Below are 69,885 nucleotides of genomic sequence, written 5' to 3'. Positions count from 1 at the left end.
GGGCGCCGCGGGGCTCGGCGAGGGCAGGGGCTCGGGGCGCCGCGGGGTCGTGCCGGTCCAAGGCGCCCGGGCCGGGGGGGGGGCACCCGCGCCGCTACTCACCTCTCCGAATTGGAAGGCAGAGACGATGGTGACCACGACGCCCACGAAACAGACGTAGAGCCCATACCTGTGGGACAGGCAGGTATAGGTCTGTCTCTGTAAGAGCTTCAGCAGCATCAGGCCGCCGCCGCCGCCGCCGCCACGCCACGGCCACGCCACGCCCCGCCCCGAGCAGCCACGGCCGCCGCCGCCTCAGCGAGCAGCTATTCAGCGGCCCCTGCCCGGCCGCCGCGCTCAGGTCACAAGAGGCGGCCGCCACGCATTGCTGCTCCGGGGGACCGACGCCCGCTCGGCCCCGCGCCGCGGCCGCCGCTTCCGGGAGCCGGGAGCCCACGCCCTCGGCGCGGCGGAGGCGGACCCGCGGCCCGCGAGGCGGCCGGCGCCGCCCCGATCTGGCCCGGCGAGAGTCGGCGGCGACGTGGCTGCAGGGCAGCCAGCGCCACCTGGCGGCCGGAGGGAGGGGGGATGAGCGGAGGGTAGGCGAGCGCCCTTCCCGCCCGCGCGTGCGCGGGGGCCGCTCGGGTCCCCTAGGCTCCGCAGAGTTGGGCACGCAAGGAGAGCGGACCCGACCATGCAAGGTCGCTGTGCCCCAGACGGCGTTATGAGTGCTTGTGCTCACAAAACCCTTTCTGCATTTACAGTCGCTGGGAAATCATGGTAAATCATTTTTACAGCGCTAAGAGGAGATACCCTATGAGGCTCCTTTCCCCTCCGTCTCCTTAATTATGTTGTTTGAAAGAGGAAACTTTTAGGCTAAATGTGCCCAAACCCAAATTCAATTCATTCATGGAGTCACTGAATGTGTCGTGAGTGTCCGGTGCCTGGCAAGTGCTTGGTGCTGGGTATTAAAAAATGAACTTGACCTGGCGACTGTTGCCAGGGAGTCTGGCTGGGGAGATAAACACGCAAACCGCTAAGTACAAAAAAGTTAAGATAGAAATCGTGTGAAGTATAGAAGGGGAACCAAGACGGTGGTAGTGGTCAATTAATTCTACTTTGGCACCAGGTGATTTCCAGGAGGGCTTCCCCTCGGCGCCTCTTACTTGGGAGAGATTTTTATTTTCTCTCAATATACCCTAGTTAATACGATTTTTGTCTTGATCTAGTCACCCCGGAAAACAGTACACATAGCCTATGTTGCCATCATTTATAGCATTTTTAGAATCGTCTTCAGAAGCAGCTTAAGGAAATACTCAAAATATGCCCTTAACTGGGTGGTGAGATAGAATGAACAGATCAATCCAAGGTAAGGCATTCACACTTTTTAGTCAATTCTTTTAATCCTTTAGGAAAAGCTGATTACATGCTCTACATACGTGACACAAATTAGGGCAGTTGTGTGAGACACGCAGTTCTGGGGGCTTTTCAAGCATGGTAACAAGATACAAAACCATCTAGCATTCAACAGGACTCTGTTATGCAGTGTTTGTTTCCACAATAATGATGGCCAGCATTTACTTAGAATCTACTGTAGACAGGGGTTCAGCTAACCCTCACAACAACCTTATGAAGGACATAGCGTTATTATCCCCATTCTACAGATGAAGAAATTGAGGTACAGTGAAGTTAAATAACTGTCTAACATCACATGACCAGTAAATGACAGAATTGAGATTTGAACAGTATACTTAGGCTCTAGAACAGGGCTGAGGGTGGGGGGAAGTGAGTCGTCCTGCAAGTGCAAGGTCAAGACAGATTCTTTGTTTAAAATTTTGATATTTTGTTCTCGGTGGATATTTTGTATTAATTTTGAGCTTTTTAAATAATAGCATTAAAATATTATTCATCTTGTTTAGTGAGTTTTGGGCTTTCCCTTAAATTTTGTACCCACGGCAAGTGCCTCACTCTGCTAGCCCTGGCCCCTAGTCCTGGCCTTGCCTAGAAGCTATAGGTCTAAGAAAGTTTTCTTTGCTGTTTGCTTTTTCTTTTTCTTCTGCCTCTTTATTCTCCAACCAGAGAGCTTCAAGGGTGTCAGAAGAAGTTTTTGTCAAAGCCCTTTCTTCTAAAGAACTCACTCTTGCTTGCTCTCTCCCTCCTAAGCCAGTGTCATTGAACTTGAGTAAAATAAATGTGAGTATAAAATGATACATCTCTAGTAGCTACCTTATAGAGACATTAGGGAGATTAAATAAGATAATGCATGAAAGCGCTTAAGTGCCTGGGATATTTTAAGTTAAGAAAAGAAATAAAAGTTAAATAGTCAAGAAAAAGAAAAGTAAGAAAAGTTAAGAATATTTAGCTTTGTTCTAATAAGCAATCACCATGAGAATGATCTGATTAAATATCTTCTAGAAGATTAATCTAGCAGTATGAAATTTGTGGAAATTTTATTTATTTTTAAGATTTTATTTATTTATTTATCTGTCAGAGAGAGAGAGAGTGAGCATGCACAAGCAGGGGGAGCAGCAGAGGGAGAAGGAGAAGCAGTCTCCCCGCTGAGCAAGGAGCCAGATGCGGGACTCGATCCCAGGACTCTGGGATCATGACCTGAGCTGAAGGCAGACGCCTAACTGACTGAGCCACCCAGGTGTCCCATGAAATGATTTTAAACTATCAGCTTCTGAACAGTGGAAAAAAATACACAGTGGCATCTCATTTATCTCAAAATCTTTTATCTGGCAACCTAAAAAAGCCAGAAAAAAAACAAGAAAGGAAAAAGACTGCCAGGAACCCACTGAAATCCATGAGTTTTGCTTTTAAGCAAACCCCTCAGTCCTCTCAAAATCTAATAAATACAATTCTGAGAAAATTTGTTGTCTCAGTTCTCAGTCCCTGACAGATCAGGAAAAGAAAAAATTAAGAGTTCCATTTCCTGTTCTTCTCCCAAGCAAGAAGTGACTTTAACAGATAATATTACAGAAAAATGAGAGAGAAAAAATATTTTTTTAAAAAAGAAGTCAAACTGATTAAAAAAATATGACCATTTTGGGGCCAATAATGTAAGTAGAGGCAAGAACAGAGACATGTAATGGAGGCACCAATAGCTCCCAGTACAGTAGGATAATGGGTGATATAGTGGTGAACCCAGTCTTTGAGAAAAGTTCAAGAAATGTTTAGTGTTTATTCATCATTTATCAATGAATACTCTGTGCTAGACATTTTACCAGGCCCTAAGGGTACCTAGTAGAGACTCCTGGGATTTACACTCTAGAAGAACAAACAGGTATTAAGTTAGTATTGTGAGGGGAGCTAACTTAGCCTAGAAGATCAGGGAAGGCTTCCTGGAGGAGGTGCTGACACCAAGTTTTGAGGACTAAAGATGGGAGGGTGGGAAGGGAAGTGTACTCCAGGCTGGACTGGCATGTTGAAGGCTCTAATCTAAAGCTGGAGAGGGTGGAGGTGCAATGAGATGGAGTCGGGAGAGGTTGGCAGGGACTTGAGGGCTATATTAAGAACAAAGGACTTGGGGCACCCACCTGGCTGTCAGAAAAGTATGCGATGCTTGATCTCAGGGTTGTGAGTTCGAGCCCCACGTTGGGTGTAGAGATTACTTAAAAATAAAATCATTTAAAAAAACAAAGACTTGGGATGGCTCAGTCAGTTAAGCCTCTGCCTTCAGCTCAGGTAATGATCCTAGGGTCCTGGGATCGAGTCCTGCATTGGGCTCCTTCCTCAGCAGGGAGCCTGCTTCTCCCTCTGCCTGCAGCTCCCCCTGCTTGTGTGTGCGCTCTCTCTCTCTTTTTGGCAAATAAATAAATAAAACCTTAAAAAATAAAATAAATTTAAAAATAAAAAAACCCAAGACTAAATCTTAAAGATAACAAGAAATTTTAATAAAAGCCAAAAAGTGACATGATCAGGTGAGAATTTTAAGAATCATAACCATGGTGTGGAAAATGTATTGGAGGTGACCCACGGAGTTGAAGTGAGACCCCTAGTTAACTTTGATTTCAGATTAACAATGAATAATTTTTTAACTGTAAGTATATCGCATCCAATATCTGGGATTGACTTATACTAAAAAAATTATGTGTTGTTTATCTGAAATTCAAATTAACTGGGCATCCTGTATTTTTATTTGTCAAGTCTGGCAACCCTAGGTCAGAAACTACCAGAGAGTCCAGGCAAGGGGCACTGGTGGCTTGGAGGAGGGTCAGAACAAAGACAAGGGAAAGAATCCCAGGTATACTTAGTAAATGAAACTGTCAGGACTTGGTGATGAAGGGTATTTGGAAAGCAGGCAGGCAGGGATAAGAGGCCCCTCTGCCCTCAGAGGAAACCACCTTTAAAAGGATTTTACACCACCCTGGAAGGAGCCCTCCACCCTTTCCCATGTGATAGATAGGTGACAAAAACCTGACTGGATGACAGGCGCAGGGAGGGTTAATCAGATGAAAACAGCCCGCCAACAAGCCCATAAAAACCCCTAGACTTAGAAACTCCTGGGGCAACCCTCTCGGGTCCCCTCCCTCCTTGGTAGCTTTGTAGTATCGCTTTACTATCTCTCAATAAACCTTACTTTGCTGCCCACTATTCTGTTTGGTCTACCTCTTCATTCTTTGAAGTGGCATCACCAAGAACCATGGGCACTGATGGAGAAAAAATCCTGTAACATTGTTGGATCGATTGGATGTGGTAGGGACTGCTGACTGCTGGTTCTCCAGATTGGGAACACCAGAGGAATAGTGGGCATGCAATACATATTTTAAATATATTTCCAAAATGGAACAATCACTGATAATAGGAAAAAATTGGGGGTTTAATATTTTAATTCTGTAAACTATGAAGTTTACAGAAATGGATCACTTTATTCCAAAAATACTAGCTAAATCATCACTGTGTTCTTTTCACTGGTGCATTTTTCCAATTTTCTAATGACAAGATCTATCACAAAATCAAGAAAAGTATTTTTCCTTTTTTTCCCCCAAAGATTTTATGTATTTATTTATTTATTTTTTAAAGATTTTATTTATTTATTTGAGAGAGAGAGAATGAGAGACAGAGCATGAGAGGGAGGAGGGTCAGAGGGAGAAGCAGACTCCCTGCCGAGCAGGGAGCCCGATGCGGGACTCGACCCCGGGACTCCAGGATCATGACCTGAGCCGAAGGCAGTCGCTTAACCAACTGAGCCACCCAGGCGCCCTTATGTATTTATTTATTAGAGAAAGAGAGCACCCACACGTGGTGGGCAAGAGCAGAGTGGGGGAGGGAAAAGGAGAGACTCTCCAGCAGACTCTGCCCTGAGCTAGTAGCCAACAGGAGGCTCAATCTCACGACCCTGAGATGGTGACCAGAGCCGAAACAAAGAGTGCTTAACAAACTGAGCCAGCAGGTGCCCCTCTTTTTTCTTTTCAATATGTTCTTTACCCAATAGTTTTTTTGAACATTAAGATGAAAACTTCAAACATCATAAAACCCTCTCTGAATTAAAAAAAAAAAAAAAAACTAGCTAATCTTTTACTAGGGCATAAGAAAGAGTAATTTAAGCACATCACACATGATCAACCTATGGCGTGTGGATAAGTTTTATTTCACAAGCAAGTTTTTAAAAATATTTTAAAGTTGTGAGATTTCGCGGACAAATCCTAATCCTAATGTCTAGTTTATTTTGAATAAATGAGAAGATCTGGCCACGCTGTGGCCACATTTTTGCATGACAGCGATCAGCTGTGGCTCAGTAGGGACTGCCTGCCCCCTTTGTTTGGGGCATGTGCTCACCACAGTCCATGGCTCCCTTTCATTTCCCCAGCCCTGAGGCTCAGAGTCCATGACATTTATTGTAGCACTTGCACTATAATTTATTTTACAGGTGAGAAAGATTTCTTTGCACACACATCTTTATCAAACGTGGTAAACAGAAGGTAGAGCCACATGATTAAAATAAAAGGGAGAGGAGGTCTTGTGTGTGTGTAGAAATAAAGATATTAGCCTGAGTTACCGAGTTATATTAGCTGCTTCAATGATACTACCTGCCTGGTACTTGAGTATGAGATGCCCAAATTAAGCAGTCAGACTGTTGACTAATAGTTTAGATTTTGTTAAGATTAAAACCAAGGCAAGATCGGTTACGCAAGATTTATTCTCTCCTCCCCCTTTCCCTGTGTTCTTGTAAGTGGCTTGCTTCTAAGGGATAAATCCTGGGATGCGCAGAATCTTATCAAAATCAGTTAGAATGCTACAAGAGATCGTCAGAAATGCTAATTGTTCACTTGAGACAAAGATTAAACTGTGGTGTGTCTTCAGTGCCTTTTTTAGAAAAGGGGGATTGAACAGTACCATTTGATAGAATAAAACCAGAGAGCTTATGTCTCAAGACGTTTGCAATAACTGTCTTTCATTTCAAGACACCATTTCCCCCCCCCAACATTTTATTAATACTCCTCACTGCAGGAGAGGAGGAATGCACCTGACTGGTGAGGTTGAAAGGAATTGAACTGATCTGCCAGAGACAAGAGTTCTGATCCACTATCTGCCAGGCATGGGAGTGTCTGTGCCAGGGCCTGAGGAAGGACCTAGAAACTCTGTCTCATTCAGGGATGAAATATGGGCTGCCCACTTGTCCACAGAGGTAAAACAACATTGTCCAATTAACTTCATCAAGTACTAAAGCTAACACTTTGATCTCTAGCTGTCTGATTCTTTTTTTAATTTTTTTTTATATATTGGGATGCCTGGGTGGCTCAGTCGGTTAAGCGGCTGCCTTCAGCTCAGGTCATGATCCCAGGGTCCTGGGATCGAGTTCCGCATCGGGCTTCCTGCTCGCCTGGAAGCCTGCTTCTCCCTCTGCCTGCAGCTCCCCCTGCTTGTACTCTTACTCACTCTCTCTCGCCCATGCTCTCTCTCTCTAGCAAATGAATAAATAAAATCTTTAAAAAAAATTTATTTATTTGAGAGAGAGCAAGAGAGAGAGAGAGCGCGCCTGCATGCGCACAAGTAGGGGAGGGGCGGGGGGGAGAGGAAGAAGCAGACTCCCCACTGAGCTGGAAGCCCGATGTGGGGCTCAATCCCAGGACCAAGCCACCCAGGTGCCCTTCTAGCTGTCTGATTCTTGCACAGCTTTCTCATTTGGTTCAAAATTCAAGAGAGAAGGACAATGCTTTTACATATTGAGCCTTAAAAGATCAACTATCCTTGCTTGAGTCTCCTTTGGCTTGGCCTTGATGAAAAATGAACAGTAAAAGTAAATGGTCATTCACAGAGAGGAACCTCTTACCCTGGGCCTACAAAACATACAGGTTGTATGTAAAGATGTGTACTTGGAAGGCCTTACCTTGAGCTGATAAGAATATTGAACCTAAACAAAGAGCTTTAACCAGCAGATTAAGCCAAGTTAAAATAACTCCTGATAAATCTGTATTTAGCTAAGTCCTTGCCTTATTCAAGGTAAAAAAAAATAAAATGTTCACATTGTGAAATGCTTTTACTTTTAAGCTTCAGACTTGAAAAACTTGCTTCTTGCCAGGAAACATTTTTTGATTTTTGTCCCCTTCCTCCTTTCAGGATATATGGTGTGTGTTCATAAAACATAGACCTGTTTTAAGTGACCTCATCCCTTTCTTTCTTTATTCTAAAAGAGAAATCCAGGACAGTTTTTAATTTTTTGAAAAATAGAAAATAAAATAAAATTATTAAGAAATTTAATTGTTTCTGATAGAATTTCAAGAGCCAAACATAACATGGCCCACTGTTTATTTTTTTTTTAATTCAAATGCATCACCTTTATATAAATAAATATAATTTTCACATGTGTGACCATGCTTTATTCTATTTATTTGATATTTACTTGTGGGTTTTTTTTAGTATGTTTCATCCATGGAATATAGACATCATAAAGACAAGAGACTTTCCTGTCTTGTTTATAACTATATCCCTACACAAGGCATTATGCCTTGCTGATAGTAGCCAAGTGATAAAAATTTATCAAGTGAGTCAATATATTTTGCACTGATAAAAGTACCAAGTATAGAGTTGGCAACTCTTAAAAGTTTTGGTGAATTGGGTGTGCCTGGCTGGCTCAGTCAGTAGAGCATATGACTCTTGATGCCAGGGTGGTGAATTTAAGCCCCTCATAGAACTTAAAGTTTTGATGAACTGAATTGAAGGAAACTAGAATGTTAGGGAGAACAAACCTAAATTTTGAGATAGGACTCACTTTGAAAACTATTTGGACCTGGATAATTTTGGTATGGGAGATTTCCAGGAACGTACTCAAATCATCTAGGTTTTAAAATCTGCTAGTGTTTACTGTGATTTACTTTCTGTTTGTTTCATCTTATGTATTACTTCTTCGTATTTTCTCAATTTTTTCCTAATTTTTTTCACTTGCTCTTTGGCTCATCCTCTCTATTTTTCTGTGGTTTTCTATTTTATTGATTTATGCCTTTATCTTTATAATTTCCTTTCCTCTTGTTCTCTGAATTTGCTCTGTTGCTCTTGAAATAGTTTCTCAACTTTAATACTTAGCTCGATTTTTTTCAGTCTTTGTTTTTTATTAATGTTTCAAAACTATAAACTTCCCTTTAAGTACTAATTTTATTGCATCACATTAAATGTTGGCATGGAATGCAGGTGCACATTGGGAGTTGGGGCTCCTTTGTGGGTGCGGGCCTGGACACAGTGTCCATATCAGAAAAACCACGATAACGTGGCTCCAGCCTCGGCCTAGGCAGTATCTGTGCTCTCTGGGCGTGCGGTGCTGGGCAGAGCATCACTGATGTCCTCACATATTCATAGGCTAACCCACCATGCCGCAGGTGGAGGAAAAAGCAAGAGCCCTCTTCTTCCTGCAAAAATCTCTCCAACGCCCTCTGCTGGCCAAGGTTGACATCCTCATTACTTAACAAAGGTGAAAGCCTGAGTCCATCAGAGTTTGGTGATAAGGGGTGAATTTAGAACTGAGAAGCAACAATTGATACCTGGCACATCCCTGAAAGCAGCGTTCCAGATGTGATTTAGATCATCCTGATCAGATGAATTCACAGAAGGTTTTACTCTGGGGAGGGACAGGGGGAAGAGAGGCAGAGCAAAGGGTACCTATTTTTGCTAATGAGCTAATGAGGACGTGAGCCTGATGCAGGACTCGATCCCAGGACTCTGGGATCATGACCTGAGCTGAAGGCAGACACTTAACTGACTGAGCCACCCAGGTGCCCCTGAGTTCTTAATTTAAAGCAATGGCTCTCAGATCTGTACCTCTGAAACAAATAATGCAATATATGTTAAGAAAAAAAAAAAGAAGAAGAAGAAGGTAGCGGGAGGGGAAGAATGAAGCGGGGGAAATCGGAGGGGTAGACGAACCATGAGAGACGATGGACTCTGAAAAACAAACTGAGGGTTCTAGAGGGGAGGGGAGTGGGAGGATGGGTTAGCCTGGTGGTGGGTATTGAGGAGGGCACGTTCTGCATGGAGCACTGGGTGTTATGCACAAACAATGAATCATGGAACACTTCATCTAAAACTAATGATGTAATGTATGGGGATTAACATAAGAATAATAAAAAAAAAAGCAATGGCATGAGGGATGCCTAGCTGGCTCAGTTGGTAGCACATGTGACTCTTGATCTTGGGGTCATGGCTTGGAGCTCCATGTTGGGTGGGGAGCCTACTTGAAAATAAATAAATACATAAAATGTTTAAAGCAATGGGACTACAATTGCAATCCAAATAAGGTAGGACAGTTTTACTCATGTTTCCCATCTCAATTTATATTGATCTAGATTCTACAGGTAAGATCATCCTTGTAGCTTTCTTTTCACTACACATTATGCAGATTCACTGCTACTTAATTTTGAGAATTTTCCTCTAGTTAAGCTAGAAACATGCAAATTTATCTCAAACAAAAAGTCATGGCCAAAGCCTCCGTGTCTGTTGAGAAATCATGGAATAATATTTTTGTTTCTTTTTCCATTCACTGCCTTAATTCTTTTTCCTCAATTTCCTTGCATCTTCCTTATTTAACTTGTTAAAGAAACCAAATTGATCAATGTATAATTTACATACCATAAAATTGACCTATTTTAGGTCCAACAATGATTTTAGTCAGTTTGTAGGGTGATTCAACCATCACCATAATGCAGAATTAGAATTTAGAATATTTCCGGGACACCTGGGTGGCTCAGTCGGTTAAGCATCTGCTTTCAGCTCAGGTCATGATCCCAGGGTCCTGGATCGAGTCCTGAATCAGGCTCCCTGCTCAGTGGGGAGCCTGCTTCTCCCTCTCCCTCTGCTGCTCCCCCCTACTTGTGATCTCTCACTCTCTCTGTCAAATAAATAAGATCTTTAAAAAAAAAAAGGAATTTAGAATATTTCCATTTCTAGTACCCGTTTGCAGTTAATTCTCACTCCCACCTTCAGCCCTAGACAGCCACTAGTCTGCTTTTTATCTCTCTGAATTTGTCTTTTCTAGACATTCCTAGAAAATGGAATGGAATCGTACAGTATCTGTGATATCTAGTCCTTGTGTCTAACTTCCATCACTGAGCATGATGTTTAGAGGTTCATCCATGTTGTAGCATGTATCAGTGGTTCATTCATTTTCACTGCTGAGTAGTAGTAGTCCATTGTATGCCTACCACATTTTGTTTATCCATTCACTGGTTGATGGACGTGTAAATGGTTTTCAGTTCGGGGCTATCATGTGTAATACTGCTATGAACAATCAATCACATACATGTCTTTGAGTGGACCTATGTTTTCATTTCTCTTGGGTAAATATGGAGGAATGAAATTACTGGGTCATATGGTCAGTGTAGTTAACTTTTTAAGAAACTGCCAAGCCATTTTCCAAAGTGGCTGTACCATTTTATATTCCCACCAGCAAAGCAGGAACATTCCAGTTTCTTCTCATCCTTTCTAACACTTGGCACTGTCTTGTCGTTTTAATTATAATCACTCAGTATAGTTTTGATTCGCACTTCTTTGCATTTCCCTGATGACCAGTGATGTTAGCATCTTTTCCCATTGTTAATTAGCCATTTGTATATCATCTTTGGCGAATTTTATTTTTTACATAGGCTCCATGCCCAACTCGTGGGGCTCAAACTCATGACCCCAAGATCAAGAGTTGCACACACTGCCAACTGAGCCAACCAGGCACCCCTCTTTGGTAAAATTTCTATTTAAGCCCTTTGCCCATTTTTATTTTATTTTATTTATTTTTTTAAAGTAAGTTTTCCTGCCCAGTGTGGGGCTTGAACTCATGAACCTCAGATCAAGAGTCACATGCTCTACTGACTGAGCCAGTCAGATGTCCTCCCTTTGCCTGTTTTTAAATTGGGTTCCCTCTTTAACCTTTGACAACCTGGTTTCTATTCTTACTCTTATTAAAACTGCCCTCTGAAATAATATAATACCACTGAGATAATAAGTCCTTACAGATCCAGTAGTGTTTTTAAATTTGTCTTCTCCTTGACCCTACTGCAGTATTTGATAGTATCTTCATTAAACCCTTCTCTCTTTTTTTAAGATTTATTTATTGGGAGGGAGGGCAGGAGCAGGGGGGGGGGATCTTACAAGCAGACTCCCTACTGAGCACGGAGCCTGATGCAGGACTCCATCCCACGACCCATGATATCATGACCTGAGCTGAAACCAAGAGTCAGATGCTTAACCAACTGAGCCACCCAGGCGCCCCCATTAATCCCTTCTTGAAATGTTGTCTTACTTTGGTGTTCAGGACCAGACACTTTCCTGCTTCTTCTTTGATAACTCTCTTTTTTGGGTAATAGTCCTCCTCCTGCCCTCTCTAAATGGTCTAGTCCATAGACTAGAACTATGCCCTCTACTCTTCTCCTTTTACATTTTATTCAACGGCAAATTGTATCTTTAAGGAAATGTCTAAAAAGAAATGAGATATTTAACAATGTCTTTAAGGAAATGGAGCTATCAGAATCTGTGAGAGCTGGAGCTGTGGAAGGGGGGCTGTCTGACAGGAGATGTAGTAGTAGACTGATCAGAAATGCAGCCACTGTGAGACAGGATGCAGCCAGGCAGTGAGGCAGCAGAAAAGAAATACCCCAAACTTAATCTGTTTCCACCGTTCAGTCTCATACTGGTGCCTCCCATTGGTTGAAGCCAGAGGTTAGGAGAGGCTGGGTAAAGCTATCTATGGGGTCAGCAAAGGGTATGGGAATGAATCTGGGAGCAAAAGGAGACTAGGCAACATAGCGTCTTATTGTTCCTTCACGTTCAGAGTCTAAAACAGATGTCATCGTCTTAGTTCCCAAATCATCTCCCTGCTTTAACCTCTGTGCCTCTGTCAGGGGTACCATTACTCTCCTGGTTTCTCAGGCTGGAACCTCAGAAAACACTACAACCTCAGTCAATGATCTCTTCTGCTCATAAATTCTCTATCCCGTATTTGGCATTAATCATCTCATTGGGTTGAACAAGATGACTGTTAAGATCCTCTATAAATGTGAGACTCTATGGTTTTATGGCACTCAATATTGCATCATGATTTTATTGAAATTCTCAAGTATGTATTTGTGTCTTGAACAGATGATAAGCATTTTTAGGGCAGAATCTGTTCTTGATACTTCTTCAGATCCTCTCCGTGCTTATCAGTGTTCTATTGACTCAGCAGATGTTTGTAAAATGAATAAATGAATGGTTCAGACATGGTCTTAAAACTTCTAAATCCCTTGTCCAAATTACAGATTTTGACAACAAATAGTCAACACATTTCACCACTAAGTGGCAGCATCCACAATGATAATTTCCAAAATGGCCCGATTCCAGCAAGCACATCACTGAGATTTCAATGATCATAACAAGAGTATGATAAGAACATAACCTATTAGTCAAACTATAATCTTTCTGGTGAAAAATTACCAATGACTTAATGTCCGTACAGACAATTTCTTTTTTTTTTAGAAGTAATTTTATTTTTTTTTAAGATTTTATTTATTTATTTGTCAGAGAGAGAGAGAGAAAGAGAGAGAGAGAGCATTAGCAGGGGGAGGGGCAGGCAGAGGGAGAAGCAGGCTCCCCCCTGAGCAAGGAGCCTGATGTGGGACTTGATCCCAGGGTCCTGACCTGAGCTGAAGGCAGAGGCTTAACTGGCTGAGCCACCCAGGCGCCCTGTACAGATAATTTCTAACAAATATGGTTAAGAACCAAGAATGTCTGTCTGCTTCACAAATATTTATGTTCATGCATTTTTCTATGAATTTTAACATTCTTTTTGTTTTAACTAAAGTTCATTTTTCTTATGAAAGTGTTATATTCTTAGTATAGAATAGGCCAAAGAAGACAAAATTTCTTACAGCTCTTCCTGTTGTTTTTCTCAGTAAATGTTTCAACTAGCTTTCTTCTTATTTCAAATTGACTTTACATTTTATTGTTCCAGAATAATTCATGCTTATAAAAGTAAAAATAATAAAAGTGTTTATAGTGAAAGGTTAGACTTCATTCCCTTCCAGGTCCTGCTGCTACTCCCAAGGGGTAATCACTGTTAACAAAGTGATGCATATTCTTCCAGACAATTATTTTTTGCAGATTTAATTGATTTTTTAAGTTTTAGCATATTTTATTGAAATTATAATACAAATATTATTTCCTGCCTTGTCCCTCTCACTCCATCCCCCTCTTAAATGAAACTGCAAAGAAATAATCATGATATGGATTCTGGTTGTCAACATTTAGGCATTTGGAAATATGTGAGAACGTTTGTGGTTGTCATAGTGATTAGGAAGCTCTGTGGCCCTTAGGGGCAGAGTGCTCAGATGTTAACAACTCTGGAATGCCTAGGAGGGTCCCACAAGATAAAACATTTTTCCACTTGGAATGTCAGTAGCATTCCTGCTTAGAAACCCTAAAGATCTCGTACCTCTGAAACAAATAATGCAATATATGTTAAGAAAAAAAAAAGAGGAAGAAGATAGCAGGAGGGGAAGAATAAAGGGGGGGAAATCAGAGGGGGAGACGAACCATGAGAGACTGTGGACTCTGAAAAACAAACTGAGGGTTCTAGAGGGGAGGGGGTGGGAGGATGGGTTAGCCTGGTGATGGGTATTGAGGAGGGCACATTCTGCATGGAGCACTGGGTGTTATGCACAAACAATGAATCATGGAACACTACATCAAAAACTAATGATGTAATGTATGGTGATTAACATAACAATAAAAAAATTATTAAAAAAAGAAACCCTAAAGATCTCTTCCATGCTGAATATAAACACACACACAGCCTTTTATCATTCAACATAAAAGAAAGAATTGTACAGTAAAACACTCATGTACCTACCACCTATTAATATGTTTCCTTCATTGTTTTTCCACATATCTATTCAAATATGGGCCAATATCTATGCCAGTTACCATTCAACTATCCATCTTTTTTTTAAATGTACTTCAAAATAAGTTGCAGAGATCAGTACACATCATCCCTAAACACTTCACCATTAAATTGCCCTTTATCTTTTTTATTGAAGTTTGGTTGACACACTATGTTACATTAGTAAATTGTCTTTTAAAAACCTCTTATACATGTTGATCTACAGCTTGCTTTATAAATCTATCATCTTTCATTCAACAAGTCACCATTTTTCATTGAGGGTTTACTATGTACCATATACTTTCCTAGGTGCTGGGGTTACAGTGATGAGCAGGACAAATGCAGTCCCTGAATCATGGAGCTTACTCTAATAGAGATTTTGAAACTCTTTCTATAGTCGTAGTCATAATAATAATAAGTGGTATAGCAATACTATAACAACAACATATGACAACTTTATAACAACAAAATAATTATTATTGTAACAATAAAATCTAGTATTTGTTGTATCTACTATATTCTTGACATTGCTCTAAGTATTTTAAATATATTAACTAGTTGAATCCTGTAAAGTGAGAACAATTATAATCTTCACTTTGCAGATGGTAAGATGAGACACAGAGAAATTAAGTATCTTGCCCAGGATCACAAAGCCAGGAAACGGCAGATCTGGGGGATAAGCCCAGAGTCCACAGGCTACACCATGATACCACCGCCTCTCTTCTGTGTTATCACCATGTTGATAGTATATGATCGACCCTATTCTTTTTTACAGGTGCATAATATTCCACAGAATTAATTTAATGAAATGTATTTCATGAATCCCTTACTTTCAAAATAATTTTTCACTGTTATATCCAATGACGCTGTGAATATCCTTGTTCTTAAATTTTTTGTGCATCTGTATAAATATTTCTGCCAAAAACGTTCTAGAAGTAGACTTGCTGTGTCAAAAGGTATGCACATTTTAATAAATATTGGCTAACTGCCCTCAAAAAATGCTACACCAATCAGTACTCCTCCAACAGAATATGAAGGTATCAGATTTCTTACATCTCTCACAACACTCTTTTTTTGAAGTTTTATACATCTGATGCAAAGAAAACTATATAAAATCATTTCTTGTTTATTCATTTATTTATTTAACAAATACTCATTGAGAACCTGTAATGTTCCAATCACCATGCTAGGCCACAAGGACAATCCAGGAGCAATTAAGGCCTAATTCTTTCCCTTGTGGGCATGTAATCACTAAGGGCAGGCAAGCAATAAAGAAATAAGCAGGTTAATATACAATATAGTGTTGGGTGGTGATAAATGTGATGAAGAAAAACAAAGCATAATAAGGAACTAGAGAATGATGGCATTAGGGGGCTAGCATCATCAAGAAGGGTCAGCAGGGGGGTGACTTTTAAGCACAGATATGAACAAAGTGAGGGGCAGCCCCGTGAAAATCTAGGGAAAGACCATTTTAGGCAGCAGGTGCGAAAGCCCTGAGGTGGGAACCTCATTGGTGTTTTAATTTGTACTTCTTTTTTTTTTTTTTAAGATTTTTATTTATTTATTTGACAGAGAGAGACAGTGAGAGAGGGAACACAAGCAGGGGGAGTGGGAGAGGAAGAAGCAGGCTTCCCACCGAGCAGGGAGCCCAATGTGGGGCTCGATCCCAGTACCCTGGAATCATGACCTGAGCCGAAGGCAGATGCTTAACAACTGAGCCACCCAGGCGCCCCTTAATTTGTACTTCTGTAATAACAGTAGAGATGGAGCAAATCTCTCCCTTCTGACACCTAGACTATAAAATATATATGAGTGTAGCCTTTCATAGACTTCCAAACTCCCTGTAATCACTAAATGTTAGCCTGTGACTTTGATATGTTACGCTTTTGAATTAAGCCAACGGTAAGGGTGTTTTTCTTTCTTTTCTTTTCTTTCTTTTTCTTTTTGGTCAGGCCTATTGAAGTATAATTTACATACAATGAAATTCAGTCTTTTAAAAGTTCAATGAATTTGATAAAGGATACATTCGTGTAAGCATCAGCCCAATCATGGTGGAGAATATTCCAATGGCCCTTTGAGGTCAGTTCCTGCTTTTACCTCCAGCCTGTGAACATCACTGATCTATTTTTTTGTACCTGTAGTTTTACCTTTTCTAGGATGTCATATAAATGGACTCATATGGTAAATAGCTTTTTTGTCTTTTTGTGCTTTTCAGGTACATTCATGTTGTTTCATCTCTCAGTAGTTATGTCATGTTTATTGCTGAGTGGCTTATCCATTGTGTGGTTGTACTGCAATTTGTTTCTCCATTCATCAGTTTGTGAACATTTCAGTTCACATATATGTGTTTTACAAATATTACCTTCTAGTGTATGGCTTATCTTTTCATTTCTTAACAGTCTTACAAAAAGGAAAAGGTTTTGGTAAAGCCCAATTTATCAATTTTTTTTCCAAAAGGTTCATATTTTTGTGTCTATCTTAAGAAACCTTTGCCTACCCTGGGGTTTCTTAACCTCAGCATTCTTAACATTTTGTGATGGATAATTCTGTTGTGTATGAGGGGTGCCTTGTGCATTGTACAATGTTTACCAACATTCCTGACTTCTATTTATTAGATGTTAGTAGCAACTTCCCATCCAAAGTTGTAATTACCAAAAATATATCCAAACATTGCCAAGTGTTCCCTGCACCAAAATCACCCCTGATTAAGAGCCATTGGTCCCTTCCAAAATCATAAATATTTTTCATCTAGACTTCTAGAAATTTTTTTAGTTTTAGCTCTTATATTTGAGTCTATGATAATTCTGAGTTAATTTTTGTATATGGTGTGAAGCCAAGTAGTTTTTTCTTCTTTTTTTTTTTTTTTGTGGTATATCATTACAGCACATTTTGCAGAAAAGACTTTGCTTTGTCCATTGAATTGACACCTTTTCAAAAATCAACTGACCTTTATTTGTGGGTCTATAATTGGATTCTCTCTTCTATTCCATCAAACTTCATGTCTTTCCTCACACTGATACCACACTCTCTTAATTACCGTAATTTTATACAACACTTGAAATTTGATAATTTGAGTCTTCTAATTTTTTTCTTTTAAAAAATGTTTTGACTTCTTAGATCTTTTGATTTTCCATAGATTTTATCAACTTGTCGATTTCTACCAAAAAAAAAAAAGGTCATTGGGATTTTTGTTGAGATTACATTAAATCCTTAGGTCCTTTTGGAGAGAATTATACCTTGATACTAGTGAATCTTCCAATTCCTGCACATGATGTTTTTTTCCAGTTATACAGACTTCTTTTGTTTTGAATTATACACAGGCGCCCCCAAAATATAGTTTTTAGATGTTGCCTTGGTGAGAAAGTCTCTTGGTGATAAACATTCTCAGTTTTTGTTTATCTGAAACATCTTCAGTTTGCCGTCATTCTCAAAAGATAGTTTTCTGTGAAGACTCTGGATCTATCATTCCACACTCATCTAGTTTCCATTGTTGCTGTTGAGAAATCAGTAGTTAATTATAGGTGATCTGTCTTTTCTCCCTGGCTGCTTGTAAGTTCTTTCCTTCTTTTTTTGGTGTTCTGCAGTTCCAAAGCTGACTGTGACATCTCTAAGGCATTTAGTATTCCCACGCAAAAACATGGCATGTTCCTCTGCGTATTCATTGCTCTTCTTTAAAGAATTAGTTAGGGGCACCTGGGTGTCTTAGTTGGTTAAGTGTCTGCCTTCGGCTCAGGTCATGATCCCAGGGTCTTGGGATCGAGCCCCACATTAGGCTCCCTGCTCTGCGGGGAGTCTGCTTCTCCTTCTCCCACTGCCTGCCACTCCCCCTGCTTGTGTTCATGCTCTCTCTGTCAAATAAATAAATAAAATCTTTAAAAAAAATAAAAGTTAGTTATCTTGACATTTTACACACATCTACCACCCAAACCACTCTTGTTATTGTGTTAGCTATTCCCTTATGAAGGATAATGCTTATGAAGTATTATCTTCTTTTGAGCCCAACTTGTCACCAAGTTGGTCTCCTCAAGGAAATCTAAAACCAATAAAAACCTTATTTTGACATACTATACATTATATAACATCAAAGAAATCTAGATTCTAAGAAAAAATATTTGCAAGTCATATATGTTAAATGTGTGCCATAACCTATTTTTTTTTTGGACTGGGTTTTTTTTTTTCTTAAGATTTCATTTATTTGAGAGAGAGAGAGAGAATGAGCAGGGGGAGAGGTAGATGGAGAGGGAGAGGCAGACTTCCCCACTGAGCAGGGAGCCCGATGCAAGGCTCGATCTCAGGACCCTGGGATCGTGACCTGAGCTGAAGGCAGATGCTTAACTGACTGAGCCACTCAGGCGCCCCCATACCTATTATTAAATTAAAGCCTAAAATGCAGAGAAAAACACCCTATGGTGATGCTCAGGTGTCCAAATATCAGTATCCACTCAACCCCTGTATTTGAGAGCCATTGAGTACCTTTCAGAATTCTTCTTTCTCCAGTACTCAGCCGCCATGGTAGATGGCCATATGTCCCTTGAAGAAAGGCTGGGAGAATCATTACAGAAAACTCTTATGATGGGGTTTCAGGGTTCCTCTGCCTGGTGACCTGGCCACCTCTTCAGTCAACCAGTATGAGGTCTGAAAACTGACTCAGGCTCAAGAACTGGGCAAGAGATCCTGAATTCCTATTGGGTGACCACCCCAATTTTATCAAATGCAGTTTCTTGACTAGTATACCTCTAGCATTAAGCACAGGGATTGACACAAAGTAAGCCCTCAAAAAATATTTGGTGTATGAATGAATGATGGTTGGGATTTCCTAGATATAAAGGTTTAGGGTGGTATACATAACCTCAACTAATCAATTGATTACTGAAACTTTTAACTTCCATTACGTATTCTATTTGACTTGTAGGGAGAAAACAGAAATCTGCTTAAGAGAACAGTCTCTGGAATGAATCAGTGTAGATTTGGTAACTGGTCCCCTCTTACTACTTCTAAGCCTTGTTTTCTCATCTATAAAAGAGGTATAATAATCTGTATTATAAGGCTGTTGTGAGGATTAAATGGGATAATTTGCATCAAGGTCATAGAATTATGAGGTTAAAAATTTCAATACCACAGCCCATAATAGTAGGTCCTTTTAATCAATCTAAACATTCTCACTAAGCTCCACCCCACTTGGTTGGAGGGAGAAGGGAGACAGTAAAATGGGATGCTGTCAGAGTCAAATTTGCCAAGTAAAGGTATTTTAGTGTGTGATGCTTAATACTGTCTCTTGCTGGGTAAATATTCAATAATCTAACCTGTAACTCCACATCAAAGCCATTTCATCCTCCTCCCCCCTCTTACTTTTCAAGGTGTCTGGGTTCCACGGGAGAAGCCATGCATGGACCCTCTTGGCGGGAAGAAGGAGTCCTTATATCCAAAAGGGGATCTCTCTGTAGGCTTTGAAACTGTTGTGGGCCTCAGGGACCCTCCTCAAGTTAGTACTGATGTCCCAGAAATGTCTGTCACTGGGGACCCTGGGGACATTTACTGCTGGAATGTGCAGAATTAAGACTACTGGCCTGCACTCCTGGCTGGATTGGGGCCCAGTGATCCACAAATCCTGACTTGGCCCCTTGGCCCCAACTTAGAGAACTCGGGCATCACCTCTGTCAGACCAGTGGCCGAAGCTGCCAAGTCACTTCTAACTCCTCTACCTCCTTCCTCACCGTGACGGCAAGGCAGGTTACCACTCAATTACCTTCCACTCTTCCTGAAAGTGTGGGGGGAGGGGAGGAGAGGGTGGGGATTTGGCTCCATCCAAGCCAACTAGTGTTACATCCCTGCAGCCACTCTGAGTAGGCCTGAGGGCACTCTGTTGAGTGGTGTTTTCTCCTTTCAAAACAAGAAGCCAGGCCCCCTTTGCATTTGGTTTAGCTCTTCACTGCAAACCATGGTTTCCCCCTTGTTAAAGAACAAAATTCACCTGAGTACATCTGAAGATTAATTGGCCTAATTAAGTGATTCATGAATGTAGTAGGAAGTCTTCAAATTCTCCCTTGGATAGGATTCTGTCCTAACCCATAAATATGAGCATCTCCCCATTCTGTATTTGTATAATTCTCAACCTATCATCTTGGAATGGAAGTCTGAACCTACTGCTTTTACTCCTTAGTCCAATGTAGTCCAACTTTTATTTATACCACTGTGGTGAATTTTTTTCTAAAGAGATTGTCAATCATTATCTGCCCAAACCAATTTCTGCTCTTCTTGTGCTGGATTTCACTGCAGTATATACTCCCTTGATGATCTCACATATTTTGGGGGTGTACCACCCCCTGTCCACTGATGCCTCCCAACTCAATTTCCAACTACCTATCAGTTGTCTTCACCTAGGTCTCCTACAAGCATCTTATTCATTAAACTGTTGTATATCTAAAACTGAACTCATAATCCTCTGTACTCCTTGTGTTCCCTGACTCAATGATTAATATGCCCTGAGCCTCTCCAGCAGGAAACCAACTCCATCTCATCTTCAGTTTTTCTCTCTTATTCCATTCATCCAATTGTCCATCAACTCGCTTTTCTCCATGCACAATCTACTGTCTTACATTCGTTTTTTCGCATTTCTTAGAAAGACCCACCTGTCATTAATCCCCAGTGCTATCTTTGGTCCATGTACCCAAAGCCTGCTGGAGTTTTCACCAGAGGAAACAAATCTGATAATGATAGCACCCTACTTACGAACTTTCACCTTCTCCTCAAAGGTTGCTTCCAGCTTGTGTCCAAACTCCTCAGCATATCGATGGAAGGCCCTTCACAATGTCATCACCACAATCTCCCCAGCCGTATCTTCATGTGTTCCAGTCCCAGTGGACCTCTTTTCATCCCCTAAGCAAACCAAGTTCATTTGAACTCTGTGACTCAGACTCCAGGCACGCAGTGTTCTCTTTATCCTTCATCCCAAAGCACAACATCTGACAATCGTACATCTTCAATCAATGTTTGTTGAATGAATTAAACTCAAATCCTGGATGGTTGGTTCTTCAGTAAGACATTAAGTATTAAGTAAGTAAAATAATTATTAAAAAAATGCCTCCTTCAAGAAAATTACTTTTTTTTTTAAATGGAGAGGCAAATGATTGCCTGGTGTCCTGCTCTTTCTGTCATTATTCTAGCCTTTTTCAAATCTTGTCTAATTTATGCCAGACTCTCAAGAGAAGAACAGCTGACAAAACCTTCCACATTCTTCTGTAATATCTTTACTGTGTAGAGAAATGAATTCATAAAATCATTGTAAACATGAGCATCAGACCTCAGTGTTTCCATAGATAATTGTCACTAAAGTATGAACTGCTCCTCATAATAAACCCCTACGTAGGACTGTTGCCACAAATAGAGATTTAAGATTAGTTAAACTGAGAAAACCAAATCATATGAGTTCCTATATTTGCAAGTTAATTTAGGAAGTATCATAAGGGGAAAGGGAAAAAAAAACCTCTTAAAATTTACAAGAAATTCTCACTCTCATTGTCAAAATGGAAATTCCCGAATTTCTCAGATGTGTTCTTTCTTCTTTATCTCTGGTAGAGATAAAAACATCTGCCAGGAAATATTATGAAACTGAACAAGTATCTGGTACTGTTGCCCAAATGTGTAGTAACTTGTCATGATCAGTTTATCTTCACTAACAAGTATCACTTTTGTGAAGGGCTCTGGTTTCTCTCCCATCGAGTAACCAAAATTTCTAAACCTTTGCTGCATCTTTGATTTCTGTGCTCAGTGATATGGGATTATTAGTGCTTCTTAAGAGATGCGAATATGCTGATGGTCTGTACCATTGTATAAAGAACAGATTCTCCAGGTAATAGTGTTAAACTAGGAGAAAGCATTTACCTACGTATTTTTTTCAGTAAACATTTATCAGCCATTTATTTTGTGCCAGTGTTGGCATTGGAAATATGAGTATAGAAGATTTATTTCCTGCTCATAAAGAGTTTAGAGCCTAGTGGGTAGGCTGATAAGTTAACATCGTGAACATGTAGTAGAATATATAATAGAAGTAGCCCAGGATGCTTTGGGATGCGCAAGAGTGACAGAGAGGTCAGATCTTGGGAATATTAGGGAAGACTTCCAGAAGCAGGTCATTGCTGAGGTGAAGGCATACATCAGATATTTATGAAGCGACCTGTGTCAAGCACTGCTCCAAGCCTGGGAATATATCAGTGAAAAGTCCTGTCCCTGTGGAATGTACATTTTAGGAGAATACCTTGAAGGAAGTTTGCCAGATGAGCAATCTAAAAAGAAAATGAACAATGTATCTTTAAAGGATAATTATATACAAGTGAGTATAGTTTAGGCACCAGAAAAATCTGGCTCACTTTGTAATCTCGTTCCTATTCAAGATGTGTTGAGAACATGTTGAAATTTACCGCTTTTGTATACAGAGAGCTAACTGCTTTCCACACCTGCGAACAGAGCACAGAATCCATTCACAACTCAGGGGTTCCTGCCGTGATAGACACACACACACAGACAGAGTGGGCCATTCACACAATGACCAATACCCTGTAGCATGACATCCTCATGGTGACAATGTCCCTTTGCCAGAAGCAGGAATACAGGGAAAGGATTCCACTTAACCCCTCCCCCAAGAGCACATTTTAAATCTCTTCCTGGTCATAAAAAGGAGAGAACTTACATACAATGGTTTTAAAAGAGATGGTACACATTAGTATGTGTGCTCTTTTTTTTCAGAGCTACGGTAACACACATTCACGCAGATAAATTTACTTGACTTTTTTAAAGCACTCTTCGAAGAAGGAGGGTGACATGCAACTTGGGTGGAAAGATCCCTGTGACCCTGCCATTCATTGAAAAATATACTATTTTAATTCTAAATGAATTGAATTGCAATAATCTTTATTCACGTGAGTCCTCCTGTATGTATTTCTTGTTCATAACAATGTTTGTTAACCTCAGCCCGACTCTCTCTGTGAATCTAGAAATACTGTGTAAGGTCAACCTAGTTAAGATAGTTAGGGAAGGCAGGAGACTCAAGTGAAGTAGATGTACATACTAGTTAAGATAATGTGAGTTGCTGGAGCAGAAAGACCCAGAAATCATAAAGGTTTCAGTTTCTCATCTATATAGAGACCCAAAGGAGTGTTTCTTAATGGTGGTGTGGGGGGGTGGGGTGGGTGGAGTGCATTGCTTCACAAAGTTGTTCAGGAACCTAGGTTGACGGTCTCCGTAACATGTGGCTTCCAAGGTCATCATGAGCACTGGCATCCAGCCAGCTGATGGGGGAAGAGAGAAAGTAGAGAAGGCATACTGGCTTTTTCACCACCTAGACTGGCGAGTGACTCACATCTTCCACTGGCAAGAACTAGTGATCCCACCAGGAGGAAATGAAGTCCCTGTCTGAGAAATTCCTTCCTAGCAAGAAAAAGGAGCAGGAACCTTCATTCTAGGTGAATATCTAATCATTTCTGCTACAATGTATGTTTAGTTTCAACAGTATCATTTATTTTTTTAAAAGATTTTATGTATTTATTTGTCAGAGAGAGAGAGAGCTAGCGAGTGAGCACAAGCAGGGGAAGCTGCAGGCAGAGGGAGAAAGAAGCAGGCTCCCCGCTGAGCAAGAAGCCCAATGTGGGACTCGAGTCCAGGACCCTGGGATTATGACCTGAGCTGAAGGCAGACGCTTAATGGACTGAGCCACCCAGGCACTCCTAAATTACTGTAACCTTTAAAAGCAAACTTATTTTGGAATAATTTGATTTATAGAAAACTTGCAAAGATGTCACGGAAATGGAGATACATGACCCAGTTGCCCCTAATGGTAACATCTCGCATTAGCATTAGCTAAGCTACAGGCTTTGTCCAGACATCACCAGTTTTTGCACTAAGGTTCCATGGAGGTTTTCTGTTCCAGGATCCAATTTGGGATTGGATTGCAATTTTGTAATTTTACATATTACATTTTGTCATCATGTCACCTTTGTCCTTTCTAATCTGTCAACAGTTTTCCAATCTTTTACTGTTTTTCATAACCTTGACACTTTGAAGTTACTAATCAGATATTTTATAGATTGGCCTTCAATTTGTTTTCTTACGATTAAACCACAGTGCAGGTATGGGTTTTGGGGGAAATACCACACAGGGGATGTACATTCTCATTATATCCTATTATTGTATCTTATTTTATGAATATATGGAGTATCAATTTATTAGGGTGATATTAACCTCAATCATCTGATTAAGGTGGTGTCTGCCAGATATCTCCTCTGTAGAGATACTTTATTTCCCTTCCATACTCTAGGCTTCAAAAGCACATCCTTAAGTTCAGTCCACATTCAAGGAGAGGGGATACTGCAACTTTTAGAATGGAGAAATAATTCAAGTTTTCACACCCTGTGGATAAAAACATATACAATAAGTAAAGACATGATGAGAGAAATGGAATTAGCAATGCTAATTTTTATATTCTTTGATCTAGTATTAAAGAGCTGAGTAATGACAGGTGACCAAACTGCTGAACTGTGAATTTTCTTAAAGTTGCTTTTACAAGAAATACGGTGTATTCCTAGTAAAATAAATGGCCCTTTTTTTTTTTTTTTTTAAGATTTTATTTATTCGACAGAGAGAGAGAGACAGCAAGAGAGGAAACACAAGCAGAGGGAGTGGGAGAGGAAGAAGCAGACTCCCCGCCGAGCAGGGAGCCTGATGCAGGGCTGGATCCCAGGATCCTGGGATCATGACCTGAGCTGAAGGCAGATGCTTAACGACTGAGCCACCCAGGTGCCCCAGTAAATGGCCTTAATATGGTGCCCCAGCTTCTGCCTCAAATAATGATGGACTAGGAAATTCAGACAAATGAAAAATGTGGGGAAGTATAAAAGCATCTTCCTAAAAACATCAAAGATTTAACCAAATTATGAGTTTTTGGGCCAAGATCCCCCAAAAGAATAGAAATCCAGAGGAGTGAGCCCAGCTCTGGGATTGTGTTTGCTTAGGGACTTTCGTTAGTCAGGAGAGGCCACAGAGCAGAGCTTTCAACTACCTTATAGGTTATGGTCAGGACAACGAGTATTGGAGGCCAGGGCTATGGGGCTGAAGGAAGGGTGAATAAGAAACAACCAGCCCTCACACACACCGCAAGTCTGGCTTCAAGGTATCTGGGTGGACAGAAACTCAAGCCCTAAAATGGAGTTCAGATAATGCTGAACAGCAAGTGTCCCTGGTGGGGGCAAGAAATAAACAAAATGCTCACTGGAGAAAGCCATTAGCATTCAAGACCTAAAATTATTTCTAAAAATATTTCTAAAATTATTCTTAAACATAACTTTGCAAAAAAATATATCTAATATTCAACCAGGATAACATAATATAGTGCCTTAAGATAAAAGCACACTTTAAGAGGGAAACAGAAAGATTGCAGTTTGAGTTTGTAAATTATCCTTACCTGGTAGAAGAAGTAAACAAGCCTCTTAAGCAAATTTAGCATATGCAAATCCAGGCTTACAAAGGGATACATTATGGGGTAATTTCCAAGAGGATTCATTACAGTATTTCAAAGGTGGTATGTAGAAAATGAATTTATACTCCGTTTTCTAGGAATATGGTCCATCAAACAACTGGGTACCTGAGATTGAGAGACATCATAAAAAGGATGTGATAACCAATATAGGAAGTATTAGTTGTGGCTACATGTAAGAGAAAATTCCCCAAATAACAGTGTTTAAGTAAGATGGAAGTTTATTTCTCTTTCACATAAAAGAAGCCCAGAACTAGACAATCCAGGGTCATACCTCAGCAGCTCCATAATGTCAGCAGGGACTATGGCACCCACCTTTTGCTCCACTGTTTTCACTGAGGGCTTCTCTCAGCAGTATGACTACATACTCCAAGATGGCGGCTGGAGTCCAGCCATCCCATTATGTTGCAAGTCAGCTTCCTTTAAGCAACCTTCTTATATCACATAACACTTATTACATGCCATAGGACAGAACTAAGTCACATGGCCACCCCTGGCTGCAAGGGAAGCTGAGAAATCGAATCCCTTTGTGTGAGGCAAAATGTGTCCATTTCAAAGTGAGGGTTTACTACTAAGGAGGAAAGAAAAAAATGGATGCTGCACTGGGTAGCGAGTGGTCTCTATCCCAACAATGAAATAAGGGATTGGTAACTTTAAAAGGAAGTATGCTAAAATCTCAAGGAGTATTTCACAGCTATTATAGAACATTAAAAATACATAGAGCCTGGTGATGGGTATTAAAGAGGGCACATATTGAATGGAGCACTGGGTATTATATGCAAACAATGAATCATGGGAACACTAATCAAAAACTACATAATGATGTAATATATGGTGATTAACACAACATAATAAAATAAAATTTAAAAAAATACATAGAGGGGCGACTGGCTGGCTCAGTTGGTAAAGCATGCAACTCTTGATCTTAGGGTCATGAGGTGAAGCCCCACATTGGGCCTAGAGATTACTTAAAAATAAATAAATAAATAAATAAATAAATAAATGAAAATCTTAAAAAATACATAGAGGTGATATATAATGAAACTGAAACACTCAGGTTATTAGAAGCAATGAAATTGATACAATACTTTCAAATAATTTAGGATGTTTACAGATTTTAAAAAGTTCATATTGTCCTTTGGCACAGTAATCCCACTCATGGAAATTTACCTAAAGGAAAAAGAAAACACAGAAACAACTGAGATGTTAGTAGAACGTTGCTTAAAATAGGGAAGTACCTGGATTAACATAACTGTTTAGCCCTGGGGGCAGTGAAGTAAATTATAGTTCATTAATTCAATGGACGAATGTAGAGTAATGAAAAGCAGTAACTCAAAGAGTATAACAACATGGAGTAGATATTTAATACCTAAAAATAAAAAAGCAGGGTGCCTGGGTGGCCCAGTGGGTTAAGCGTCTCACTCTTGATTTTGTTTCAGGTCATGATTTCGGGGTCCCGGGGTAGAGCTCCAGGTTGGGCCCCAAGCTCTGCTTGTCCCTCTGCTCCTCCCCCTGCCCATGCTCTCTCTCTTTCTTAAATATATTTTAGAAATCTTTAAAAAAATAATAAAGCTACAAATTTGTAATTACAATTTGATTTTTAATATTTCTATGAGTAAGAAGCAGATGGAAATTAGGAAATTGAGAAAGTTGACTTGTTGGCAGAGAATTATAGATGCTTCTCTATTGTTTTATTGTTAGATTATACTGTGGAAGTTTTTGAAATTTTTTCAAATCCTAATGTATTCATAAACACGTATATAAAAATAAAAGATAACTGCATATATCTTAAGGAGTGTTCTTCTGAAATTCTGGAGTTCTGGATTTCGAAGAGTGAGACAGTTCCTCACAATGGTGAGGGTTATAGGCTTTTGAGTCACATAGACCTGGATTCAAATTCTGCATCTTCATTCATTAGCTGCATGACATTGAGCCTTATTTCCCCAGCCATAAAATGGAGAAGATACCTAAGCGCTGGCATGAACTTTATTTAGATCAGGAAGCATACTGCCTTTAAATAAATGGTGGTCACCAAGGAAGAATGCCTTCATCTTCAAAAGGGCAGTCCAACCAGACCCTTACTTTGAGTCGGTGTGGCTTTGACGGAGAGAAAATCAGGAATTAATTCAAGGGGAGAAGCACAACATAATTCTATGTCCAAGAGGCGTATTTTGAAGTGGCATATTCTGATTTGCTTCACCAGTAAGGTTGTTTTCCAGGACTTTTGCATTTCTTGCCATCATAAACTTTACTATTCCAAGGAGAGGGTGTTACATGATCTATGGTATGGAAAGCTTTTAGAAGGGATAGCAGCCTGACGCTTCTCGGCGCTGCTTGGCCCCCTATGTAGTATGTATGGTTAGCTATAGTTATATACCTATTTTAAATATATACATGTGTACAAACTTATTTTAAACAATGAAACACCTATTACCATTATAGTCAGACAACTCTTACTGTGTTTGTGTTAATAGTTATTAGCCAACTGGGTTGCTTAAGGGAATTACATAAGCAACAAAATGATAAGGTGATCAGGTGAGCTCCATTTGATGTTACAATTTCTCTGCCTCGGAGGGTTTTTTAAGTCAGATGAATCAGTAGTAGAGTAGGAAAAAAGCAAGGAGGGAAAGAAGACCAGGGAAGAGAGTGGTTTTCCCAACACAGAAATCAAGGTACAGATGTAAGGTGGATCCACCATGGATGACAGCTCTTCTGATTTTTTTAAAAGCCTCTGTTGTGTTCAGTATGGTGGTCACTCCCCCCACAGTCACAATGTGATCTATTTGAAATACATATCTGTCCATATTCCTATAATTTCCTCACTACCCAAAAGCAAGAATATAAAGTGAAATAAAAATAGTTACCAGGGCTCCTGTGCGATGGCCTCTTTGCCCACCTCTCTATTCTCTGCCTTATACTCGAGTGCTTTTTCTTGTTCCAGAAACCAAATCAACTCCAAAGTCTGCATTTTCTCCTGCTTTTTCCTCGGCCTGAATGCTAGTCTCCCCTTTCTTTGCCTGGTTAGCAATCATTTACTTTCAAAAACTCTAATACCATCTGTCAGGAACACGTCCTTGATCCTTTTCCTGAGCACTGGCCCCTGCCTGCCAACTCTTTTACTTTTTTAATTTCTATCTAATATTCCATATAATTTTATTTAATTTTGGTATGTCAGTCTTCTGGCCCCATGGTACTACTTAATCTTTGTATCCTGTCCCCTAGCAGGGTTCGCACCCAAGAAATGTTTATGTGACTGAAATGAACCCAGCTTTGGTCACTGATGACCCAGTGACTTCCAACACATACCCTGGGCTCAGAATCTATAACCCATCCTCAAAATCACCATACTCACAAGAGCCCCCAGAACACAAATCCTTTTTGCAGCATTTGAAATGTACGAGGTTACCGTTACTCATCTTAACGTATGGTTCCCAGCATGGGCGAACCCTGACCCGTGAGAGGAGAAAGGGAAATCTAATTTCTAGGAAATAACTCCAGGTTGGCTCTCGGGAAAAGCAGAACTATGAGGCGTAAGGGGCCACTCGGCTGGGCTGCAACTCAGTCCCACTCGACTCCCACCGGCTCCTACACACTCTAGGTTTTCTCGTGGGCACCATCGAGGTGGGTGCCACGTCCGTGCCCCGTGAGCTGGCGAACGTCACCAAACACTTCTGGCCGGACCCCTCAGCAGCAGCGGGATGGGGTGGATGTCGCCACGCAGTGGCCACACTCTCAACCTGCGACGGGCAGGCGGTGGGGTCACGGAAGGGAAGCCCCCGGGGTTCGAGGCCCCAGACCCCGGAGAGCCCCAGGGCAGGAGAGCCCGCGAGGAGCCGTTCGCTTCTCCGGAGTTGCGCAAGAGCCAGGGCGGCTGGGAGGGCTGGGACGGCCGCGAGCACCCGCGCCGAGTCCGAACCAAAAGCGAAAGGAGCCCGGCGCCGCGTCCCCGCCGCTCCCACGTCGCGCCCGCGGGAGGCTGCCGGGCGCCTCCGAGCCCGCGGGGCCGCCGCTTTGTGACTTCACTGGTTCCGAAGCAACCGGGGCAGCCGCCGCCCCACCCACCCCGGCCGGCCGGCCGCCCGCCCGCCTCGCCGCCCGCCGCCTCACTCCGCTTTCCGCGCCTCCCTACATCCGGGGCCGGGCCTGCCCCGCCGTCGCGGAGCCTTGGGTCCGGCCGCCGCCTGCGGGCCAGCACGTGCGCGGCTTCCGCGCCCCGCGCCCCGCGCGCGACCCACAGAGCGTAGCGCGCTCCCGGCGGCCGCGCGATGCTGTGCTTCCTGAGGGGAATGGCCTTCGTGCCCTTCCTCCTGGTGACCTGGTCGTCCGCCGCCTTCATCATCTCCTACGTGGTCGCGGTGCTCTCGGGGCACGTCAACCCCTTCCTCCCCTACATCAGGTGAGGCCGGGCCGGGCAGAGGGGCCGCGGGGAGGGAAGGGTCCCGACCTGGCAGGGGGCGTCCTGCGGGGAGACCCACGTCTAAGGACGAGGCGAGCGCGCTCCTGGCGGCCGGGACGGGGAGGGAGGCAGCGGGCGCAGAGCCAGAGCGGTGCTGAGTTTACCCCGAACATTGAACACTGAACCCAGTGGCGTCGGGAGGGGCTCGGGATAGACAATAGAGCTTGAGATGGGCCGTGGGACAGAATCCCTGAAGATGCTTCTGGGGCGGTATTGAAACAAGAATGGGGCCTGATGGATGCCGTTTTTTGAGTGTGTAAGAGGCAGGTCCAGGTGTATGCTAAAACAGCTCACATATTTCACTTCCACTTCCCAACATCCTCATGATGGATGTCCCGCGCATTTTTCATGCAAGGAAATCTAAGTATGAGCAGACGTCAAAATATCATTAGTGTAACACTGATGTCACAGGTAGGAATGGTGGAAGCAGAGTTCACACCCAGATCCGTCCAATCCAAAAGGAACGCTGTGTCACCTCCGGGTCTTTGGGATCGGGCTTAAGCTCTCCTGGATGGAGCTGCCCAGGATCCCTCTGGATACCGCGCCCCCAAAGTCAGAGCCCTCAAATTGTCAGCAACTTATGACATATCTTGCGTTGTCATACCGTTTCTTTTTGCATGGTTTTTGGCCTCACCATTCCTGAGGGGTTCCTCATCAGTGCCCAGGTCGTTTCGATCCTCTTCAAATGGCTTCCATCTCTGTGCCTAGCCCCATGGCAATGGGCGTTCCTTAACCATTAGAACGATCCATCCTTATCCAAGTGCTGTGACCTGCACTGATTGGTGAGGAAATAATAAAGTTGGTGATAACCAAGGTTTGTTACCACTTTATGATTATAGGGATTATAGGGCTTCTCCATCCTGCAGCGGAGCCTCATGGTGAGCCATGTTCTGTAATGTTTGTGGGCACGGAAGGGGAAATGCAGGTGAGGCAAGAAGGGCCTAGAGTTTGAAGCAAGGAGGAGAGCAGTGTGGAGAAGAGTTCAGAGACGCAGCTAATGGTGGTGGTTTTGCCCACTCAAGAGGTGTTCCAGGCATCAAGAAGACTTTCCCATCAGACCTGGTGCCCTGCAGAAACCTGGACTGGGTTTCTCGTGGCTCATCTCAGTCTCACGTGGCATTGTCTCCCTTCTCTTGATTCTGAAGCTGATAGATCCTCTTAGACTTGCATAAAAGGGAGGAGTTTCTTTCCCTACAATACTTTTTTTTTTTTTTTTTAAAGATTTTCTTTATTTATTTGACAAAGAGAGAGAGAGGGAGAGCACAAGTAGGCAGAGAGGCAAGCAGAGGGTGAGGGAGAAGCAGGTTCCCCGCAGAGCAGGGAGCCCGATGTGGGGCTCGATCCCAGAACCCTGGGATCATGACCTGAGCCGAAGGCAGACGCTTAACGACTGAGCCACCCAGGCGCCCCCTACAATGCTTTTCATGAGAAAATAATAGCTGTCCGGGATCTAAAGGTCAGGAACACATAATATTTGATATTCATTGGCAGGGGGAGAGGAGTGGAGAGTGTCAGAGGCAGGAGGGCTTGAATCTTTGTGATGTCTGATATAGTTGTGATTAATAGCACCACAAGGCGAACTTGAAATGGAAGACATTCAGAAATTGGGAAATGAGCTGACAAGATGAACCACTTGTGAGATGCTCAATCACAGACAGTCCAAAGAATAGGTATTAAATTTAACGAGGAAAGGAAGCCTTTAGGAAAAGCAGAAGTTACGGAGAAAAAAGCTGGAGATTGTCACCTTGTTGCCAGGAGCCCCCAGCCTACAAACAACAAACACATGTTTTGTTGCCCACATGTGCTGGGGGCTTTTAGGTTGTCTGCTCTCTGCCTACTTGAGCAGCTGGAGCACTCCATTGTCTCTCTGTCCCTCCTAGAAAACCAAGTCATTGAGGCAAAGGCAAGATTTAGATTAAGAACAAGATACTGGAAAGTGATGGGAGTAATGCCAGATTTATCCATTTGGCCCCAGAAATGTTCAACCTTATCTCCTATAACTCATCTTTGCTGTCAGTGCCTCCCGGTCTCCCTTACCCCCACTCCCTCCACTTCCCTCAACTACACTGGCTTCCTTCCTGTGTCTTAAGCTTGTCAGACACACCACCTCCTCATGACCTCTGCCCTGGTTATTCCTCTGCCAGAATGCTCTTCCTCCAGAAATTATGAAGCTTTCTCTCCGACCTCTTCCTCTGTTCAAATATTGATGAGGCCTGTTGCCCTATTTAAAACTGTCCGCTAGCATTCCCGAACCCCCATATCTAGTCTAATTATTCACCATAGCATCTATCATCTTCTAACAAATTACATACTTTACCTGTCTTTCTTTTTTTTTTAATTTTTTTTTTAAGATTTTATTTATTTGCGAGAGAGACAATGAGAGACAGAGCATGAGAGGGAGGAGGGTCAGAGGGAGAAGCAGACTCCCTGCTGAGCAGGGAGCCTGATGTGGGGCTCGATCCCGGGACTCCAGGATCATGACCTGAGCCGAAGGCAGTCGCTTAACCAACTGAACCACCCAGGCACCCTTTATCTGTCTTTTTTCACTGGAATGTAAGATCCATGAGGGCTTTCAATATTTGTTGAATTAATATTTCTCAGGCATTCATTTTCAATAGAGTTATTCTTCCCCCTAGGGCCACGTCCCCTTAGGGAAGGCTCGGTAAGATCATTGGTCATTGATCAGTGATTTGGATGTATTCAGGATGCTTCCCTTTTACGTGATGACATTGTTCAACCAATCCAATGTTCTGACAGTTCTTAATGTTAAACACTGTATTGATTTATTTTTTAACAACGTTGAACACTTTATTTTTTTATTTTTTTTTAAGATTTTATTTATTTATTTGTGAGAGAGAGAGAGAGGCAGAGGGAGAAGCAGGCTCCCTGCTGAGCAGGGAGCCTGATGCGGGACTCGATCCCAGGATCCTGGGATCGTGACCTGAGCCGAAGGCAGACGCTTAACCATCTGAGCCACCCAGGCGCCCTGAACACTTTATTTTTTAAGTATTTATTTATTTGAGAGAGAGTGAGCGTGTGCACAGGGAAGTGGGGGGGGGAGGGGCAGAGGGAGAGAGAGAATCCCCAGGCAGACTCCCTGCTGACTGGGGAGCCCTCCACGGCGCTCAGTCCTAGGACCCGAGACTGTGACTTGAGCAGAAATCAAGAGTCAGCCACTTAGCCAACTGAGCCACCCAGGTACCCCCAAAACGTGAACACTTTAAATAAAAGCCATTGCATTTTAAATAAGAACCATAATCCTGGGAGGACCTCTTTGCAGTATGACATTCAAATTCAGCTTCCTCATGACATATCTTCTTGTAACATTGTTATCCTGCAGCATATTGAATAAAAGGCAAATAGCTCTTAGACCTGTGGAAAGATGCTCAATCTCATGAATGGAATAAAAATTCAAATTAAAACTCCCTAATGCCATTTTTTATCATTGGATCAGCAGGAACCTAAATTTTGATAACACACACTCTTGCTAGACTTCGAGGAAACAGGCTTTCATGTGTTGCTGGTGGGAATGTAAATAGATTCAGTCTCTATGGAGGGATTTTGGCATGTATCAAAATGACGAACATTTATCTGCAAGGTTACTTACAGTATTGCTTTTACTAACAAAAGGCTGGAAGCAATGCAGATTTCCATCAGAGAGGATTGACTAAATAAATATGGTTTATCCAAAGAATACGTCAAAGGAAAGCTCTCTATACACAGAATACTCTTTTTAAATTAATACATTAGTGTGGAAAAATCTCCAATACATTGTTACATGGAAAAAAGCAAGATGCAGAGCAAAATATGCTACCATTAGTGGGGTGGGGGTGAGGGGAGATAGAGATTGGTGGGGGTAATAGTGTATACTTGTATTTGCTTGCATAAAGAAACTAATAAATGTGGTTTGTGTATGAAGGAGGAGGTCATGGTCAGGGAGACTTTAGCAGGTGGAAAAGAGGGTGGGAATAAGGCCTTGTGCTATACTTTTTTATTTTTATTTTTTAATTAATTAATTAATTTAAAAAAGATTTTATTTATTTATTTATTTGTTAGAGAGAGAGAGCACAAGCAGGGGGAGCAGCAGGCTGAGGGAGAAGCAGGCTCCCCACTGAACAAGGAGCCCGATGCGGGACTCAATCCCAGGACCCTGGGATCATGACCTGAGCCAAAGGCAGATGCTTAACCAACTGAGCCATCCAGTCATCCCTGTGCCATACGTTTTTAAAATTAGTCTTTTTATTTTGAGATAGTTGTAAATTTACATGCAGTAATAAAACAATAATGCAGAAAGATCCCATGTGTCTTTTACCCAGTTTCCCCCAACGGCAATATTTATGAGCCTGGCATGTCTTACTGTATGTATTTATTCTTTAGCCACATGGACTGATTTCCTATTAAAACTTAAATTAGAAACATGCAATTCAAACAGCCTCTTGATTTAACAGGCTGAATTAGCATAGTGCAATGTTTCTGTATTAGGAAACCATTAATGCCCTTAAGGGTGTCAAAATGAAGGACAGATAAAAGTCAACCTCAAAGGATTAGTTTAAATTTTTACAAGGTCACACCCACATTCTTGAGCACAATCATACTTAATTTGTTATAGTTTCTTATATTCCCTCTGTGACCCAATCTCTTAGGCTATCTTGAATCAACTTCACTTATCAACTCCTCCCAGCTGATAAGCCACTCTCTTTTAAAAAATCATCTTCTTTGGACTGTGTCTCATGCTTCCAGTATATTCTTTGGCCCTTTAAAGTTTTGTCAGTTCTGCGTCCTGGTTGCTTTTTATTAACCTGGTCTCATTTTTTGTGCAAGTACTGTTTGCTGGGTAGATTGTGATCTTTGGCCACTCCCATTGTTCCTCCTCATGACCACAAACTTGCTCAGTGGTTGGTGGCAGAAAACCGGGTCACCTAGAATTAAGCTGCCTTAAAATGGAGACCAAAATGGTGTAGTAAACAAAGTAAAAGAGGCTGGTCTTTAACTCCAAAATGAACCTAAAAATTAGGGAAATTTTTTTATCTTTCACTTGGTTAACAATCATAAAATTTAGGTTATAATCACAATTAGGTGCTAATTCTAACAATGAACAAAACTCATTATAATGAACACATCTTGTAATGAACAAAGCAAAATGAAAAGACAGAATTCTTACAATAAACAAAAATCTTAAAATGATTCAGGTGTGGATTTTTTTTTTTTTAAGATTTTATTTATTTATTTGACAGAGAGAGAGACAGTGAGAGAGGGAACACAAGCCGGGGAGTGGGAGAGGAAGAGAAGCAGGCACCCCGCAGAGCAGGGAGCCCGATGCGGGGCTCGATCCCAGGACCCTGGGATCATGACCTGAGCCGAAGGCAGGCGCTTAACGACTGAGCCACCCAGGCGCCCCCAGGTGTGAATTTTTTAAGGGAAGGAACTTTCCAAGACAGTTTTATGATTGTGTGAAGTCCTTGATTTCACATCTGTCTTGTGAAGGGAGATAGGAAGAGGCTTATTTTTGCAGAAATGTTTTGTGACTTCACTTTTTCCAATGACCATTCTTAATCATTGTGTGTAAGGTTATTGTCTTGATTATTGTCTGTTTCTCACACAAAATATAAGTTTCATGAAGGTAGAGATTTAGGGTTTGTTCACTGCTGCATCCCTTGCATTTATGACAGTGCCAGACACGTAGTAGGTGCTTAGTAAATACTGGTTGAATGTGAAGATAATTTATGCCAGGTGGGCCTGCTTTCAGTATGCATTTTGTTAATCTTGCCAGCTTCTCCTTAATTATTAGCTGATTCTGCCAGTGCTCACTGTTCATTAACTTGGGCTGCCATTCCAGCTCTTCTCCAACACCAAATCTGTCGGCTTCATGAAATTCTGTGTGTTTTACAAGATTTGCAGCCTCACAATGTAGTCCATTTGACTTTCATTGTTGGATATTTACAACCTTTGATTATCCACCACTGTGGGTAAAGGAACAACTTCGGAGCAGGCAGCTTTAGCTGGAATACAACTGTGCCCTGTGCCCTCACTATAGGACCTTGGACAGGCTACTTGATTTCTCTCTGCCTTTCCTATGGGTTAGTAATAGCACATCCCTCATGCATTAAGGTGTGAACTCACTTAGAACTCGTTAACACCCTGCTGCAAGAAATTAAGTTCTCTGTAAGAATTTGCTAATAGTATTATCAAGGGACCAGCCCACACTGGTCTGGATAGATGCTAGGGTTAAGTAGGAAAGGACATTTGGTTGAGGGCTAATTTTATAAGTAATCGGTTTATTTGTGATTATAGCAGGTTTTCTTTTTAATTTTATTTTTTAAGTAATCTCTACGCCCAACGTGGGACTTGAACTCACAACCCCAAGATCAAGAGTTGCATGCTCTCTCTACTTATCTGTAGGTGCCCCTAGAGCAGAAGTTTTCTTAACCAACCTCAATCAGCTTGCTGGGTTAACTGGTAACCTCATTCTCTGAAAAATAAATGGACTGAAGCCAGTCATCCCTGAAAGCCTCTCCCAGCACCGGTCGCTGTCTGGGCTGCTTGCTGTCTTCTGTCGCCTGTTTCTTTTTATGCTTATCCACTGCTGGCTGTTTGTTCCCAATTGCCAGTTGTATTTTTTTTATTGTAATTACATGATTAAACTCACTGTACATAAACTGTTGGTCTGTGAATGCAAAAAAAGAATTGTAATTTTAAAGAAAACTCTGTTGAATGCTTTGGGCAGATTCAAAAGAGACAAGTTGTCAAAAAATTGCAGTCTACTTAGTAGTGTTTATGACAAATGTGAAGACTTACAAAAAGTGATTATCAAACTAGAAGGATTCTGCACTCAAATTGCTTCAAAAGTATATTTAAGATTTCCTTCTACTTTAAAGAACCCAAAACTAGAAATGAAATCATTTGGAGTAGATGTGGTTTATATGCCAGGGAGACACACAGTGGACTGGTACTCACATAATGGCCTTGGCCACGTCAACAGGTAGGCAAATGAATGTGCATACATTTATTTGCTTGTTGTGTGTATGTATCCACATAATTTTTTTTTTGTATCCACATAATTTTTGATGACTTCTACCTAAACCAACTTTTTTGATGACTAACTACATTGCATTTCAGGCAATGGTGACTTTTGCTTCCATTTCAACCATAACAGTAGGGTCTGGATATTTATAGCAGCATTATCAACAATAGCCAAACTATGGAGAGAGCCCAAATGTCCATCAACTGATGAATGGATAAAGAAGATGGGGTATATATACAGAATGGAATATTACTCAGCCATCAAGAAGAATGAAATCTTGCCATTTGCAACGACATGGATGGAGCTGGAGTATATTAAGCTAAGTGAAATAAGTCAGTCAGAGAAGGACAAATATACCATATGATCTCACTCGTATGTGGCATTTAAGAAAGAAAACGAACATATGGGAAGGGGGAAAAGAAAAAAGGAGAGAGGGAAACAAGCCATAAGAAACTTTTTCTTTTTTCAGAATAGAAAGAACTATATTGTAGAAATAAATAGCAAACATGAACCCAACATCCTAGGAATCCTAGGAATTTCTCATTTCTTTACATGTTCATACAAACTTTACATGTTTATGTATTTCTACATTTCCATGTTTATATTTACTTTTTTTATAAAATTGGGTTCACTCCTACATATTATTTTTAAATTTTATTTATTTATTTATTTATTTATTTATTTATTTATTTATTTATTTATTTATTATTGAAGGGTTATATTAGTTTCAGCTGTACAATATAGTCATTCAATAATTCTATACAATACTCTGTGTTCATCAGGGTAAGTGTAGTCACCATCTGTCACCAAACATTATTACAATATTATTGACTTTATTGCCTATTCTGTACTTTTCATCTCTGTAACTTATTCATTTTATAACTGGAAGTTTGTACATATCATTTTGGATCGTAATTTTTCACTTCTGTTTGTACTGTTACATAATAAGCAGTTTTCCAGTAATAATAACTTGTGAAGGCATATTTTACAATTTTAAAATAAAAATGTAATAATCGTAGTGAAAAATCAGAAATACAGAAACAGAAAATAAATATTTCAAATCTCAACTTTCTAGAGATATAGCCAGTATTATTGGATTGATTTGCATAATTTTGGACTCTATTTACATACAATCACTAAATTATATCTAATATATATGAGGGATACAAAATGCCTAGAGTTCATCAGTACTATCCATATAATACTCATCACTCATCTTGTAAGATATGTTTAAGTATATCTGTAAGCATGTTTATAAACAACAATACACATTTTTTTCTTTTATACCATTAAGACCATGTCACATACAGTGTTGATGCCCGCAATTCATCATTTACCCCCATATTATGACAATGTCCCACCATAAGAAACTCTTAACGATAGAGAACAAACTGAGGGTTGAAGGACGGAAGTGGGTGGGGGATGGGCCGGATGGGGGATAGGTGTAAGGAGGGCACTTGTTATGATGAGCACTGGGTGTTGTATGTGAGTGATGAATCACTGAATTCTACTCCAGAAGCCAGTAATATTGCACTGTATGTTAACTACCTAAAATTAAAAACAAACAAACAATCAAAAAACAGTGGGGTTGGGGATAATAAATAATCAGATAATGAGGTCTGTGTGTATAAAGTCACATATTCTGGCATGATGTTAATGATGCTTCAGTCTTTTTTTTTTTTTAAAGATTTTATTTATTTATTTGACAGAGACACAGCGAGAGAGGGAACACAAGTAGGGGGAGTGGGAGAGGGAGAAGCAGGCTTCCCGTGGAGCGGGGAGCCTGATGCGGGGCTCGATCCCAGGACCCTGGGATCATGACCTGAGCCGAAGGCAGGCGCTTAACGACTGAGCCACCCAGGCGCCCCAGATGCTTCAGTCTTTACAGTGCACTGATTATTACTTCATAGTATCTAAGCCACTGTATCATAAGGATGGAAATGTGGGCTTGCCATTGAAAACTTTTAGGTAGAAAAGTATCATCCTTGAAATGATAATTTAGAGCTTCACATTTTCTTCAAAAAAAGCATTACCCAAATTAGTTAATCCTAAGAAAAGCATAATAAGAAAATTGAAGATCCCAAACTTTCCTAGCTCAAAAATTAATTGAAGTGATGGATGCAGTGTTGTTTGGCTTCTGAGTCAACCATAAATGTGTGTAATTTCTCCTCTGTGTAAATTTTCCATTGTCATTGGATTACATAAAATTCTTTTTTTTTTCATGAAAAATAAAATTGGGAATGTTTTTCTTCTGTTATTCCCACTTCTAAAAAGGCAGCCGAGTATTGCTCAAAAGTCTGACTGCTGCAAGGCTGACCATTTTTAAATATAAGGTCTCAATTTCAACTAAAAAAAAAAAAAAAAGAGTGCTCTACTCAACAGTCCTCCTTACCTGACAGTAATTGCATTTCGGTCCCCCAGGTACCTGCGTTGTAGACGCGGTTCTTGCCAAGGACATCCTACTAAGGCTCCAGAGGGAATGGCGGATGCGAACCTGGCTGTAGTTACCTAGCACTACAAACTCACATGGAAATGATATGTTTTCATAAAAAGAAACATAAAGTACTTTTCTAAGACTCCGTTTCCTCATCTTTAAGATGGAGATAAAAAGTACTTGCCTTACAAAGTTGTGAAGACCAAATAAGATGTGCCTGGCCGAGTGTAAGTGCTGAAGAAATGTTAACTAAAAATTTCTCTTGTAATATTAGCAGCCGTAGTCTAAGCAGGGATGGTTTTCTAGAGACCCCTCTCAGAAAACTTCCCAAATCTGTCCTCTTATCACCTCCGGCTTCGTTACCACCCTGCCTCAGCCATTGTCATCTCTTGACAAACTATTGAAATAGCTTCCTAACTGTCTCACTGGACCACATTTGCCTCTCCACAGCCTTTGCACAACATTCTTTAAAAACATCTATCAACTTCGTATCACTTCCCAGCGCTCAGCCCTCAACGGCTTCCCATCATCTTAGAATAACATTCAGTGTCCTTACCATGATCCCAGGACTCCCCGAGACTCCCTCCCCCATGTGCACACACATGTTCTCACTCACTCCTCTCCAGCCACACCCACTTCCTTGCAGTTCCTCTGACATATTGCCACCTTAAGGCCTTTGACTTTGCTGTTCCTCTGCTTGTAAATTTCCTGGCCCAAATATTCCACTTCATCCAGATCTCTGTTCAAGTCCCCTTCCCGGAATACCCTGTCTCAAGTAGGTGCCTCACCCCTCTCTGAGTCTTGTATCCAACTTATCTTTTCTTCACAGCGTTCATCACCCTAGACTCTTTATTGCCCTCCACAGATTATAAGTTCCATGAAGGAGGGGCTTTTTCTGTTTTATCTGTCACTGCATTCACCATGCCTACAAAATCACCTATTGTGTTGAAGCAATCAGTAACTATGTATTGAATCAGTGAATCCTTGAATTTTGTGTTAGATATTAAGCTTCTTGAAGGTTAGTGAGTTATCTTTTCGTCTTTGTATCCCCATCACCTGACACAGTTCCCGACACTTAACAATTAAAAAAAAAAAATTCGTGGGATGCCTGGGTGGCTCAGTGAGTTAAGCATCTAACTCTTGAATTCGGCTTAGGTCATGATCTCAGGGTTGTGGGACCTAGCCTGGCATCAGGCTCCCTGATGGGTGTAGAGGCTGCTTGAGATTCTCTCTCTTCCTCTGCCCACAAACCGCCCCCCCCCGCCATTTTTTTTTTTTTTTTTTGTGAACAAAGAGGGAAGTTGGACTGATAGAAAGGGGGCTAATTTGCATGTGGGTGGGGTGAGAATAGAGTGAGTTGTTTGCATTTATAAGTAGGAAATTCTTTTTAAGTTTAAAAATGGTTGATAGAGCTATATGGTGCCTCCCACTTCAGGATAATCATCAGCAAATGAAGCTGCCAAAAAGTTAGCCCTAATAATTAAAAGTATCTAATAAAGTGTATGACTTTTTATTATAATACTTCTTCCCTTCAAATATTATATTTAGATATTGTGAAGATAAAGGAATTAATGGTCTCCTTTATTGGTGCATTCAGTGTCTTCAGGTTCTAAGTCCTGAATAATTTTTCCAAGCAATGGGCCTAGAATTTTAGGGCAATCCAGTAAACCTCAGTCTGGGCAAACAGATAGTTTTGCATATTGTCAGCTTGTCAGTCGCCCCCGCTCCTCCATAAACCATGACTCCAGGCTTTGGAATGATGGAATTACTTGTATCCAGTGATTTAGAGAACAGCATTCCATCAAGCTTATATTATCATGTAGGTCTTCTTTGCATTGTTTTCATTCCTGTGAGCATCAAATGATTATGCACTGTTATAAAATCATAAATTAGTTTGAAGAAGGATGTTACCCAACTTGGAATTTTCCACAGTGAACTTAATTTGTAGAGATGTAAATACAGGAAATGTCGATGTAAGTTGATTTCCTAGACACAATCCTACCCTAGAAACAACTGTCTACAAACAATAGCCTCAACAGCTTCTAAACCACATGCAAATGAACAATTACTTTCTAACCCTGTTGCAATTTCCAAGAAGTGCGTTCTCTACAAGGAGGCAAGTGAGGAGGCAGCTGGGATGGGGCAGGGCCAGAACCATGTGGCTTAAGCCGTATGGTACAGAACCATGTGGTGGGAGTTGGGTGGGGAGACTTTTGCAAGGTTGGGAGGCAATTGGTTTCACCTCTTACTCATTCTCCAGTTTCCTGAATCAGCACCCAAGTATGACTCTGCCAGCCAAATACTACTACCTCTACCTTTGCACTATGAGATCATTTAGTTTGAGCTTAATAAAAATAAAAAGAGTCTACCCACAGTTTCTCTTGGTACCCCCTGGGTGTTGTGCTCATCTGGATTCCAACATCAGGCAGAAGATGTGATTTGATATTTATTAATGATATAACATATTAGCTCAAAGACTGAAAGACTTAAAAGAACATTTTAAGGTAAAAGAGCCTTTCATTTTTATTGATGATAATGGGCAACCACTACTATTCTTTTTTTTAAATTAAAGTATAATTAACATACAGTGTCATACTAGTTTCAGGTGCACAATATAGTGATTCAACAATTCTATACATTACTCAGTGCTCATCGAGATAAGTGTACTCTTAATCTATTTCACCCACTCCCCTGGCCCCCGCCCCCCACCTGCCTCCCTTCTGGCAACCACCAGTTTGTTCCCTGTATTTAGGAGTCTGGTTTTTTGTTGTTGTTTTTGTTTTGGTTTGTCTCTTTTTTCTTTGTTCATTGGCTTTGTTTCTTAAATTCTACATATGAGTGAAATCATTTGGTATTTGTATTTCTATGTATTATTTATGTCATTTAGCATTATACCTTCTAGGTTCCTCTGTGTTGTTGCAAATGGCAAGATCTCATTCTTTTTTATGGCTGAGTAACCCTCCATTGTGTGTGTGTGCGTGTGTGTGTGCACGTGTGTGTAACCCATATCTTGTTTATCCAACCAGTGGACACTTGGGTTGCTTCCATATCTTGGCTCTTGTAAATAATGCAACAAACATAGGGGTGCATATATTTTTTTGAGTTAGTGTTTTCATTTTCTTTGGGTAAGTGCCCAGTAATGAAATTACTGGATTGTATGGTAATTATATTTTTAACTTGTTTTTTCAAAAAGATTTTATTTATTTATTTGACAGAGAGAGAGAGATAGCAAGAGAGGGAACACAAGCAGGAGGAGTAGGAGAGAGAGAAGCAGGCTTCCAGCTGAGCAGGGAGCCCAATGCAGGGCTTATTCCCAGGACCCTGGGACCATGACCTGAGCCGAAGGTAGACACTTAACGACTGGGCCATCCAGGCACCCCTATTTTTAAGTTTTTGAGGAACCTCCATATTGTTTTCCACAGTGGCTGCACCAGTTTACATTCCCACCAATAGTACACGAGGGTTCCTTTTTTTCCCCACATCCTCACCAACACTTGTTATTTCTTGTCTTTTTAATTCTAGTCATTCTGACAGGTGTGAGGTGATATCTCATTGTGGTTTTGATTTGCATTTCCTTGATGATGAGTGATGTTGAACATCTTTTCATGCATCTGTTAGCCATTTTTATGTCTTCTTTGGAAAAATGTCTATTCAAGTCCCCTGCCCATTTTTAATTAGATTATTATTTTTTGGTGTTGAGTTATATAACTTCTTTATATATATTTTGGAATATTAACCCCTTATGGGATATATCATTTGCAAATATCTTCTCCTATTCAGTAGGTGGTTTATTGATGGTTTCCTTTGCTGTGCAAAAGCCTTTTGTTTGGGAGTAGTCTCAAATAGTTTAATTTTGCTTTTATTCTTAAAAATTCTTAGAAGTGTCACATTTTTATTTGCTGCTTGGAAAATTTCCTTGAAATATTCTTGAGCAAGGGGCACTTGGGTGACTCAGTCAGTTAAGCGTCTGCCTTCAGCTCAGGTCATGAACTCAGGGTCCTGGGATCAAGCCCTGCATCAGGCTTCCTGCTCAGCAGGGAGTCTGCTTCTCTCTCTCTCTCCCTCTGCCCCTCCCAGCCACTCGTTCTCTCTGTCAAATAAATAAATAAAGTCTTAAAAAAAAAGAATATTCTTGAGTGAAATTTCACCATATGTAGTTAGGTACCTTTTGTCACTTAGTGGAAATAAATCACACACTGACCATTCTTATCTGATAGATTGGGCAATTTGTGACTCAGATGGTATCTAATGCATAGTAGGTATCTCTTAAATATTTTGTTGATGAGCAGATAAGTTTCATGGTATTTGTGGAACCAAATAAAAAAAATTTTGAAGATGTTTGCATTTAATCAAACAACTGGTTGTGAATGCAGTACACTAATATTTACCCAAATTTTTGTAGTATAGTGCCAAGTGTAAGAATGTAGGCCCCTTGGTACTCATGCACTGATGGTCGGTGTTGTAGACTCTAATCCTGAAAGAAAGTCAGACTTATTATGATAGTCAATATTTGTCAAAAAAATTTTACAATTCAGTTATGGCATTTGAGGAGTTATGAGGTCTTGCCTGGTTTACACTTGCCTGGTATACCAGAAAGGCATGATGATCTGTTTTCATTACCATCATGGTTCATTCCCAGGGTGTGCTGGAGCCAGCTAGTATGTGCTCCTGAGAGCCAACTGTGTACATTTCTTCCCAATTCAAGGTCCAGAGACCTACATTTTGGCAGCTTGAACTTTGACACGTTGGGAGATTTACACCATGGAAATTGGCCTGTGCTACAATCAGGCTATCTCCAGAGCTAGTTGTTAAACATTTACCAGCACATCAGTGTTCATTCTCTGCGCCCACCCGCAATCATTCTAATTACTCTGTTCCTTGCCTGCTTTAGAGCACACGAGAGGCAGGGAAGTCAGGGAGTCAGAAGTCTGGATTGTGTTAACAACAAAATTTGACTGAATAAAAATTTAAAGATCTTACTGGCTTTACTCATGGATTCATGATTTGGGCAGGATCCAGTCTAGCAGGCAGAAAGGAGCTCTGAGGAACTGTACAAAATGAAAGGCTTTTTATAGGCAGAAGGGAGCCAGACAAGGAAGTTATACTAGGCAAAAAGCCAACTGATTATTGCAAGCTTACTTTCCCTATAGAGGGCAGGGGTCTTATCAGGCACATTACATAACTAATGCTGATCAGGTGATTCCTGAATGACTGGTTTAAGATTCCATTTCCAGAGAGCTGGAACTTAAATTAAGTCTCAGTTTGGTGACTTGGGGCTTAGTATAAGCAACTCCATTTTGGGTCTGTTGTGTTTAGTAACTGGAATATAGATTCATCTCCTTAATAACCCCATGACCTTGAACAAATTATGTAACCTCTCTAATACCACTTTCTTCCTTAGTAAAATGGGGTTGAAATAAGACTCACCTCAAGGTTTTGAGGGTAAAATGAAATGATGTATGGTAACCACCTAACAGTGTCTGATATGTAGTAAATGCTCAATAAGTGGTGTTTACTAGGTTTGGGTGGTGTTTTTTTTTATTGCTAGTACTGATATTCATTCAACAAATACATATGGAATGGCTATTTACAAAGCACATTTGATTCTGCCTGGATGGTTTTACTTTATTTTTACTTTTTGTTATTGTTATTTTTTAAGGTTTTATTTATTTATTTTAGAGAGAGAGTGAGAGAGAGAGAGGCAGCATGAGCAGGGGGAGGGGCAGAGAGAGAGAGGGACAAGCAGACTCCCCACGGAGCAGGGGAGCCCGAAGTGGGTCTAGATCCTGGACCCTGAGATCATGACCTGAGCGGAAGTGAGATACTTATCAGGCTGAACCACCCATGTACAGATAAACAAGAATAAAGCACCACCCTGAAATTCTGAGCTTTCAGATCACATGTTTTATGCCATGGGGACTGTACATCTGGGCCCTTGACGAATGTCTTGGTTTGCTATCAATGGGCAGATAGTTCCAGAGTCTGGTTGACTTATCTCCTGTCAGGGCACCTTCTTCTCTCCAACTACTTACCTATTCCCATTCCCATAAATATCCTCACTCTTCCATTTCCTTCCTTTCTCCACAAATAAGCAAACAATCTCCCTGGCACGTGGTAGGTGCTGTCAGGCCTGTGATCACAAGTACTCTTGCATGACTCACCTGGAAGCTGCCTTTTTATATCCCGAGGCCAAGAACAGAAGGCTTGATTTCTATGTGGGATTTAATCTTCGGGCAAAAGGTCCCCCCAAGGGTAAAAGCTGTCTGCCTTTTTTTCCATGACTGGTTCCGGTCCCCTCCTCTTACCCATGTCATGCTCAGAAAGACATCCCACACACTGTGTAGCCTTTTCCCCCTCAAGATTCCTTTGGGGAGAATAATGGTTATTTGTAGGAGAAATGATAACGTGAAATTCTAAACCCTCCAGATTCTTACAGGTGCAAGTGCCACTGAGATTGAAATAGGAATAGAAGTATTTGTTGTAAGGGGGTGTCTTAACCTCTTTATACTTTTCAAATATTAAGTGTGCACAAAACTGGAAGACTCCTGCTGCCTTCTGCACACATGGGCTTCTTGTGGAATTCCTCAGATCATTTGAAGTGTGCCTTTTCAACATGATCAGTGTTTCAATACTTAAATTTCAGAGCTGTTTTAAAATGGGGAAACACTTAAGACGGGTACAAATTGCTTCATGTTGAGAACTCTCTGGCCATCAGTTTTAAACTATCGCTTTATGGGAGCAGCTTGATGATGTAAAAATGTAAACCTTGGCTAAAATTAACAAGTCAGGAAACGACAGATGTTGGTGGGGATGCAGAGAAAGGGAAACCTTCCTACACTGCTGGTGGGAATGCAAGCTGGTGCAGCCACTCTGGAAAACAGTATGGAGGTTCCTCAAAAAGTTGAAAATAAAGCTACCATATGACCCAGAAATTGCACTACTGGGTATTTACCCCAAAGATACAAATGTAGAGATCCGAAGGGGTACGTGCATCCTGATGTTTATAGCAGCAATGTCCACAATAGCCAAACTGTGGAAAGAGCCAAGATGTCCATCAACAGATGAATGGATAAAGAAGATGTGGTATATATACACAATGGAATATTATGCAGCCATCAAAAGGAATGAAATCTTGCCATTTGCAACGACGTGGATGGAACTGGAGGGTATTATGCTGAGCGAAATAAGTCAATCAGAGAAAGACATGTATCATATGATCTCACTGATATGAGGAATTCTTAATCTCAGGAAACAAACTGAGGGTTGCTGGAGTGGGGGATGGGGTGGGAGGGATGGGGTGGCTGGGTGATGGACATTGGGGAGGGTATGTACTATGGTGAGTGCTGTGAATTGTGTAAGACTGTTGAATCACAGACCTGTACCTCTGAAACAAATAATACATTATATGTTTAAAAAAGGAAAAAAAAGAAGAAGATAGCAGGAAGGGTAAAATGAAGGGGGGGGAATCGGAGGGTGAGGGGAACCATGAGAGACGATGAACTCTGAGAAACAAACTGAGGGTTCTAGAGGGGAGGGAGGTGGGGGGATGCATTAGCCTGGTGATGGGTATTAAAGAGGGCACGTATTGCACGGAGCACTGGGTGTTATACGCAGACAATGAATCATGGAACACTACATCAAAAACTAATGATGTAATGTGTGGTGATTAACATAACATAATAAAATTTAAAAAAAAAGTAAACCTTGGTATGAATGAGTAGAAAACAGAACACATCAAACACTACTTTCCAGCTCATTTAATTAATTTTTTCGAGCTCATATAATTAATGAATTGATTGCACCAGAAACATGTCTTATAGAAACTATTTTTTGTTAAAATAGTTTATCACAATTAATATATCCTTGATATCCTATTGCTCCCATAAAGTTCTAATAGGCATCAGTAATATTGTTCAGCTTCCTACCATCCTATTGTCAGCAGCAGAAACTCTTGTGGATAAATTAAATAATTAAAAAAATGTAAATGATGTGTTTATGTGTATTTAAAATCCAAATAGTTGCTTTTTCAAACTTGATTTTAGACTCTTTTTCCCCCTAAATAGTCACATTCAATTCTTAACGAGAATGAATACACATCGAGTTTATCGGGCTTGATTATTTGAGAAACACCACAATCATTCACTTTAAATATTTCCTAGCTTTTTACAATGGAAAAAGGATTAATGTAATCTCTTACGGTAGAAAATGAGTTTTAGGTTTTTCAGAGCCAAAATGAAAATACTTCAGAGCAAAATCGGATGAAGTCTTTGGAATTCAAAGTGGCTAAATACCCAAAAGAACCACCATATTAAAATTGCCAGTTACATGCCTCCCAGAGGTCTAATTCCTTTTTAATAACTTGGACATTTCTGCTTGTCAGTGATACAGGAACAACACCTCCAGAGAGTGGGATTTTTGGATTTATGATAAACTTCTCTGCATTTCTTGGTAAGTACACAATAGTTATTATAAACAAATGAAAAATTCATAATCTCAAGTGAAGTGAAATGTGTTGTTTACAGTGTGTATATAATTTTTTGTTTTTGTTTTTTTAGCAGACTTTATTTTTCAGAACAGTTTTAGGTTCACAGCAAAATTGAGCAAAAAGTAGATATTTCTCATATATGCCCTGCCCCCCAGCCAGTGTCTCCCCCACTATCAGCATTCCCCACCAGAGTTGTACATTTGTTACAGTTGATGAGCCTACATTGATGTATCATTATCACCCAAAGTCCATAGTTTACATTAGGGTTCACTCTTGGTGTGTATACATTTTTTTAAGGATTTGTTTATTTATTAGAGAGAGTGTGTGAGCATGCAGGCACACGAGTGGGAGGAGGGGCAGAGGGATAAACTTATGCAAAACCCAGAAGCTGAACAGTAAAGAATTGAAAGATTTAGTAGATAAAAAATTAAAACTTCCAAGTGACAAAAGGTACAAAAAATGAAGTTAAAGATGGACCAGAAGAAAATTTGTAATATTTATAGCAGACAATAGACTAGCGTGCATAATGTGTAAAAAGGAACTGCAAATTAAAAATGAAGAGACAAACTCAAGAGAAAAATCAGAAAAAAATTAAATGCAAGTTTCAGAAGAAGAAATGCAGATGACCAGCAGACATGCTGAAAGTTGCTCAATCTCACTAATGAGCGGAGAAATGACAACCAACAGGTTGTCATTTCCCATTCATTGTATTGGCCATAATTAAAAAGGCAAGGGCATGCAGAATTGCTTTCAAACTCTGCCATGAGGGTGTAAATGCTATAATACAGTCTTGGAGCAATTTGCAGCTACTTCTTGGCATTTTAATTGTGCACAGTTTTTGCTCCAGTAATATTACTTCTAGGAATTTGTCTTCCAGAGGCACTGAAAGCATGCCCAGGACTTGTATACAAGGCTCTTCATTGAACATTGTTTGTAACAGGAAAAATATAGAGACAGTGTAGAAGTCCAACATTAGGAGAATGATGAAATAAATATATACCATGATGAGACCCCTAAGAACAATGAAGTAGACTTATTTCCACCAACATGGTGAGATCTCCATGGTGGTTTTCTTTATTTGAAAAAAAAAGCAAGTCACAGAATACATGCACAGTAGCATTTATGTGAAAAAGATAACAGGCAAGTTGGTGTGTGTGTGTGTGTATGTGTGTGTATGTGTGTGTATGTCCATCACACTGAGGAGAGAGTAAGAAGGGGTGAGGAAGGACTGGGTGGGTGAGTGGGAGACTATGGCAATTAAATTGAAATACAGACTTTAAAACAGCAATGCAAAACTTTCCCTGTGTTTTCGTTTTAAAAGGTCAAATCAAAATTCATCAAAGTGCCTTTCTTTTTCAGGTGCAGCCACAATGTACACAAGATATAAAATAGTAGAGAAGCAAAATCAGACCAGCTATTTCAGCACGCCTGTATTTAACTTGGTGTCCCTAGTTCTTGGATTGGTGGGATGTATCGGAATGGGCATTGTAGCCAATTTCCAGGTATGTCCTGAGGTTGGTTGTGTTCTTGGGGATGATGGAGTATGTGTGTCTGGAGGAGAGAAACAAGAACACAAGAGGATCCTTGTGCCAGGATCAAGTAGTTGATGGGTTTATAAAAGTTGGGATAGTTTGCTTCTTAGAAACAAATCTTTCTTATTTGAAAGTCAGTCCTGCCTGGCACTTGGGAGAGGTGGGGTGCATGTTTGTACGGTTATGAGAAAGTGCATTTTGCTCCATGTTCCGGGCTCTGCATTGCTCCATGTTTATTAACATGGTTGACGGGTTGGGAGAGCGACTTTAGTCATTGTAATAGTTTCGTTAAGAGTGTGAAAATATTTGGGGCACCTGGGTGACTCCGTCGGTTGAGCCTCTAACTCTGGATTTCGGCTCAGGTCATGATCTCAGGGTCCTGAGATTGAGCCCGCATTGGGCTCTGCACTCAGTGAAGAGTCTGCTTCTCCCTCTTCCTCTGCCCCTCCCCCTGCTTGAGCTCTCTCTCTCTCTCTCTCTCTCTCAAACAAATAAAATCTTTAAAAAACAAAGAGTGTGAGAATATTTGTGTGTATGAACGTGTGTGTTTACCAAATGGAGAGCAGCATCTGATTTCTTCCTTTGCCAGGTGAGGATATAGGTAATGGGGGTGAAATCATTTGCTCAGCGTTACTCAGCTCATTCATTACAGAGCCAAAACACGGCCCCAGTGGAGCAAATTAACTTATATGGTGACTTCTCTGGAGTCTGCTCAATTGTTCGAAGTGTTTGAATAAACCCTGCTTGTTCTATTCTAACTCGGGAATACCTGTTCATCCTGAGGTCTCTTTCAGGAAGGCATGGGAACTGTCTATGGAGACAATATTTAATATTTTAAAAGTATTTATTGCATTTCAGATTTTTTTTTTTAAAGATTTTTATTTATTTGACAGAGAGAGACACAGCGAGAGAGGGAACACAAGCAGGGGGAGTGGGAGAGGGAGAAGCAGGCTTCCCACTGAGCAGGGAGCCCGATGCGGGGCTTGCATGACCTGAGCCGAAGTCAGACGCTTAGCGACTGAGCCACCCAGGCACCCCTGCATTTCAGATTTTACTAGTTAGAATATCCTCCCCTCCTAGGGTTATTGTGAGGACGCTATGAGCTGATGGACACTAACAGCAGGCCATACTTGGCAGCCACCGCGGCTGCCATCGTCACAGGCTTACACTGCGTTGGTCCTGCTCTCACCGCCACTATGTTTTGTTTGTTTTTTAAGATTTTATTTATTTATTTGTCAGCGAGAGAGAGAGAGTGCACACAAGCAGGGGGCAGCGATAGGCAGAGGGAGAAGCAGGCTTCCTGCTGAGCAAGGAGCTGGATGCGGGACTCGATCCCAGGACCCTGGGATCATGACCTGGGTGGAAGGTAGACGTTTAACCGACTGAGCCACCCAGGCGCCCCCTGAGTTTTCGTTTTTGAATGTTATAAATCCATAATTATTGTTTCCCTGTTAACACCGAAAGGTGGGTTTGTAGCCTCCCTGGAGCAAGTATCCAGGGCTTCATGGAGGGCACTGTACGAATAGATTGCTTCTGGCTCCATTTCATTTTTCTACCCTTATTTTCCCTTGAATGGAGAAATGAGACAAAGGCTGTAACACATGTGGGTGCAGGTGACATTGGTCACGTGGTGGAGACTCTTTCTTTATAGTTTATGATTGTATGCGTTTGGTTTTTCATAACAACCAATGTATTGAAAATCTCCTGTTTGACAGACTTTACAAAAACATTCAGTGCTTTAACTTCTGTCATCCCAATAATGACCTTAGAAGTCAGGTAGTATTATTTTCCTCATTTGCCAGTGGAGGAATGGAGGCCCAGAGGGCTTCATCCTTGCCCAAGATCGAATGAACACAGAAAGGCAGACGTGGACTTTGAATCGAAGCCATCTGTCTAGAACCTGTGGGAAAGAGTTAACTTCAAGGCCAAAATGGGGAAATCTCTGAAAGAAATAAAGCAGGTACACAATTCACAGTTCTAGCGCCGGAAAGTGCGACGGAAGGGAAATGGAATCGGAGGGGTGAGGAGAAGACGTGGAATGATATAATTGTTAGTAGATGGTGGATATGAATTGTTCAGTGGGGAAGAGTATACACTGTATGATATCCTATCACTTTGCTCTCCGACTAACTCACAGGATGAGCACGACAGCTGTCAGCTTTTCAATCAGAAAGGGCAAATGTTAGAACACTTGGAAGTCAGATCATTGAACTTGTGGTTCTCTTTAAGGCTTCAGTGAAGTGATTACATCTTAACAAAGAACCAGCAATAGAATCTTAAACTTTCCTGAGAGCAAAGTATTTGCCTTGTCATTGTTCCCATAAGTATATCTTTACAACTTCCTTGTTTGATATCCTGTAATTCATTTTCAACATGTGGGGAGCAAACCAACTCGAGCTGTTCCTTCCCGAGGAATTGGAGCTGTGCGGTCAAGAGGGCGCTGGCTGTCTTGGGGGGGCTGTTCTTTGCGTAGGAGCAAACTGCACTCATCAGAATTTCAAGGAGCTGTCTGTCCTGAGCTGGTTGGGTGGGATGGCTACTTTTTGGTGTGTCCCCCCCAACATCTCTCAATGCTTTACTTTCCTTCAAGAAATTTCCCTTTTGGAAAAGTCAACTTTTCCAAGGTTTAACCCTCTCAGTATCCTAGATTTTTTTTTTTTTACTACCTTTTAAATTCGAAAAGACATCTTTGATGAGAGAGTATGTACTTCACAGGGGGAAAAAGCACATCCAAATACAACTCCTGCTGACTCAAGGACCTTCTGATCTGGTAATGGCAGGGTTAATGTGGGGGCCCATGAATTTGCAGATGAAGATCCTAAAGGATATGTTGAATTGGAGGGGGTTGAGGAAGCAAATTTCCTGATAGTGCAATTGGAGGAAACAGAGTATATAAATGCAGGATGTTGATTTACTTAGCATAAAAAAGAAAACAGCTCATGGAAAGCATCAAGAATCTCAGAACATTGGGGCGCCTGGGTGGCTCAGTCATTAAGCGTCTGCCTTCAGCTCAGGTCATGATCCCAGGGTCCTGGGATCGAGCCCCGCATCGAGCCCCGCATCGAGCCCCGCATCGAGCCCCGCATCGAGCCCCGCATCGAGCCCCGCATCGGGCTCTCTGCTCAGCGGGGAGCCTGCTTCTCCCTCTCCCACTCTGCCTGCTTGTGTTCCCTCTCTCACTGTCTCTCTCTGTCAAATAAATAAATAAAATCTTAAAAAAAAAAAAGAATCTCAGAACATTACTCCTGAAAATGACTCATTAGCAGAGGACACCTTGCTTTTTGTTCATTTTCCCTTGCCCAAATGTGCCTAACATTCAAAGGGGGGGAAAAGATCTGTGTCTTCATTCTTTATTTTATTGGTTTAATGTTGGTTTTATATTTGGTTTAATACTGTTGGTTTTATATTGTTTTTTCCCCCCAGTTTTACTGAAGTATCTTTGGCATATAACCTTGTATTAGTGTGTAACATAGTGATTTGATACATGTATATATTGCAAAATGATCACAATAAGTTCATTAACATACATCACCTCACGTAGTTACAATTTTTTTTTCTTGTGATGACAACTCTCTTACCAACTTTCGAATATACGATACGGCATTGTTAACTATGGTCACCATGCTGTACGTTACATCCTCAGACCTTATATCTGGAAGCTTCAATCTTTTGATCCCCTTTCCCCCATCCTCCATCCCCACCCCTACCCCTCACCTCTGGCAACCACTGATCTGTTTTCTGTATCGATAAGTTCAGTTTTTTTTTTTTTTTTAAGATTCCACATATAAGTGAGATCATACAGTATTTGTCTTTCTCTGTCTGACTCATTTCACTTAGCATAATGCCCTCAGCATCCATCTGTGTGTCACAAATGGCAAGATTTTTTTCTTTTTCATGGGTGAATAATAATCTGTGTGTGTGTGTATGTGTGTGTGTGTCACATTTTCATTATCTGTTCATCCTTTGATGGACACTTAGGTTTTTTCTATGTCTTAGTTATTGTAAATAATGCTGCAATGAACATGGGGGTACAGTCAGCTTTTTGAGAGTGATTTCATTTTCTTTGAATTATTGCTATTTTTCATTGTAGTAAAATACATATATAACATAGAATTGGCCATCTTAGGGGTGCATGGGTGGCTCAGTCGGTTAAGCATCTGCCTTTGGCTCAGGTCATGATCTCAGGGTCCTGGGATGAGCCCTGTGTGGGGCTCCCTGCTGAGCAGGGAGCCTGCTTTTCCCTCTCCCTCTGCCCCTCCCCCCCCCCCGCTTGCTCTCTCTAGCTTTCTCTCTCAAATAAATAAATAAAATCTTTTTAAAAAATTGGCCATTTAACCATTTTTAAGTGTACAGTTTAGTGGTTTTTAAAAATTCTTTAAGTACTTGAAGGTATATAAATATTTTAAAGGGCATAGAATGTATTTTATTTTTCATATATAATTTTCCTAAATCTATATGCCCATGTTAAGTATCCTAGGAATACAGAATCTATACCTAATAAGTGTGTAATTGATATTCCATGTTGCAGAATGTTAATGCAGACATATTTTATTATAACATAAATCAAGTAGTGCATTTTCCCCTATATTAGTAGGTTTGATACCAGGAAATAAGTTTCCTTAGAAAATAAGTTTGACCCAGCATCCTGGGATCAAGCTGGATGGCTCAGTTGGTTAAGCATCTGCCTTCAGCTCATGTCATGATCCCAGGGTCCTGGGGTCAAGCCCTGTGTCAGGGCTCCTTGCTCAGCAGGGAGCCTGCTTCTCCCTTTACCTGCTGCTCCCCCTGCTTGTGCTCTCTCTCTCTCTCTGTCAAATAAATAAGTAAAATCTTAAAAAAAAGAAAAGAAGTTTGAAAGTTGTTTTTTTTTTTTAAATCTTCCTTTCCCATGTGGACAATAAAAACTTGATACCAGTTTATTTGTGAGCAGATGGAGAACACCCTGGTTCTGGGCAAGCCTGGGTGGGCCCAGATCAAAGAAAAATCTGGGAGGGACAGGGTGTGGGTAGTGAGTTGGGGCCAGTAGGGGTCTAGGACCCAAACCAGGCTCTCTTGGACAATACTTTAACTTGCCCCTTTGCAAAGCTTGCGTTTTCAAGTTCAAGCAGAGACAATTCATTGTTCAATCCAACATCATTGTTACACCAGAAGGTAGGTGCCCATTGCACATTGGAAAGGAGCCTAAAGTGAGTTCCTTGAATGGTCCATCGTGAGCATATTTGTGATCAATACCAGATTCTGTGCCTAGACTGGGTGTAGGGGTGCCTTCTGGTTGAAATGGCTGGGGGAGGATGGGGGCGCAGGGCCTTGACCTGAAATTGCCTTTGCATGACAAGGTTAGTGTCTTTACTTACATTTGTGTGTGCATGTGGGGTGCCTGGGGGAAGACAAAGAGATTACTGGGGAGCAGGGAGCCTGAAAAGCCACGCTGGGCATGCTCATGGAACCAGTTGTATACTTTTAAATGAAACTCATCATATAATCTTCACTGCAAACCTGCAAGGCAGAAATTATTATGCCCATTTTACAGATACAGAAATTGAGGTTATAAACTAAGGTCACAGAGTTCAGTGGCAGAGTTGAAATTCTTTATCCAGTTCTGTCGCACTCCAAAGCCCTCGGTACTCAGTTCTCCCACCTCTGAGGCAGACATCCCTCTGTCCCTGTCCAGCGTGCCCCCGTTTGCTGTGGAACAACTAAGAGCATTTACTTTAGGGTCTGGAAGGCATTTCTCTTGGTAGTCCTCTGCAGGCAACTGCATTCTCCAAGGAGTGGGGGGTGCACCTGTGATGACCGTGGCTTTGAGTAGCCCAGCGTGGGCGGGGGCGTGGGTCTTGCTGCGCTCAGACTCGCGCAGACTCACGCGGAGTAACAGCTGTTTGTGACTCTCTCTCTAGGAGTTAGCTGTCCCCGTGGTCCACGATGGCGGTGCCCTCTTGGCTTTTGTCTGCGGTGTGGTCTACACGCTCCTGCAGTCCATCATCTCTTACAAATCATGTCCCCAGTGGAACAGCCTGTCCACGTGCCACGTGCGGCTGGCCATCTCTGCTGTTTCCTGTGCAGCCGTGGTCCCCAGTATCCTTTACACATTTGTCAGAGTCTTCACAGGCTTGACCCTTCTCCCACTCCACCAAAAGAGTATGAAAAAAAGCAAAGGTTAACAGCCCGGTTTCCACGTGCTTCAGGAGAATGATTGGGAGAAAAGTGTAGGTCGTTAAGAAAATATCTCAACATTGTCTGGTTAGCTCAAAACAATCTTTGGGGGGAATGTGTGCAAGGAGAATGGAAACATGTCGAAACACTTTAGTCTGTTTACTTTCCTTCCAACAGGGAAAGTTTCATAAGCAATGGGAAAATATTTATTTTTCTTTGTAGTGCTTGGTCAAAGGCACCAAATATTGATACTGTACTTAAAGTAACAGCCCTGTGAAGTCCCAAGAGGCAGTACTCTGCCCTCACCCTGCACGTTGATGATTCATTAGATGGTTCGATTTACCCGTCTGTGTTGAGAGGTTTTAAAAAGCTCTATCATTTATTTCTAAGGCAGTTGAAATACGTTTAGCCTTCTCTTGTTATCACTGATTCCAGTTGCAAAATGAAATCTCATTCCATTTTCTAATTCAACAATGTGAAAAGAAAGTATCAATTTATATGCCTGTGCGTTCTGGTTTAGAGGAAATGAAAGCTTGATCTTTCTCTCTTTCTAGAGGTATTTAACAGAAAAAAAAAAAAGCTGTGTCTTTAAGATGTGGAAAATTCCCCATCTTTCGAAATACCGTCTGCAGTCCTATCAGACAAAAACTGCAGAGCCATCAAAAGATGGTGATTCCTGTCAGACTGTAGGAAAATAACAACTATTTTATTAGCAGAAACTTTCTTAGTCTGGATTGGGTTGTGGTATAAAGTGGGCAAGCTTGAGTGAAAATGCACCATGTGCTTCTAAATAGTAAGTTTTGCATTTCTCTTTTAAAACAGAAGCTATACAAAATGTGAAGCCTAAGTACGGTTTTGGGTTTTGGTTTTTTTTTTTTTTTTTTTCATCTTAGGGAAGGAAATTTTTAGTTACAAAATTTCTAAGCACAGAGGAAGCAAATCCTACTGTTGAGAAATTTAAACAAAATACATACCCTTGTTACAAAGATAGTTCCTTCGCAATTTCCCTGTCCTATTTATGGATTGAAGACACTCATGTTTCTCTCCAAATATATCCACTTAAAACTTTTAGCTTGTGTTAGTTGTAAAATTTATAGTAGCAGTGTTCGTAGTGTTAAAGCCAAAGTTTCTTGGTGTAGGAAACCTTTGCTTGCTTCCAACTTGAGAGGCACATCTTTAGATGTTAAAATCAGAGAGAATTTTAGCAAAAATAAGCATTTCAGGCCTAAGAGTTTCACATACAAATAGCTCCCATTTCTAGGTGATTCTTAGGAGCCATGCCAAGGGATTGCATCCCCAAGCAGAAACAGGTCATGTCCCTGTATTAAATCAACTCGAATGAATTAATCCGTATGGAAAGGTCTTTTGTCCTAAGCATTAGCATAGTATTTATATTTCTTTCCAAAGATTTCAAAATATCTTTAAAATGCCCTTGTCTCTTCTTACTGTAATATTTCTGTGAAACATCCTCACTTGACTAATGAAGAAACTGAAGCAAAGATGAGGCAGTTGCTAGGATCTTGCTTCTAGGCCCTCCCTGCGAGACTATCCATTTTGCTCCTGGCTTCTAACACTTTCAAAAGCCTTCACAAAATCACTAACAGCATAAAGCCCAGGTTCCTTCGCTTGAGACACATAGCCTGAGACTGCCTATTGAGTATTTTTTTTAAGATTTTATTGATTTACTTGTTTTCGCGAGAGAGAGAGAATCTCAGACTCCTCACTGTGCTCAGAGCCCCATGTGGGACTTGACCTCACGACCCATGAGATCATGACCTGAGCTGAAACCCAGAGTCAGCACTTAACAGACTGAGCCACCCACGTGCCCCATGAGACTGCCTGTATTTTTTACCTCGTTCTTACATGGTCTCCCCTGGACTTGCCCGTTTCCTGTTCTCTGCTTTTGCCCATTCTGTTCTCCCTGGCTGGATTCTCCTCCTCCACCTTGTTTTCTAGAGCTGAGCTGTCCAGTGTGGCTACATGGGGCTACTGAGCACTTGAAATGTGGCTGGTTCACATGGAGACGTGCAGCTAAGTATAAAAACCACACTGATTTCAAAGATTTAAGAAGAAGAAAAGGAGAATGTAAAATATCTCATTATTAATTCTTTATATTAGTACATGTTGAAATGATAATATTTTTGATATATTGGGTTAGATAAGATATATTATTAAAATTAATTTCATTTGGTTCTATTTTATTTTTAAGTAACCTCTACACCCAACATGTGGCCCAACCTCCCAATCCTGAGATCAAGAGTCACATGCTCTACCGACTGAGCCAGCCAGGCGCCCCTCATTTGGTTCTTTTTAGTTTTTTTTTTAGTGTAGCTACTATAGTAGAATTTTTTTTTTTTTAAAGGAGATAGAAGTTTATTGAAGGGAGAAGCGGGTAGGGCAGCAGAGGAGAGGCTATCTGCCTATGGGAGAGCATTTTACAGGGGCGCCTGGGTGGCTCAGTCGTTGAGCGTCTGCCTTCGGCTCAGGTCATGATCCCAGGGTCCTGGGATCGAGCCCCTCAGTGGGAGCCTGCTTCTCCCTCTCCTACTCCCCCTGCTTGTGCTCCTGCTCTTGCTATCTCTCTCTCAAATAAATAAATAAAATCTTTAAAAAAAAAGAATATTTTACATTACACATGTGGCTGGCATTAATTTCCGGGGTGACGCTGCTCTAGAGAGCTCCTCAAGCCTCAACTTACATTAGGCTCAACTCAGTGAAGCCTTTCCTGACCCCTAAAATCCCATTCCACTCTGAATTCATAATTTTCCCTCTGAGTCATCATCATGCCCTATTCTTTTCTGTCTTAATGCAGCACATTCCCTGGGCTTCATCTGACAAGGCTGTGATGTTTCCAAGAGCTGACACCAAGTCTGTTTTGCCAGAGTTTTCTGTCTCCCCCTTCCTCCCCACTAGCATGGTACCTGGTGCACAGAAGATAGGACTCGAGAACAAAGAGTTAAGAGGCTTTTAAACTATTAGAAACAGAAATATGGTAATGACATGATCAGAGAATCTTTTATTTTGAGAAACCAAGAAGTGTTAAGAATTGCAAAATATTGGGGGGTAGGGAGGGCAGGGAGAGGAGGTGCTGACTCTGAATTCGGAGGAAGTTCTAAACTTGGCATTGACTCAAAGCTTTGAATTCATAACTGTTTGCAAAAGCATTTTAAGATCATCTCATCTCTAGCTTTCTCTTTTGCCTTTATAAGCTCCATCAGAATGGCTGTCATGGCTCTTTTGCAGACAGCCCATGGAGGCTCTAGCCTCAGTCCCTGGCACTGTTTGGCCTCTCTGGGTATCCCTGAAGGTCAGAGGTAGGATGTATCTCTTTGATTTGTAAACCCTTTAGGCCTGGAAGGAAGGACTCCGTTTATACCCAAGGACTTGAATGGAATAAGTCTGTTTTTTTAAAGACAGTAGTGTGAATCTGTAGTTTGTTTTTGTAGAGGGACCTTGGTAGTTTGTGATGCTTTGATACTTGTTAATGATAAATGTTAATTTTTCCTTAAAGCTGTTGCCTTGAAAATAGGATTTTAGGGAAAGAGTATTTTTATTCAATACTTTTATTTAGGGAAAATAGTATTTTAGGTAAAAAGTACCCATCTGTCATTTTGACCAAATTTAAAAAGCACATTGGAGCAAAATGGAGCCACAGAAGAAAATTTGACTATACATAACCGAAAAGGTATTGCTATGGAACGACTATAAGTCCATGTTATAATTTAAATGCTATCACAATTGAACTTAAGCTTTGAGATTATAAGAAGCTGACATAACATTTCTGATTGCAGAAATGTTGGTATTAACATTTTAACACCGTGTGATGATTATTAGAAGAATAGTCTTAACATTAAAATACCTGTATTTTTTTTGGAGCTTCCTTAACGATTTCCCTTTTTTAGTGATTGCCTGTGCTTCATTAATTTCTATAACCAAGCTGGAGTGGAATCCCAAAGAAAAGGTAAAATTTAACTCATCTTCAATATGATTATTGAACCTGGTGCCTGGGGATTATTTTCAAAATTTTGAGTTCCTAATTGAATTTCCTCATCAAAAGAGGTCAGACACTTAATGGTAGGGGCTGCTGTGAATTAAGGTGTATGGAGGTCCAAGGAACGCGGGGAGTGGTGAGCAGAGAGGATGAGACCCGCTCCAGCACAGAGGGCTTTTGTTTCAGGATGAACTAGAGAATAAACTATCTGTGCGGGCAAGGAGTTTGTGCAAAGCTCTAAGAGGTAGGCAGAGAGGCTCCTTCTTGACGTAGGTGACCCAAATAAGCTTTTGAAGCCTTTTGAACAGCTAAGTACATTGAAAGAGTATTAGCGGGTACCTATTACTCAGAAGCAACCCTGGGATAAAGGACTGAGGAGAGAGCCTGGAGTTAGGGTGGCAGGGAGAAGGCAGTTCTCTAGTTTAGATTTCAAATCAGGATTGGCCTAGGGGGCTCAACATCACTCATCATCAGGGAAATGCAGATCAAACCCACAATGAGATAGCACCTCACACTTGTCAGAATGGCTAAAATCAACAACACAAGAAACAACAAGTGTTGGTGGGGATGTGGAGAAAAAGGAACCCTCGTGCACTGCTGGTGGGAATGCAAACTGGTGCCTCCACTGTGGAAAACAGTATGGAGATTCCTCAAAAAGTTAAAAATAGAACTAGCATATGATCCAGTCATCACAGTACTGGGTATTTACCCCCAAAATACAAAAACATTAATTCGAAGAGATACATGCACCCCTATGTTTATTGCAGCATTATCTACAATAGCCAAATGATGGAAGTAGCCCAAATGTCCATCCATAGATGAATGGACAAAGAAGATGTGGTATATATACACAATGAAATATTACTCAGCCATAAAAAGAATGAAATCTTGCCATTTGCAACGACATGGTTGGAGCTAGCGAGTATAATGCTAAGCGAATAAGTCCGAGAAAGACAAAAAACATATGATTTCACTCATATATATATGGAATTTAAGGAACAAAACAAACGGACAAAGGAAAAAAAAGTGAGAAAGAGAGAGACAAACCAAGAAACAGACTCTTAATTATAGAGAACAAACTGATGGTTATTGGAGGCACAGTGGGTGGGGGGGATGGGTGAAACAGGTGAGGGGGATTAAGGAGGGCACTTGCTGTGATGAGCACCAGGTGATGTATGGAAGTGTTGAATCACGATGTTGTACACCTGAAACTAATATAACACTATGTTAACTATACAGAAATTAAAATTAAAAACTTTAAAAAAGTGAATAAAAAAAAGGTTAGCCTAGGGTAGAAGTATGAAGGGGAAATATTCATGGGCGTTGGCAAGTGACAGACACGAGAATAGAAGGACATGAATCAAAGAGGACTTTCAGATGTTATCTTGGGGGAAGCAAAGAATCTGTCCCCGTGAGCAGAGAGAAGCAGAGTCCCAAACAGGAATAAATGATTCCATGAGGGGAAGGTGGGTGGGTTTGGGTTTAGAACTGTTGAATCTGAGGCTATAGTGAAACATTAAGGAGAACTGCCCAGTTACTTGTGGGACTAGACCCGTGGGGGTACTGGGAACCATCAGGACACAGAGCATTTCCAGCCCAAACATCAGAACACCTGGAACTGAATGTTTGGAATTGAGATGGACTCATGCCACGAGGTACGCATAGTGGTGGCTCATCTAGATGCCATATGGGGAATGAATGATGCCCAGGAGAGGGGAGTTGGTGGGAGAACAGCAGTTTGTTTTTCAAGGGGCAGGGTAGTTACTGATGTTTTTCCAAAAAGCAGTTTCAGTAAAATGTTGGCTTTAGGCCAATTGCAGGAGTGTAAAGAAATGGTGAGAGGGGTGGTTCATTCATTCAGCTATATGAATGTTTGGAGGTGAGAGGAAGAGGAGAAATAACATGGTGGCTAGAGGGCCAGTGGGATCAGGGGATTTTCCATGGCAGGATTCTGGCATGTGATGGGAGCCTGCAGGAGACTACGGAGAAGGGGCACCTGGGTGGCTCAGTCGGTGAAGCATCTGCCTTCAGCTCAAGTCACGATCTTAGTGTCCTGGGATCCAGCCCTGCTTCCCGCTCCCTGTTCAGCGGGGAGTCCGCTTCTCCCTCTGCCTCCTCGCTCTGGGATCATTCTCTTCCTCACCACCTTAGTCTCTCGAGACTGAAGAGGGTGAGGAAAAGAATGATCCAGGCAGAAGTTTAAAAAAAAAAAGTCCTTTCTGAAAGCGAGACCTCACAGCAAGGTGGCTTTGGATGTACTTTACCAGTTCAGCCACTGGAGGGAGACCTTCCACCACAAATCAAACACAAAACCAGCTGCTGGGAAGGATTCATCAGACTATATCCCCCAGGCAATTAAAAATTGTTTTTCATTTCATTTTCTATCTTAAAAATGTGAAAAGTACCTCATTTTCTGCTCACGCCATAAATTACCATGCCGCTCTTGTATTGCTTTCTGTTCCCAGTATCAATGAATGCACACAAAACCCTTTACATGAATTCACTGAATGGAATAATGGCTTAGGTACTGCCCCAAACTTCTGTGGCGTGCTTGGAGCTTGTGTAGCACATTCCTGTGCATTCACTTACTTGCTAGGGATGGTGAGAATTCTAATATCATTCTCTCATGTCATGTGGCAAGGAGATTAGAGCTTTGCCTGCATTCCCACAAGTGTAGTGGAAGAGTCTGCACTCCTAGTTCAGTGTGCTTTCATTAAATACGCTAAAGAAATCTTCCTCCCCCAATTCTGTTTCTATTTTTATAAGCCATCTTCACTGTCCGAGAACGATAAAGGATGAGGTGGATCTCCTGGTAAGGTCACCAAAAGGAGGTGGGGGCCTCAGTTCTCTACCTCCAGCGTAGGCTGATCTGGTTCTCCCTAGTGTGAGCTGGATGAGGACAGGGATGGATATGAACGTGCATGGGGAGAGTGAGGAGTGCTCTCTGTGAGAGTTTGATGCACCGCAGTGAAATCTTCATGGATGAAAACTGTATCAGAGAAAGCACCTGTCACCATGGAACCAACCTGCAGCCCACCATATTTGTGTATTCATGCGTGTAACCTATAGCAGAGCAGAGTGAAGTCTGAAAAAAAATAGGTCACTATTTGAAATCAGAGAACTGATGACAGTCCACAGGCCTAATCTGGCATGTGGGCTCAAGTCAGAATGCAGACATACAGTTTGCACTCAGTGTTTATTTTATTATAGTTAAGTAGGTTCCACACCCAGCGTGGAACTCACAACCGGGGCTTGAACTCTCAACCCTGAGATCAAGACTTGAGCTGAGATCAAGAGTCAGACACCTAACTGGCTAAGCCCCCCAGGCCACCTTTGGATGGTGTTTAAAAATGCTTTTAAAGTAATTTACTGCATTTAAAAATCAGGAGAGATCACACCACACACACACACACACACACACACACAGGCTTTTTTCTTAATCTCTCAGAGCAACACGGGGGTTATATTTTCCCATTTGGTGAAAATGGAATTGAGCTGATGAGGAGTGGGTTCCCCGTCCTCCCTCTCTTTTTGCAGCCATCAGTTCCATTTATTTTTATTCTCTGGCCTCCATAGGAGGAACCCCCAATTAAAGCCTCCACTCTTGCTTTCCATTCTCTCATCTCTGCCCCCAATAAGGTAAGTTACCATATTGATGTCTCCTTAGCTTTTGCTCTGTGGCTGTGTTCCGATAGGACCTTTTCTGTAGTAACAGAGAAACACAACACCCGTGGAGATAGCCATTGTCCTCTGCGTGCGAGCACTCATTCTTTTTAATAAGGGCCCACAAGCTGACTCGATGTTTTTTAAGCATGCATTTCAACTTTGGGATTCCTAGCAGTGGGAGAGCAAGTCACGCCTTGAGTGGAAAGATTTTCTTCTCTCTCTCTCTCTTTTTTTAAGATTTTATTTATTCATTCGAGAGACAGAGATACAGAGAGAGAGAGCATGAGCAGGGAGAGAGGCAGAGGGAGAGGGAGAAGCAGTCTCCCCGCTGAGCCAGGAGCCCATTGTGGGGCTCGATGTGGGGTTCGATCCCAGGACCCTGGGATCATGACCTGAGGCTAAGGCAGATGCTTAGCCATCTGAGCTACCCAGGCGCCCCAGTTTTTTCTTCTCTTGAGTCCAAATTTGCTTCCCATTCTCAGCCATTCTGTGGCCCTTATTCTGCCTTTTTTTTTTTTTAAGATTTTTTATTTATTTATTTGACAGAGAGAGACACAGTGAGAGAGAGAACACAAGTAGGGGGAGTGGAAGAGGGAGAAGCAGGCTCCCCGCTGAGCAGGGAGCCCGATGTGGGGCTTGATCCCAGGACCCTGGGATCATGACCTGAGCCGAAGGCAGACGCTTAATGACTGAGCCACCCAGGTGCCCCTATTCTGCCTTTTTGAAGTGCATAGACTAAGTCTTAAAACCAGAGTGCATGAGAGCCTGAAGAACTTTTGGGATAATTGCGTTCATGTTCACATTGGGCAGGTGCCCTGATGTTCATCCACCTGGCCTTGCTCACTGCGTTTTCTCAAGGGGTTGACTTATGCTCACCCGACAACTTTCCTCTCTGGTCTGACCAGCTTTTTATTTCAGTACATACACTACAGTGAATGTATTTCCGCTAAATTCTGTTTCTTTATTGTTGCTTTTAGGATTATATATATCACGTAGTGAGTGCAATCTGCGAATGGACAGTGGCCTTTGGTTTCATTTTTTACTTCCTAACATTCATCCACGATTTCCAGGTAGGTATTTACCGGTTCATATGTTATAAATTGCTGACAGTTAGGGTTAGGAGAATGCCATAGAACATTTCTTACACTTAAAAAAAGTAAGAGCGCTATCTTTTTACCCTTATGTGTTTGAAAAGATATGTAAATATCATACAGTTTAGTTTATTCCCTAAGGGAAGCATCTCTAACAGCTCTCCCAAACAATGACATTTTCATATGTTCTCTGCCCCCTTATTGCTCATAGTCATAGATCCTGGTTATTAGCTTTCTGAGGAGGCCTTGCTGACTAGTTCCAAGTAAAAGGAAATATGTCCTTTTAATAAAAGTTTGTTGTTGAAAAATGTTTCCAAGGCAGAGAGTAGGTGGGACCTTATCAGGTTTGAGAACAGAGAAAATCATACATTTTGAAACAAGTGAATTCTTAGCTAAAAGGATATAGAAAACCAAGAAAATTCTTTCAGACCCAACTCAAACTCTGCCGAAACCGTAGTGAGGTTATCTCGGAAGGGTGTGTGCGGAGCTGTGGGGAGTTGGTTGCTGGCACTGGTTTACCTCTTTGAAACCTTTTTCTTTTGTTTTTAATAGAGTGTCACCCTAAGAATATCCACAGAAATCAATGATGATGTTTGAAGAAAGAAGAATGATATCTCACTCAGTGAGAGTCGCAGACAATTTCTGGAAGTGGTAGGGAGGACAGACAGGGTTTCAATGTTGCTCTGAGTGGAATGTATCTGCGGCACGTCCACGACTTGAATTTCTTTAAGAATTCCCAATAGTTGTACTATTTCCAAAGGTATGTTTTCCTAGAGAATGTAGAGCATATACGGCATTGTAGCAATGTTTTTATAATTTTCCAAGTAGACACTTTTTTTACATGAACAAATTCATACGGAAAAGAGAAGGTGTTACAGAAAATGGAGAGCTCTTATTTTTGCACAGATTCTGTTTTGTGTTTTCTTTGTGTGTAAGTGATTTGTGGGAATACACTAAATGAGGAATTCACTAACAAGTAAAATCAGGGCATATTCATTTTTAAATTTTATTTTTAGAGAATGAACAGTCTAATTTTATATCATGATAGCATTTATAAAGTTTGATTTATAACAATCATAAAGATTTAGGTAACAAATGAACACTAACAAGGATACTCTGATTTTTAAGTGAACTAAGCAAAATGCTTCTATCGAAAGGCCTTACTGACTCTCTCTCTATGCACATTAACTCTAAGTGAACACAGAGTACCTCAGTTTTTAAATTCCGTCCCCTGTGGGCCTCCCTGCTCACAGAGCCACAGCTTTTACCCTTGCTGCCAGCTGGCATTCCATAGTGGGCCCAATTCCAGATGAGATGAATTCAGCAAAACAGATTAAAAAAGCCTTAGAACAACGATAAAGTGGAGGTGAGCACCTGACAAGGAAAACCACACTGGATTCCGGATTGTTGTCCTGGCTGGATAAGCAAGGAGGGAAAGTATCTCAGGGACCATTTGTCGAAGGCAAGATTATGGAAAGAGACCTTTGGTTAATACTAAACCTCCGCAAAAGCCAATCTGTGAAAAACATTAAAAAGACCATTAGTAAAACCACCCTTTATTGTCACTGGCATAAAGTGATCTACATACAGTCTGACTCAGAAGCTGAAACTCACATCTGAAATTCATTTCTTGCCACTAAACCTGTGGAAGAGAATGTAGGTCTGAGACAGAGGAGAAAGAGAGGGTGCAGAGTGCAGGTTATTTACTCCTTCTTTTAATGCCCGTGGCTGGATGTTTGCACATTGTATGAAATGGGAGTCGGTCCTTTATTAAGCATGACTGACAGACTCCTCCTTCTCACCCAAAGCACAAATGACAAAGGAAAAGCAAATTTTTCCAGAGCAAGAAGTGGGCCTTGACAGCAACCTCTTTGACCTCAGCCGCAGCAACTTCTTCCTAGAAACATCGCCAAAGGCAAGGGAAGCAAGGGCAAAAATGAACTATTGGGACTTCATCAAGAAAAAGCTTTTGCTCAGCAAAGGAACCAGTCAACAAAACCAAAAGACAACTGACAGAATGGGAGAAGATATTTGCAAATGACATATCAAATAAAAGGCTAGTATCCAAAATCTATAAAGAACTTATCAAACTCAACACCCAAAGAACAAATGATCCAATCAAGAAATGGGCAGAAGGCATGAACAGACATTTCTGCAAAGAAGACATCCAAATGGCCAACAGACACATGAAAAAGTGCTCAACGTCGCTTGGCATCAGGGAAATCCAAATCAAAACCTCAATGAGATACCACCTCACACCAGTCAGAGTGGCTAAAATTAACAAGTCAGGAAACAACAGATGTTGGCGAGGATGTGGAGAAAGGAGAACCCTCTTACACTGTTGGTGGGAATGCAAGCTGGTGCAGCCACTCTGGAAAACAGTATGGAGGTTCCTCAAAAAGTTGAAAACAGAGCTACCGTATGACCCAGCAATTGCACTACTGGGTATTTACCCCAAAGATACAAATGCAGTGATCCAAAGGGGCACATGCACCCCAATGTTTATAGCAGCAATGTCCACAATTGCCAAACTATGGAAAGAGTCTAGATGTCCATCAACAGATGAAAGAATAAAGAAGATGTGGTATATATACACAATGGAATAGTATGCAGCCATCAAAAAATGAAATCTTGTCATTTGCAATGACGTGGATGGAACTGGAGGGTATTATGCTGAGCGAAATAAGTCAATCAGAGAAGTATCATATGATCTCACTGATACGAGGAATTTAAGAAACAAGACAGAGGATCATAGGGGAAGGAAGGGAAAAATGAAACAAGATGAAACCCGAGAGAGAGAGACAAACCATAAGAGACTCTTAATCTCAGGAAACAACCTGAGTGTTGCTGGAGTGGAGGGGGTGGCAGGGATGGGGTGGCTGGGCGATGGACACTGGGGAGGGTATGTACTATGTTGAGCGCTGTGAATTGTGTTAAGACTGATGAATCACAGACCTGTACCTCTGAAACAAATAATACATTGCATGTTAATAAAAAAAAATTAAAAAAAAAAGAAGTGGACCTTGAAATGTTAAGGCTTAGATCTGAAAGTTGAAGAGAAGGCTTTGCTTTGAAGACCCTCCAGACTACAAATCTGCATCCGGCCAAGTGGGTGCAGACCTTGAGGGTGTATGCCAAAGGCAGAGCAGCCCACCTAGACAGCCTGAGAGGGAATCTGGGAGTGGGGAGCACATCATGACTCCTCAGTAACTATCTGTCAAGTGAATGAAGCAGTCAGCCCCCTCTGCAATGACAAACTGTGTCCCCTGTGCATTCAGCAGTGAGAACCCCATAACCATGTCTGAGTCTGTTGCAACTTGTAATGCTGTGGCCCCTCACAGTAGCACTGGAAGTGGAAGACTGATTGAAACTACGTCAAGCATTCCTTATTCTGAAGACGGGGGGAGAAGTGTCACTTAGCTGTGCCAACGAACCTGTAGGAGAATGAATCCATGGTTGGGACTCACTTGGAACAGACTTTTCTTCCCTGCACTTCTCATGATGCATTGCCATTCTTCATTTCCTTATCTCTCTGCGAGATAGATTGGGATCTCCTTGAGGGCAGAGTATGGGCCTTAATCTTTAACTTTGTAACTCCAGTGTTTACCAGGGTGCCTCCTGGTCCATAGTAGGTGCTTAATCAATATCACTGAATGCATGAATGAATGAACAGAGGAAGGCATGACTAGGGATATTTGTAGTGCTGCATAATGAGATTTACACTGGTACACTGCTTACTAGTGAAGCAATAAATGAATAGTGTCATTTATAATACTATTATAAATGAACTGTATCACCCAGTAATGTTGACTGTTTTGCTTTGTGTACTGTAAACATTTCAGTTGTTTGGGCTTCACCACTCTAGGACAACTCTCTTCAACCTGGACAGTTACCACCGAAATTGTTAGATGGGCTAGACAAAATGGTACACCTGGCTTGGCAAACTGAGAACACCAAAAATAACTGCAGACAATCACATTCTACTGATTCCACGAAACCTCTAAAGCTGGTTTTATCCACATTTCGGTATTATTTCTAATTTCCATGAACTTGCATTTCCTTGGACCTCACGGCTGAAAGAGTAAAATAAAATGAAATATTTCTTTATTTTAGTAATTTGTGTCTCAGTTCAATTACAACATGTCGACTAAGTACTACTATGAAGTCTATATACCCAGGAGACAATTGTAGTTCCACTTGGACCCCCATAAAGACAGTTTAAACCTTATGTTTTCTTAATTCTTGTAGCTTTGCATGTGGGCTCAGTGGTTCATCTTTGTAGAGATTCCAACATTAGTATCAGAAGTTTGCATCAGTCTAGACTCTTAGAGGTGAAGGCACCAGAAATCCAACTCAAATGTGTTGAGGAAGAAAGAGGCATCTATTGACTCAAGTCCAGGGGTGGAGTTGGCTTCAGGGATGGCTGGATCCAAAAGTGGTAGCAGAACCCCCTCCTTCTCCTAGCTCTACTTTTTCTCTCCATTGGCATCATTCGCAGGCAGGTTTTTCCCCTGATGGGAGTGAGATGGCTTCTAGAAGCCTGAGGGTGACAACCTGTCCAGTGGAAAGAGGGGACCCCTCCAGAGTTGCACAAAAGCCCATGAGCTGAAGCTCATTGTCTCTGATTGGCTGGCTTGGGTCACATGGCCATCCCCGCTCAGGGAGGTCTGATGCTCTGATTAGTCAGCCCTGTTTCACGTGTGTCCCTCTGGAGCAGGGCGGGGTCAGCAGTGTCCGAAATGTGGGGCTGGTGGTGGGTGAAAGTTGTTTCTCAGAAGAAAGGAATGGGGAATGGGTCTGGGACAGACTCAGAGCAGTAGATAACCACCCCCCACCCCCCCACCACCAGGAAAGGCAACCTAACTTGTTTCAGGGTAAATCAAATTATACTTGCTGACAATCTTATCAGGTTAAAAGAAGTAAACCATTTAGGTAATAAACATGCCTTCAGTTAACTTCAAAGTTACGCTTTTTCCAGCTTCTTGTGTTTTTATTTAACCCCTGTGTGGTTGGTCAGGCAGTTATTTATCACATGCTTCAGATGAAGAAACAGAGAGAGAAGCTCAGGGACGTGCCAGAGGTTCTGCTGCCGGACGGCGACGGAGTCCAGTCGGGGACTCTTGTTTTCCTGATTGCTAATCGAGTGGGTCTTTTCTCTTTCTTTCTTTTTCCTTCCTTCCTTCCTTCCTTCCTTCCTTCCTTCCTTCCTTCCTTC

The 69,885-nt window shown here is 41.3% G+C and overlaps 2 protein-coding genes across 3 annotated transcripts in view; one reads left to right on the top strand and one right to left on the bottom strand.

Moving 5' to 3' along the window:
- Positions 1-245, bottom strand: part of GNPTAB (N-acetylglucosamine-1-phosphate transferase subunits alpha and beta) — a 73,500-nt gene extending 73,255 nt beyond the window's left edge. For both annotated transcript variants that reach the window (XM_034987729.1, XM_034987730.1), the window contains exon 1: positions 103-245. In XM_034987729.1, coding sequence (XP_034843620.1) covers positions 103-219 — 117 coding nt within the window. In that variant the 5' untranslated portion in view covers positions 220-245. The remainder of the gene's footprint in view (positions 1-102) is intronic.
- A 29,667-nt stretch (positions 246-29,912) lies between these two features.
- On the top strand, positions 29,913-66,181 carry DRAM1 (DNA damage regulated autophagy modulator 1). Its single transcript, XM_034987728.1, has 7 exons — positions 29,913-30,237; positions 48,133-48,200; positions 49,597-49,739; positions 55,667-55,844; positions 59,825-59,883; positions 64,557-64,649; positions 65,223-66,181. Exons 1-7 carry the CDS (start codon positions 30,107-30,109, stop codon positions 65,265-65,267), a joined length of 717 nt encoding a protein of 238 aa, XP_034843619.1. The 5' UTR covers positions 29,913-30,106; the 3' UTR covers positions 65,268-66,181.
- The last annotated feature ends 3,704 nt before the right edge of the window (positions 66,182-69,885 follow it).

The sequence above is a fragment of the Mirounga leonina genome, unplaced genomic scaffold (genome assembly GCF_011800145.1).
Source record: "Mirounga leonina isolate KUSES-001 unplaced genomic scaffold, KU_Mleo_1.0 Mir_418, whole genome shotgun sequence".
In the NCBI taxonomy this organism is placed as follows: domain Eukaryota; kingdom Metazoa; phylum Chordata; class Mammalia; order Carnivora; family Phocidae; genus Mirounga; species Mirounga leonina.
The sequence above is the reverse complement of the archived record's forward strand: the minus strand, read 5'-3'. Positions and strand labels throughout refer to the sequence as shown.

Excerpts from the sequence above, each read along its gene's own strand:
- DRAM1 (XM_034987728.1), top strand. The coding sequence starts at position 30,107 with ATGCTGTGCTTCCTGAGGGGAATGGCCTTCGTGCCCTTCCTCCTGGTG. Across the intron at positions 49,740-55,666 it reads GCATTGTAGCCAATTTCCAG|GAGTTAGCTGTCCCCGTGGT; the intron begins GTATGTCCTGAG and ends CTCTCTCTCTAG. Across the intron at positions 55,845-59,824 it reads CTGTGCAGCCGTGGTCCCCA|TGATTGCCTGTGCTTCATTA; the intron begins GTATCCTTTACA and ends TCCCTTTTTTAG.